This window comes from Bufo gargarizans, chromosome 8, assembly GCF_014858855.1.
Source record: "Bufo gargarizans isolate SCDJY-AF-19 chromosome 8, ASM1485885v1, whole genome shotgun sequence".
NCBI classification, from domain to species: Eukaryota; Metazoa; Chordata; class Amphibia; order Anura; family Bufonidae; genus Bufo; species Bufo gargarizans.
Genome location: NC_058087.1, coordinates 45,789,918 through 45,862,006, shown reverse-complemented (window position 1 = coordinate 45,862,006; position 72,089 = coordinate 45,789,918). Strand labels below are relative to the sequence as shown.

Below are 72,089 nucleotides of genomic sequence, written 5' to 3'. Positions count from 1 at the left end.
TACAGCGTCAGTCGGCGGAGGTGATCCTGGTGCTTCCTCTGTGGAGGTCTCAGTCTTGGTTCCCCCTACTGCTGGACCTGTTGATCGATTTTCCTCTTCTCCTTCCAGATGTTCCGTCTCTCCTTCTGGACCCGGCGGGGGACCCTCATCCGCTCTTGCAGTTGGGTACCCTTCGGCTTATCGCATGCAGGGTCTCAGGGTCTCCGGGGATATGTCAGGGGTTTCAGGAACAACTGCTTTCCTATTGGAGAGCGCGTGGGCCCCGGGAACCCGACGTGCTTATAGAGCCGCTTGGGACTCTTGGGCGAGTTGGAGCAGAACACTCAATGTGGATCCCGTTCGAGCGCCTGTGAGCTCAATTCTATCTTTTTTATCCTCGCTCTACGATGCCGGTAGGGCCTATCGTACTATCAACTTGTACAGGTCGGCTATATCGTCTCAACACGAGGGTTTTGAGGGTTGCCCAGCGGGTCAACACCCCCTCGTGTGTCGGTTGTTACGCGGTTCTCGTCTTTCCCGTCCTCCCAGGCCTAGATTCTCGGCTACCTGGGATGCGTGTGTGGTTTTAAATTTTCTTTCCGGGTGGTCGTCTAATTCCCAGTTGTCCCTCCGACAGCTGTCCGCTAAACTGGCCACATTGTTTTGTTTGATCTCTTGTAAGAGAGTGTCGGACGTGCGAGCGTTAGATGTAGACGCTCGTTCGTTTACTCCAGAGGGCGTACACTTTAATATCTCTAGACGAACGAAGACTAATATCCGCTCGGTGACATATCCTTATTTTCCGCACTCGCCTCAGCTTTGCCCTGTGGCCTGCTTGCGGGAATATGAGTCTCGCACTTCTGCGTTACGTTCTCCTGAGTTTCCCATTTGTTTGTGTCGTTTCGCAGGCCTCATGCCCCAGTCACCAGTGTTACCCTCTCGCGCTGGGTGAAGTGGATTCTCGGTCTGGCTGGGATTGACACGAGTATTTTTACGGCTCATTCGGTTCGCGGCGCATCGGCTACATCTATGACGGTGGCAGGCGCCCGCCTTGAGGATGTCATGAGACTGGCAGACTGGTCTAGAGTCTCCACGTTTCGGGAGTTTTATTTCCGCCCTCAGGCGCACGTTTTTGAGACTGTGATTTCTCAACTTTAAACTTGCAATATGAGCCTCCGTGTCTTGTTATAAAATTACATGATTTTCCTATTCTATGACGTAAAGTCATGATTTTATTAAAGACACAGAGGCGAGTATTGCCCTCCCTTTTTTCCCACCCTGGGGTTGTAATGTATGGATTGCTATTATATTGCATAGTATTGTGGATGACATGTGTAATGTGTTTGGTGACTATGTCTCTTGACTACATTTTTTCTAGCATCTAGTTGCTTTTTATCCCTTTTGTTTCCGTTCTTAGGTTGAGACGGGCGTACGCTGGCAAGTGTTCGTCCTTGTTCCTGTTCGAGTTGGTTGACGTCACTGGTTCGTGGCAGTTTTATCTCGTTGAGGAGGTTTTTTCAAGAGTCGTGTCTTCGGTCCGGATCCAGGTCGGAGTTCCAGTTTCAGTGAGCTTCGTGGTGTTGCAGTCGAGCAAAGAAAGAGGAGGTTTCCAGAGGGTGGTGCCCTTATATACTGGAATGTGGGGGTGGGACCGGTTGCTATGGTTTTTTCTTCATGATTGTACTGTTCATTCTTTGCTGCTATGGTGGACAGTAAAGAGAGTTAATGCAATACTCGCCTCCGTGTCTTTAATAAAATCATGACTTTACGTCATAGAATAGGAAAATCATGTAATTTCCGCTTTTTGAAGCAGCTCTGACTTTCTGAGCACCTGTCATGTTTCCTGAGGTTCTACAATGCCCAAACAGTAGAAACCCCCCACAAATGACCCCATTTCGGAAAGTAGACACCCTAAGGTATTCGCTGATGGGCATAGTGAGTTCATAGAACTTTTTATTTTTTGTCACAAGTTAGCGGAAAATGATGATTTTTATTTTAATTTTTTTTTTTCTTACAAAGTCTCATATTCCACTAACTTGCGACAAAAAATAAAAAATTCTAGGAACTCGCCGTGCCCCTCACGGAATACCTTGGGGTGTCTTCTTTCCAAAATGGGGTCACTTGTGGCGTAGTTATACTGCCCTGGCAATTTAGGGGCCCAAATGTGTGAGAAGTACCTTGCAACCAAAATGTGTAAAAAATGGCCTGCGAAATCCGAAAGGTGCACTTTGGAATGTGGGTCCCTTTGCCCACCTTGGCTGCAAAAAAGTGTCACACATCTGGTATCGCCGTACTCAGGAGAAGTTGGGGAATGTGTTTTGGGGTGTCATTTTACATATACCCATGCTGGGTGAGAGAAATATCTTGGCAAAAGACAACTTTTCCCATTGTTTTATACAAAGTTGGCATTTGACCAAGATATTTTTCTCACCCAGCATGGGTATATGTAAAATGACACCCCAAAACACATTCCCCAACTTCTCCTGAGTACGGCGATACCAGATGTGTGACACTTTTTTGCAGCCTAGATGCGCAAAGGTGCCCAAATTCCTTTTAGGAGGGCATTTTTAGACATTTAGATCCCAGACTTCTTCTCACACTTTCGGGCCCCTAAAAAGCCAGGGCAGTATAAATACCCCACATGTGACCCCACTTTGGAAAGAAGAAACCCCAAGGTATTCAATGAGGGGCCTGGCGAGTTCATAGAATTTAATTTTTTTTGCATAATTTAGCGGAAATTGTTTTTTTTTTGTTTTTTTCTCACAAAGTCTCACTTTCCGCTAACTTAGGACAAAAATTTCAATCTTTCATGGACTCAATATGCCCCTCACGGAATACCTTGGGGTGTCTTCTTTCCGAAATGGGGTCACATGTGGGGTATTTATACTGCCCTGGCTTTTTTAGGGGCCCTAAAGCGTGAGAAGAAGTCTGGAATATAAAGGTCTAAAAATGTTTACGCATTTGGATTCCGTGAGGGGTATGGTGAGTTCATGGGAGATTTTATTTTTTGACACAAGTTAGTGGAATATGAGACTTAGTAAGAAAAAAACAAAAAATATATATTTCCGCTAACTTGGGCCAAAAAAAATGTCTGAATGGAGCCTTACAGGGGGGGTGATCAATGACAGGGGGGTGATCACCCATATAGACTCCCTGATCACCCCCCTGTAAGGCTCCATTCAGACGTCCGTATGATTTTTACGGATCCATGGATCGGATCCGCAAAACACATGCGGACGTCTGAATGGAGCCTTACAGGGGGGTGATCAATGACAGGGGGTGATCAGGGAGTGTATATGGGTGACCACCCCCCTGTCATTGATCACCCCCCTGTAAGCCTCCATTCTGACGTCCAAATGATTTTTACGGATCCATGGATACATGGATCGGATCCGCAAAACACATGCGGACGTCTGAATGGAGCCTTACAGGGGGGTGATCAGGGAGTGTATATGGGTGATCACCCCTCTGTCATTGATCACCCCCCTGTAAGGCTCCATTCAGACGTCCGCATGTGTTTTGCGGATCCGATCCATGTATCCATAAAAATCATACGGACGTCTAAATGGAGCCTTACAGGGGGGTGATCAATGACAGGGGGGTGATCAGGGAATCTATATGGGTGATCACCCGCCTGTCATTGATCACCCCCCTGTAAGGCTACATTCAGACGTCCGTATGTGTTTTGCGGATCCGATCCATGTATCCGTGGATCCGTAAAAATCATACGGATGTCTGAACGGAGCCTGACAGGGGGGTGATCAATGACAGGGGGGTGATCAGGGAGTTTATATGGGGTGATCATGGGTTCATAAGGGGTTAATAAGTGACCGGGGGGGGGGGGGGGGGGGGGGGTGTGTAGTGTAGTGTGGTGTTTGGTGCGACTTTACTGAGCTACCTGTGTCCTCTGGTGGTCGATCCAAACAAAAGGGACCACCAGAGGACCAGGTAGCAGGTATATTAGACAGCGTCTAATATACCTGTTAGGGGTTAAAAAAAAAAAAAAAATCACATCTCCAGCCTGCCAGCGAGCGATCGCCGCTGGCAGGCTGGAGACCCACTCGCTTACCTTCTGTTCCTGTGAGCGCGCGCGCCTGTGTGCGCGCGTTCACAGGAAATCTCGGCCCTCGCGAGATGACGCGTATATGCGTCACTCTGCGCAGGGCTGCCGCCTCCGGACCGCACATCTGCGTTAGGCGGTCCGGAGGCGGTTAAAGGGCATCTGTCAGCAGACTTGTGCCTATGGAACAGGCTGACCTGTTGCATGTGCGCTTGGCGGCTAAAGGAATCTGTGTTGGTCCCATGTTCATATGTGCCCACAGTGCTGAGAAAACTTATGTTTTAATATATGCTAATTAGCTTATAGGAGCAACGGGGATGTTGTTATTACACCTAGAGGCTCTGCTCGCTCTGCAACTGCCGCGACCTCTGCACTTTGATGGACAGGACCAGGCAGGGAAAACTTTATTTATTTTTCAGCCCATCTTACAGATGCTCCGTCCATATGAGATTTGAGAAATTTAGAGGCCAAGTCAACACTTTTTGCAGTGCGACAGAAGGCACATTATCCTGCTGAAAGAGTCGACTGCCATTATGGAATGCCGTTGCCCTGAGGCATGTACTTTGTTTCCAACCGTAGTTAGGTAGGTAGTACTTTCACAAGAACATCCACATCAACCCAAGGTTTCCCAGCATAATACTGGTTAAAGCATCAACAGCTTTAAAAAAGTATAAAACATAACACAAGCATTGGCTGTAATTTTTCTTTTTTATTACAAAACAATTTCAAAAAGGATTTCCATAAAATAGAATAAACTGTAATAAGTTTGAAAGACATTCGAATGCAAGACACAAACATGTGATATGAGCAATGTTGTAATTAACCATGATCTGTGATAAAAAAAAATAAAAAAAATTGTCTATTGTGGTCATCTATATCGACAAGCCCAAATGAAGATATTAACTGAAAGAGACCATAAAAAATTAACAGTCAATGGGCACACTACATTAGGTACACTAGACATCACAAGAATATTGCATCTGTCCATACCTTGGTTGTTTCCATGGTTTGCGGATCAAAGATTAAACAACCATGAAAGTCTGAGATAATCTCTGCTCATGAAAACAAATGTAGTAACAATGAAGATGCATGTGCATTGACCAACCATAGAATTAACCCGAGATCACAGAAAAGCAGCATACAACTACAGTTGCAACAGTCACTACTGCAGGGAGGATTTGTCCAATAACCAGACTGTGGGAATATTGCACCAACTTGAAAGAACCATTTTAAAATGTAGTCTGGTTACACAACATTTAAAGGGGTTGCCCAGTCTTATTTAAAAAACAAAACACAAAGTAAAGTGAAAATTAAAACTTCACACTGCTCTTAGATGCTCATGCACAGTACATTTGAGTAGTCTTTCCCTGTGCTCTCGTGTCTAATTTGCTAACAGGAAATTATCCTCTGCCATGTTACAGATATAGTGGAGATGCAACCAGTCACCGGTCAGGGATACAAGCCTGCTAGCTTACATTCTTATTGTCACTCCTATTTGCTTTTCAATGTTTGTAATAACACCCACACACTGCAGAGGCTACCAACTTGAAACAGTGCAGAGGCTGCTGGAATTAAAGGACTTCATTAACTAGCAAATTCTCTGTGCAGATATAAAAACAGCTGGATAAGGCATAGAAGTTAACAGAGGGGACGTAAATAACTACAATTCAAGTACTATTCAAAAATCCTTCTTCTCTACCCAACATTGATATGCATGGAGTGTGTAGCTTCAAAGGCAATTAGGCTACCAAATAGCAGTCTTTTTTCATTATATCACTAAAACGTCATAATTTAATATACTTTGTTTCAACTCCTCATCATTTTCAACATATCTTCTTGCTGTCTGTCAGTAAATGAGTTGTTACTATGCAGTTAACCGCCAACACACTGGCATTTGTAAAGGGGATCTGTAATAAAGCTTTATTTAGGCCAGAGGACCTGCATAGACTGGTAGACTGTGAAAACCCGAAAAATGTTTTCATTCACTGACAACAAGAATTAATACTGGAAATGAAAAAAGTATGTTATAAAGTTGCACAGCCTTTCATTATCAAGTAATAAAACTTTAAACTGACAAGTCCCTTATAAGCTATGGGCATCTGTTAATGCATTTTTTACTGCACTTATTTTAGTGTATAAAATACTTTTCCAATAGGTCTCCATTCAAAAATTTTCATCATTTTTCTTCTGCAGCCTGCTGAAGGGTGTTGCAGGCTACATAGGTCTGTTCAGCGTGAAATCTCTTCTGACTTCTTAGTCTGTAGTTCCTCTCTCATCAGCGCTTGTAAATCCTCACTGGAGCTGAATCATGCTCAAACTGACATCAGACAATCTGTCTGATGGATTTCACTCTGAATGGAACAGCGAAGCCTGCGATGTATGAGAACACAGGCAGGCTGCAGAAGACAAACAGCGAAGCATTTTTAGTAAAGACCTATTGGAAATTTTTAATACCACAATAAGTATACGACACAGGAACAGTTTCTTTATGACTTGCATTATGCCGCTGATATTTTTTTCAGTGGCTTCTCTCCATCTCCTTAGTAACAGACAAAAAAATGGCAGTTAGTCAGCATACACTGTAATGTAAGAAAGGGAAATTCTGTAGTCTGTTTCTATGGGGACAGCAAGCAGCAATTGATGGAATTTTAAATGATCTGCTGCGAATCTCAGCAAGACTGAAGCTAGACTTTGAGATTACGTGGGCCTACATTTGAGGTAGGCACTAAAAAAATATGTTTGCGCTGTATAGCGTGTATAAGGTATTATATGAACATAATAAGTTACAGTAGTGTTGTAAATGTATTCATATAAATGATGCACGAAATGGACATCCAAAAGTTAGATGGTTACCTTTGTTTCAATAAACATTGCATAAATCAATAGGACGGGTTAATATAGGAAATGTTGTAATATATCTTATCAGAGAAAAATGCTTCCCAAACAACATTCTACTGAAAGATCAGATCACATGCTGCCCATAGAAGTCTATAAAGCGGGGAGAGGAGGAGGGAGTGCAGAGAGACAAAGACACATTCTGCCCATGTCTATGGAGAGGGGAGGGGTAAGACCGAGTGGGCTACAGTAAGGGAGAGGAAAAAAAAGAAAACGAAAAAGACACGTGTCCATAGTAGTCTATAGAGAGGGGAGGAAGAATAATGCTAGAGGGAGAAAGGCCTTTTTTTTCTGTTAAGATATATTACAAAGTTATATAATTCACCTGTATTATCGATTTATGCAAAGGTGGGTGAAACAAGTGACCACTTAAATGGCATCTGTCAGCAGCTTTGTAGCTAGGACACTGGCTGACCTGTTATATGTGCACTTGGCAGCTGAAGACATCTGTGTTAGTCCAATGTTCATATGTGTCCACCTTGTTGAGAAAAATTATGTTTTGATATATGCAACCAATAAATAGGACCCAAGGTGAGGTGACTTGCTCCCCCTTCTTACCACACATGCCCTAATGAGGAATCTCTAGCATTCATGACAGCTAGAGATGAGCGAATTTCATATTTTGAAATTCATTCACGCTTTGCTTATTGCGTTATGGATTCAGTTACCACGGACCATAACGTGATTCTATGACGGAATGCCTTTAGAGGCATTCCATCATAATGGAAGTCGGCGCCAAAACGGATCCGTTCCATTATGCAGGGGAGTCCTCTCCTGCATAATGGAAACGGGACGGGTCCATTTTGCAGCCCATAGACTTCTATTATGACGGAATGCCTCTAAAAGGCATTCCGTTATGCATTCCATCATAGAATTGCGTTATGGTCCGTGGTAACGGAATCCATAACGCAATTCACCTTTTACCAGTAAACGAAGCGTGAACGAATTTCATAACCTGAAATTCACTCATCTCTAACGACAGCATGTTAAAGCAGCCTGAAAAACAACAACTCATACCAGTATGACAATACTCTGACAATTACTACAAATATTTTTGCACAAGAGGGGTCCGTCCTAAAGAATGAGGCCGTCCGATTATCCGGAATATCTATTAGGTATCCACTATACATTTTTCTGTACTTAGGCAACTGTAAAACATTGACGGACGGTAAACCAGAGGAGAAAATATGCTGCATATACAAAATCAGAAACCACAGCACTGGCTGCACCATATCTTCTTGTGGCTATGTAATTAAACCAGAAGCGAAGCACAAACCCCTTGGGAAAATATTAGGCACTTTAAAGTTATCAGATGAGAATCTAGACCGGAAATATAAAAATTTAGCTGTGCATAATGTAGAACAGCATCCATTATGCTTTTCCACAGGAAAGAAAACTAGTGGCATAGTCTGCAGAACAGGTCAGAAAATTACTCATGGAATAGGTTTCTGATGTCATACACATCTTTTAGGTTAGGTTCACCGGCATCTTTAGGGCATTTCCAAAATAAAATAAAATGCAGTGGACAAATTGTAGATGCAAGTGGCCAGGAAAACAATCCATGATTCTACTGTAAGATCTTAAACCACGTGGTAAATAAATGCAGTACTGCCGGTGGTTTTAACAAGAAACCCATCCTTTGAACAGTCACCAGGAGATTCCCTGTTGTACTCTATGCAATGCTTCGTAGGGCTAACTCAGCTGAATGTAATGATCTCTTTCACTTAACGATTTGTTGCTTCATTCTGGAGAAAAAGTACTTTTAATCCACATGCAAATAAGCGGTCAAGTGCACCAAGGGCGGGCCCAAGTCATTCTGTGCACCCTTACTCCTCTTGCTTCCCCTTGCAGCCCCCTACCTCTCCTTGATGTTTGGCAGGGCCAGGTAGCAGAGTCATCTCATCTGGTCACCTGCATAGACATCTTATCTTGCTGACCCTCAATCAAAAAATCCCTGTTTCAACTCATTGAATCTGGGTTCAATTCTGGGGTTATTGACATAAAAGAAGATACATTTCTTATGACACTCCACCCATCCCTGTCAACATTTTATTTTTTACCCAAAATCCATAAATCCCTTAAGAAACCCCAAGGGAGACCTTTTATATCAGGGATTGGATCCCTCACTTAGAATTTGCCAGCTTATGTTACACAACTTCTTTCTTACCTAAGAGATACAACCCATCTCAAAAATGTTCTAGACTCTGTATAATGAAGGTACGGTTTCATATGGGTCACTTTAGATGTGTCCTCTCTTTACAGTAATATTAAACATGACTTAGGGCTCTTAGCAATAAGTAATTTTCTGAAAACAGACTCCACCATGCCGGAATCCCAGAAATAATTTATCCTGAAGGCCATTGAATTTATATATCACAATTATTTTTCTTTCAATGAGGTTTTCTATATCCAAGAAGAGGGGACCGCAATGGGGACTACATTCGCCCCTTCTTATGCAAACCTGTTCATGGGACTTTGAGGACAGATTCGGCCTACACTCCCACCCAAACATCAGATTCTATTGCAGATACATTGATGATATCATTTTTATTTGGGATGGGAGTGTGGAAATACTTTTGTCATAGAAACACTAAATACCAACGATTGGGGGACTAACCTTTACCCTAAGTTCACACCTGAGCGTTTTACAGCGCGTTCAAACGCGCTGTAAAACGCTCAACACATGAAAAGCAATGCTTCCCTATGGGAATGGTTCTCACCTGGGCGTTTTACAGCGCGTACGATCCGACGCTCAAACAAGTACTTGAGCTTCTTTGGGGCGTTTTGACGCGCGTTTGTGGCCATAGGACACTGCAGTCAATGACACAAACGCGCGTCAAACGCGCGTTTACTATTACCAAAAACACGCGTCAAAAACGCGCGTTTGTGAAACGCTCAGGTGTGAAAGCAGGGTTAGTCTTGAGTACAGCTTTGCAGAAGCCATCATTCACCTGACTTCATCACTAGAAAAAATCATTACAAAAACCCACTTCAGAAAAAGTTGATGCCAACAGTTATTTAGACTATACCAGTTGCAATCACCAAAAGTGGAAAAAGAACATTCCCTTTAGTCAGATGAAGAAGGTCAGAAGGAATTGTTCTGAAGATCATGCTATGAAACAGCAACTCGAGACCCTTAAACATAGCTTCAAAGAAAAAGGGTACCCGAAAAAAAAAAATATAGGATTACACTTACCGGTAATCATTTTTCCTTGAGCCTATGACAGCACCCATGGATAGCATCCGCCCCCTTCCTCAGGACAGGAAACAGGAAGCACAGCCTCTTCAAAAGGGAGGTACAACCCCCATCATGCCAGTCCTATTCCAAGAACTAAGGAGACAAAAACACTACGCCACAAATCCACAACAGAACAAATGCTCATCTCTGTGTGCAAACACACGTATACATCTCTCTATATATTCTAAAATTCTTTCTTTTTTTATTATATATTTTTATTTATTTATTATTATTATTTTTTTTATATATATATATTTTTTTTTTTTTTTTTTTTTATTGTAAGGGAGGGAATTAGGCGGGTGCTGTCATAGGCTCAAGGAAAAATGATTACCGGTAAGTGTAATCCTATATTTCCCCCCTCGCCTATGACAGCACCCATGGATATCTAGGCGAGATCAACCTAGGGTGGGACAACTGCTTGGAGGACTTTACGCCCAAATCCCAAACCCTCCTGTGAAGGAAGCTGCAGCCTATAGTGCTTAAAGAAGGTATGAGCAGAACTCCAAGTAGCTGCTCTGCAAATCTGGTCAATAGAAGCGGAAGCTCTTTCTGCCCAGGATGTAGACACTGCTCTTGTTGAGTGTGCTCCAAACCCGGCAGGAGGAGGAACCCCTTTAGAGGAATATGCCAGATAGATGGCTTGTTTTATATACCTGGCTATGGACTGAGAGGAAGCAGGGGAGCCCTTCTTCTGTCCCTGAAAGGAAACTACCAGCTTAGAGGACAACCTCCATTCCTGAGTGGCCAAAAGGTATTGGATTAGACACCTTCTAACATCGAGGCAATGAAATTCCCTTTCCTTCTGATTCTTGGGTGAGGAACAGAAGGAAGGTAAAACTATATCCTGAGACCGATGAAAGGATGATGAAACCTTTGGAAGGAAGGCAGGGTCAGGAGATAGAATAACCCTATCTTCTAAGATATTGAGATACGGTTTTTCGATAGAGAGGGCCGAAATCTCACTCACTCTTCTAGCGGAAGTAATGGCTAGCAAGAAAACTAATTTAAAGGTCAAGATTTTAATAGAGACGTCCTCAATGGGCTCAAAGGGATCTCCGGTTAAGGCAGACAGGACTAGGTTCAAATCCCAGGGGGGAACTCTGGATTTCTGGACGGGAGCGAGTCTAGAAATTGCAACTACAAATCTCTTAATCCAGGGGTGGTCTGCTAACTTATACTCAAAGAGAGCACTTAAGGCAGAGATATGGACCTTTAAAGTACTGGGCCTCAGCTTTTTATTCCAGCCTTCCTGGAGGAAGCTCAGGACTAGAGGTAACTCCGGGGGATCCAAGACATTAACTGGCCTGTTTGCAAATCGAAGGAAGGCCCTCCAAACTCTCAAATAGATTTTTGAGGTAACAGGTTTTCTGCTGGATAAAAGGGTGTCTATCACCTCCCCGGAAAGACCCTTCATCTCTAGGATCTGCCTCTCAACAGCCAGGCTGTCAAGTGCAGGCTCTCCAACTGTGGATGAAGTAATGGTCCCTGAACTAGTAGTCCCGGGAAGACGGGAAGTACCCAGGGGTCTGCTACCGACATCCTCCTTAGCCAGGAAAACCAGACCCTCCTGGGCCAAAAGGGGGCTATAGTAATTACTAGGGCCTTCTCCTCCCGAATCTTCTTCAGGACTCTTGGGAGTAGCTTTATAGGAGGGAAGGCGTACAGGAGGCCTACTCTCCATGACTGCGCCAAAGCGTCCACTGCCGTGGGCCGTTCTAGTGGGGATAGAGAGTAGAACCTTTTCACTTTTCTGTTTCCCCTTGTGGCAAAGAGATCCACCACCGGGAGACCCCAGAGAGCCACGATGTCGTTGAAGACCTGTTGATCTAGGGACCATTCCCCCTGCCGAACACAATGCCTGCTCAGAAAGTCTGCCTTCACATTCTCCTTTCCCTTTAAGTGTACCGCCCTGATCGATGGAAGGAAATCCTCTGCTATCTCGAAAATCTCCCTGGTGAGAGACATTAGATCTGGCGATCTCGTCCCCCCCTGACGATTGATATAGGCTACTGCCGTCATGTTGTCGGAGTAGATTAAGACGTTTCTGCCTTTTAAAAGGTGGAGGCATTTCTTTAAGGCCATGAGGATCGCCAGGAGTTCCTTGAAGTTGTGAGATCTGGGAACTATCTCCTGATCCCACTGTCCCTGCAGAAGTAGAGATTCTGTGTGAGCTCCCCACCCCCAGGGACTTGCGTCTGTAGTCAGAGAGAGGGGATCCTGCCTTGACCAAGGGACTCCTCTCTGAAGGTTGGAAGGTTCTGTCCACCACTCTAAATCTTTTATTGTACGAGTTGAAAGGTAGAAGAGGGAATCCAAGGATAGGGGATCTTTGTCCCAAACTCCCAGGATCTGCAGCTGAAGTGACCTCGAGTGGAAGTGGGCCCATTCCACCCCCGGGATTGCGGCCGTCATTAGGCCCAGAACTGACATAGCCTCTCTTAGAGAGATGGAACGGCGAGCCACAATGTCCTGAACCCTGGAGACTAGTAGAGAAACCTTCTGTGTCGGGAGAAAACACATCTGCTTCTGGGAGTCCAGGAGCAGCCCCAGAAAGGTGCATATCTGGCTTGGTACGAGATTGGATTTCTGGAGATTTAACTCCCAACCCAACTTTACCAGCACCTCCCTGACCCAGGCAATTCCCTCGGATAATTGTCCCGGTGTCTGAGAGAGAAGGAGGAAATCGTCTAGATAGGGAATGACAATCAGATCCCTCTCCCTCAGATGAGCCATCATCTCTGCTACAATCTTCGTGAAAAGCCTGGGTGCCTGAGACAACCCAAACGGCAGGGCCCGAAACTGTACGTGTAGGAGTCTGTCCGGGAACTGAACTGCTACTCTCAGGTACTTCTGGTGACTGGGATGGATTGGGACGTGGTAATAAGCGTCCCTGAGGTCCAGGGTCGCCATGTAGCAGCCCAGGAATAAATTCGGAATTATGGAACTGATAGTCTCCATACGAAACCTCTCGTACACCAGATATTTGTTGAGCAGCTTGAGATTTATTATGGTTCGGAAGGTGCCATTCGGCTTCTTTACAAGAAAAAGAGTCGAATAATAGCCCCTCTCCCTCTCTTGAGCTGGAACCTCCTGCAGGACCCTCTTCTTTAGTAAATCTGCAACTTCCAGACGCAATGCTTCTAGCTTCTCTGGGCTGGAGCGATAGTCCGTCAAAACGAACCTTTCTGGAGGAGTTCTCAGGAAGTTCAGGCAATAGCCCTGTGAAATGATTGAGAGGATCCAGGGGCTGTTTGAGATCTTCCGCCATTGATCTGCGAAGAGGGAGAGACGACCTCCAACCGGGCATCTGGCGTCATTGCGGAGGCTTCTTAGAGGCCTCTCCACCTGAAAAAAGAAACCCTTTGCTCCTTTTGGGCGCATTACCAGACTGCCTGGGAGTTTCTCTTCTCTTAAAGTTAAATCTGGCCGACTGAGAACGAAAGGGCTTCTTAGGAGGCTGCTGATGAATAGAAGGGAAACCCTTTTTTCTGTCAGAGGCCTTTTCCAGCAGATCATCCAACGTGGGCCCGAAGAGAAATTCACCCTGACAGGGAATAGCACATAATTTCGCCTTCGACCCTGCATCCCCCTTCCAGTCTTTTAGCCAAATCGCCCGACGGGCGGAATTTGAAAGAGCTGCGGCTCTTGCTGACAGCTTCAGGGAGTCCACTGAGGCATCCGCTAAGAAGTCAATGGCACTGTACAGAGTTGGGAATGACGAGAGGAGTTGTTCCATGGGCGCTCCTTTCTTCATCTGCTCCTCCATCTCCTTCATCCAGACCTTTAAGGACCTGGCCACAGAAGTGGCGGCTATAGCGGGCCTAAAAGAACCAGCCGTCGCCTCCCAGTTCTTTTTTAAATAGACCTCTGCTCTTCTGTCCATAGCATCTTTTAGAGTTCCCGCGTCTTCAAACGGGAGGGCTGCTCTCTTAGAGATTTTTGCTACCGGAGCATCGAACTTTGGGGCTCTATCCCAATCAGCAGAGGCTTTGTCCTCAAAGGGATACTTCCTTTTTAGGGCAGAAGGCACGAAAAATTTTCTGTCCGGCCTGCTCCATTCATTCTTAATAACCGAAGTTATGTTCTCGTGCACATCAAAACATTTCAATCTTCTGGGACCTAGGCCCTCGAACATGGAATCCCTCATAGACTGGGGTTCTGCTTGATCATCAAGCCCCATAGTTGCCCTGACAATCCCGACTAGAGCATTAATGTTCTCTGGGAGGAACAAGGGTCTCCCCGCCAGCTGCTCGTCCTGTGAATGATCCGAGGATGGAAGTTCTTCCTCCTCCTCTAACCCGGATAACAGCTCCTGATCGCTCGAAGCGGGAATAGAGACCGCGGCGGAAGTACTAGGGCGATCTTCAAGCAGATTACTCAAGGATTCTTTAACTGTTTCTCCGACTTCATCCTTGATAATCTTCTTTAGGCTTGATAAGAGAGAGGGGGCCTCATCCTCCAATAATTTGCCTACGCAGGCCTGACATGCAGGTTTGCCCCAACCGGACGGTAGCTTCCTCTTGCAAATAGCACAGCCCCGCTCCTTGGACCTTGACCCCCTTCTCTCTTTAGAAGTCTAAACACATAAAGCAAAGACAACCATCAGGTACTGAGATAAATGGAAAATGCAGGGCATTCGCCCCTCTTACCCCCACCGGTACCGAGGATTCGTTGGTGGTTTCAGTGGGTTCTGCGCGCTGTGTGGGCTCCATTTTCTGCCAGTGGCTGTCATCCATGGAGTTCACTGCAGGCCAAAACACCAGCCTGCAGTGAGAGCTGGCTGGTTTTTGAACTTGCCGGGCGCGCGCCAGCACCCTCCCCTTCCGGTCCAAGGCCCGCCTCCTCCCACTGCCAAAAGCCGGAGGCCAAGATCCGGCGCCGACTGATGACGTCAGCGCCGGCCTGACCTACCCGGAAGTATGCGCGAACGCCAGCGGCAGCCGAACATACGGCACGGCCGCAGAGGTTCGCCAAGCCGGGGACACCGAAGCAGCCCCGACGGGGGAGTGACCGGACGAGAGGGAGTCCAAAGGGGCCAGACTTCAGCAGCGGCTTCCGAGGAAGACTTACGCCGCTCGGGTAGGCCCTCCTCCCACGGGTATCAACCAAGGGGCTCCCGCAGCTCTGCTCTTCAACCGCTGTGCATCCACCCTGTCCCTTAGGACAGGAAACAGAACTGGCATGATGGGGGTTGTACCTCCCTTTTGAAGAGGCTGTGCTTCCTGTTTCCTGTCCTGAGGAAGGGGGCGGATGCTATCCATGGGTGCTGTCATAGGCGAGGGGGGAAAAAACTTATAAGGAATCCACTAAGAGAATTCTGAATAAAAAAGTCAAAAGGAAGCCTTGAAACCAAAACACATAGGGCCAGATTTATCATTAGCTCAGGTCAGAATAATGGAGTGAAAAAGTCCCAACAAAAAGTCCCAAATGCTAAAACTGCGCACAAATTTGCGACTTTGTTCTGCTCTGCACTATGCTCGCCAGTTTTCTGAAAGTGGGTGTGTTTTCTTATGTAAATGGATCTCTAGACAGATTTACTATTGGGACTATTTAAAAAGTCGCAATTTCACTCTAGTGAGGACAATGCTTATCTTATGCGACTTTTTAATAGAACATGCAAATTTTTCATAAAAACTTGCAACTTTTTCGTAAAGATGTGCGATTTTTGTAAAGCCGCTTACTGACGGATAAACTGCTACCGTCAAACCACATTTATTAAAGTCTTAAAGGGCCGTTCATAAATCTGACTTGGCTAAAACTGACTTTAGCCATAAGTGGAGTGAGCTGTCAGTCATGATAAATCTGGCCCATGGAGTCCAAAAAATCCCAACAAAAAAACTCATATAGACTCCCAGGTGAGCCTCATAACTAGGTACAATTTAAAACACATGGCCATTAGACAAATATTAACCAAATATTGGGGGGTACTTCAAAAAGATCCTGTTCTTAAAAATGAACTACTTTGTTTTCCCGTTATTACCTATCGAAGAGCACAAACTCTAAGGAAGGAAACCCTATACCCTCCATTAGAAAAGGGGCATATAGATGTAATATAAATAGATGTAAATGTTGTACTTTAATTACCCATAATAAAAAAAGAAATCATGAGCGTCTCCTCAAATTAAACAAACAATCACTTTGAAACAAGATATGGGTTGCGGGACCAGCAATATTTACCTCTTACAATGCCCATGTAATTTACAATACGTTGGCAGAACTAGTCAAACCCTTCGGGAAACAATGATTGAACACCGTTGGAATATTAAACAAAGTCCTAACACATAGTGTTTCCCGACATTTCTCCATCTGCCACGACAGCGACCCCTCTGTTCTTAAAGTCACCCCCCCCCCCCCCCCAGAGTGGATTCCGCAATCCTATCAATTATTATGTAGAAAGGAGATGTATTGGATTTATCGTCTCAATACTTTATATCTCTTTGGACTCCATGAATCCTTGGAATATACAAACTATTAAATATTATGTGCTCAATTAGTATTTTACAAATAGATTTTTCAAACTCTGCTTAGCCCAGTCCATCTTTTTACTGACGAGAGAAGTCATCGTGATTTTATTTGGTCTTATTTTACCTAGTTTTACCATACAAATTTATGTATACACTTATTTATACCAAGATAAATTATTCTATACCCATTATCTTATTATATACTATATCTTATACTATCATTTATATACCCATTATCATATTATACTGTATATTAATGGCGCATTATTTATTCATCCTTTGGTTTTATTTTATTTCAACCTGCATTAGGGGATTATACACTTTTTATATATTGCATACTATATATTTATTGTCCTGGATGATCTATTTATCTAATGTCTTATTAATATATATATTTATATTGTCCTCAATGTTATATTTATCTAATGTCTTTATTATATGTAAACTTAAAGAGGACCTTTCACCTGGAAAAACATTGTGAACTAAGTATCCTGACATATACAGCGGCGCCCGGGGATCTCCCTGCACTTACTATTATCCCTGGGCGCCGCTCCGTCCTCCCGTTATGCCCTCCAGTATGTTCGGGGGACTTGGTTATAGTAGGAGGAGTCTGCCCTTGTTCTCCTGGGCGTCTCCTTCTCCTAGGCTGAAGCGCTGGCCAATCGCAGCACACAGCTCACAGCCTGGGAGCGCAGAGCTCACACTGTGGAACGCATAGCTTCCGAAACCGGAGGTGATGTAATCCTCCCCCGTGCACAAATCAGGCGGGAATACTCACTACATATACATATATATATGGGGTATGTGGTAACACCCTCGAAACGCGTTAAGCCTAGCTGTGATACCAATAAAATGAAATTGCCAGAAGTACCATCTGTGGCGACTGCGGTTCTTCCCAAGATTCTAAAAGCGATCCAGGCGGGGGAGTTGAGCCTATGGGTGTCTAGAGTTTATCCCATAGACCAGTGTTTCCCAACCAGTGTGCCTCCAGCTGTTGCAAAACTACAACTCCCAGCATGCCTTGACAGCCTTGGGCATGCTGGGATAGTTTTGCAACAGCTGGAGGCACACTGGTTGGGAAACACTGCCATAGACTACCTCCCCAGTGAAGTGAGGATATGGATATAATTATTTTTTTAATATATTTTAATATCCCGATTTTCCTGTACTCCAGGTGACAATATTTTCCAATACTATATTTATACTTAGGTCACTGCTCCTATTCTACATTTCCTATTCTCGACAACCTTAACTAGGTGATTGGTGCCTTTTTCGTGGCAGTTACTTTTTATTTCCTTGACCTCTCAATCAAGCGAGAAGGAGGAGATAACAGGGGAAGCAGGAGGAGCAAGAGTGCACAGAGTGGCTCAGGACAGCCCTCAGAGTACTTAACTTTTTTACATACAGATTAAAAGTACCTTTTCTCCAGAATGAAGCATACAAGTGAAAGACATCATTACTTTCAGCGGAGCTACTCCTACAAGGCATTGTGCCAGGTTGAACAGATCATTTCCTGGTGACTACACACAAAAACCAAACCACATGACTGAAGGTGTACACGAGTTATGGGATCTGCTGGCTTGCTAGAGTGCTCGCCACTCCACTGTAACAGGCCCTCATTCTTGTGATAGGTGGAGGGCTCAGCGGTTGGCCCGCGGCCAATCAGGCACTTATCCCTTATCCTTTGGATAGGGGACAAGCGTCTGTCAAGTGATAACCCCTTTAACTAAAATGTTTTGCAACTTAAAGTAAAGAATCAAGGTAAAGGTTGTTCCCATCGTGCACATATACGGCATATACACAAGATAGGCTGTAAATGCTTCATATGTGTAGGAGAACCAGGGTCAGAGCCTGTGACCCTCATTCGCCAATTCACAGACGCAGTGCCCCCCATAAACTGCAGTGGAGACGTGGATGCTCTCATCTCTTTCTCCCAAGGGTCACGCACAAGTCACCTCTCCATTGGAATCTATGAAGAGAGCTGCCATGTAATCAGGACACCCATTCTCCCAGAGGTAGGACACGCACTTATCACACATCTATGGTATATCCGGTGAAATACCATAAATGTATTTGATGGGAACACCCTTATGATTTAGTCCTCACCCTTTTCTATCTCATGTATATGGAGGAAAGAATCGCTCATGTTAACACAAACCGTAAAGCTCCCCATTAAGTTGAGAAACTGTCCCAAATTCCATTAAGGCAAAATTATAATTTCTAGTAAAACTTTTATTCTACCGATTTCAAATCACCTACAGTAAAATGGATACAGCAAAGCCAGCCAAAATGACTTCAAATGGTATTCCCATTTTGGACATTTCTGTCATATCCACAGGCTGCAACTCGCACAAATCACATAGAAAAAGAGAAAACCACACACACACGTGGCCACCTCTCCATTCATTCTCCACGTGGATGTAGCAGCTGTCCTACCAGGTGGGTCCACAGAGCTGCATGTCCCAGAGAAGGGATCTCCATCAGACACTTCTCTGGATAGGTCATAAATGACGAAGGAGAGGATACATCTAAGAAATGTCCAATTTCTCAGAGATGATTGGTGCTTGCAAATGTCATCGTTCTGATCACAAGTGTCATAGATTTTCTATTTCTCTTTTTTTAGGGCACTTTCAGAAAACTAAACCAATACAAGCCCTGAAATAAACGCCAGCAATAGGAGGTATCCACCTCCAAATTATTGTTGAATGAAAAGGCAACAGCTTCTTAAGTGCAGGTGGCAGCTTCTTATACTCATCGGGCATGGTCCTTCATAATGTCCACCGTACGAGTTTTAAGTAGCCCAAATCAGTACACACTGAAGATGAAACCAGTGAACTTCAATAATCCCCTTCTCCATCACAATTCATCCTAGAAAGCACAAACATATTACATATTACACATGAGTAGAAAAAAACCTTAATGTGGTTGTCCAGACAAACATGCATATGAAGGCACAGGAGAGAAACCTCTGCCAGTGCCTTATCTCCTGAGAACGGAGGATCCAGCAGCTGAAAGCCAATGTGCCCGATTCCTTAACTTCCCCGACATCTGCTGTCAGGGGAGACTTGGGAGGCCCCACACACTTTAGAAATCCTAACGTACATGGCAAGCTTAATTCTTCCCTGGTTTGACTAAAGGGGTTACCAAAACTTCTATATTGATGACCTATCCTGTGGATAGGTCATCAGTATTTGATCAGTGGGGGTCCGACACCTGGGACCCCTGCTATTCAGGTGTTTGAGAAGGCACTGGAGCTCGTAGTAGCGCCACAGCCTTTTCTCAGCTCACCAAGCACAGCGCCATACATTGTATAGAGGCTGTGCTTGGTGTCGGGCTCGGACCCATTCACTTCATTGGGGCTGAGCTGCGCCTAGGCCATGTGACCAATGAACATGAAATCTCATGGCCTAGGCTAAGCTGCGAGAAGGCCGCTGCGCTACTGTGAGCGCTGGTGTCTTCTCAAACAGCTGATTGGCGGTGATCCCGGGTGTTGGATCCCCACCGATCAGATACTGATGACTAATGTTGAGCAAAGCGAGCTTCGGATGCTACATCCAAAGTCGCTTCGTTCAAAACTTCAGATTAATACTAAATATAAAAGTGTTTTGGCTCCGATGAGCTGAAAACTTTGTTGAATATCTTTGGTAGGCACTTTAAAACGAGGAACTGAACTTGGGTGTAGCATCCAAAAGCTCGCTTCGCTCAACACTACTGAAGACCTATCCAGAGGATAGGTCATCAGTAAAAAAAAGTCTAGTAAATATATGTTCTGAAGCCCGCCATACACATTCCATAACGGTTATCTGTCTCAATCCATCTTCCCACATACATACACGTTCGGCTTGGCTGTACATGTATGTGTATTCTTTGGGGAGAGCAGAGAAGGTTGCTGCCAGACACCTCTGGTGGTGGCTTATGTTAACAGGAGAACAAAAGGATGAATATTATTATTGCCCGCCCATCATCTGTTGGGTACTCGCCATACACACATTAGTGTGTCGACCAAACCCCTCTGTTCTCAATGAGTTTGCTCAACGAAAGACTAAATGTGTAAAGCTAGCTTAGAAATTACTATACTGTACAAGCCCATGGGGTTAGAACTGCTAAATTAATGGTTGAACAATATCTATACATTTACCTTCCGAGATGGCTTATTTTGCTTTTGTAAGAATCCTAGTCTTGCTGTCACCATTTTCACTATTTCTTTGGCATCTCTTGTATCCACGTGTTCACCTAGCACATTTTTCTGCACAATAGATCAATCTCCAGATCAGTACATATCCTGGTAAAATTGCACATTTAGAACAGCTATGAAATGTTTTTAAAAAATAGGAGCGGATTAAATTCTGGAGGAAGACAGGGCCAATAAAACTGGCCACCAGTCAAGCTCCACATGGCATTGCCGCCTCACTGTATACAACATGCAAGTGTATAAAAAGATATCGCTAATACCTTTTTAGATCCCATGTGAGGGTAAAATTTCACAGTAGGGTATGCTCTAATGCCCGCTGACTGGCAAATTTGTCCATAAGCTTGGCAGTCCACTTTTCCAGCTTTCACTTTTCCTTTAAGAATCTGGAAAACAATGCATAAAGGCACAATATTTCATGTGGGGTCAGATAGAAAACCATTGCCTTGCTCTATCACATCACACAACACGTAGAAGGCTGCTACTACATTCAGGCTAAAACCTGAAAAGGGCATTATATCATGCAGCAATACAGGTTTGATATATACTATATATGATACTTATCTATATACAATACACACAGGCAAGTGGTAGTAGATGCACAACAGAGATATTAGCAAGAGGCACAAGCAGCCAGGAGAAGAGATCTTTGGGACCCCCTCACTAACTTGTGCTCTCTCTAAGAGTCTCTCTGTACAAAAGGCTGATATATTCCAATTTTGCAGTCATATGATATGTCTCTTAAACCAGTGAAGGTCCAACCTCCGGGAGCCGCACCATTGGAAAACAGAACTTCTCAGGCCCCTTCAGCTTTCCTTCTGCACAGTGGAGCTCTCGGATACCCTCTGGGCACTTAAATGCACCAGTGCCCCAATCACGTGGGTTGTAGTTACCTAACTTACCTACTAAATCGCTTTATTCCTAGAGATTGGCACACCGTCAAGTTTCTCGTTGCAGTTTTAGAAGCCTCCGCTTTATAATTTCTCTCCTTTTTTTACCCACTTCAGATTTTTGTCTTCCAAAACTGCATCAGGAAACCAGACTGTGTGCCCGTCCCCCTAGGATGTCAGGACCCCTGAGATCAGTAAACTGAAACCATTAGCCACTGGTTATTCCATTCCAATATAAATCACTCAGCAAGAAACAAAGTTGCCAAATACTTACCCTGGCCACAAACTCAAATTCAGGAGCAAAGCTCCTACATGGTCCACACCACGGGGCATAGAAATCCAAAAGCCAGTGATCTTTGCTCTCTAAAACTTTCTCGTTGAAACTTTCAGGCGTGAGCTCAGTGGCAATCTTGGGCAAGTATCTGTTTAGATGGAAAGAAAAGCAAACATGGCATTCAGGAAAATCTTTTCTATAAAACGCGGGCCTCACTGTCCTAAAGAAGCACCGGCCAGGCTGCTCACAGCAGCCAATTAGAACTGAGATTTTCATTTTCCAGACCATTTTTAAGGGGATGTCTGGTTTAATAAACCCCATTTTCAGACATTTTTTAAGGAGATATCCAGGAAATGATAATGATGACCTATCCTCGGGATAAGTCATCATTATCACATTGGTGGGGGTCTGAGCCGATCAGCTGTCCCAGGGAGCTGCCATGCTCACTGGGACTCTGGTGAGCACGGCCGTGTCCCGGTAGCTTTCCAAGTGCAGCATCGTACATTGTATAACAGCTCCGCTTGGTATTGGTATTCACCGCAACTAGGCCATGTGACCGATGTACAGTGAGGTCACATGGAAGAGGCCGCAGCGCTCGCAGAGCACCTAACCTCTCCTTACCCCTGCTGGCGTGATAGCAGGGGTCATCAATATCTTTTCCCGGCTAACCCCTTTAATGGATGGGTGAGGTCCCCAGTCAGGGCTCCGATCTACTAGTCAGGGATGAGCGTGGCTACAGAGAGCACATTTCACTCTTGATGACCCATCACATTCATGCAATCTGGGAAAAGCCCAATGATTTTTATGTGATTTGTGTAATGCTCCAATTCCCCTGTGGTGGTACAGCATGACATTTAGGGCTAATGCTAAGCAACCTGAAGAAATGAAAGTTGTGGACTAACGATGACGAGAAAATTACCAAAGAAAAAAAAAAATAAAGGTTAACGACAGAATCACTTCTTACATTTTGTTCTTATGTTTTTAGGATACTGAAAATGAAATGACCACATGTCAGAATATGTGTCATCATATGAACCAACTTAAAGCGGATCTTTAAAGTTTACCATGCTACCCTACGTAATGGCACCATAGTATAGCCACAGGTCAATACTACTAGTACCTAAAACAGCATAAAAATGTTGCAGTATTTTGCTAGTAAAAGCACTGAAAGAATACACCGGACACATAGAACATGAAACACACGGGGATGGTGACTGACAGGTGGCTATATAGCATTATGGACCTGTAACTAAAATATGCGGTCCTTACATAGGAACAGCATATTATAGTAAAAGACCTGAATTAGGGGACATTTACAAGACCGGAACTATTTTTACGGTGCACAAAACATGGATACTGGCCATGTGCATGCTTTGTCACAGTGCAGACCCATTGACTTCAATGGATCCATATGTTCCTTCTGTGTGCATCCGTATCCATGCGGCTGCTCAGCAAAAAGACATGTCCTATACTTTGTCTCAACACGAGGACAAATCACTGCAAAAAATGCACCAAAATGATACGCAACTGACAATACGAGCCAATTCCTCAAGCTGTGTTAAAAGCTGAGAACTTTGCCAATATCTTCCAGTCAGGAACATATCGGAGCCCCTCATGCATCACGTCATGGTGTCTCAGCACGCATGGGGTCCTACCACTCAACTACCCGTGGTGTGTGAATAGAGTCTGAACAGTGCTAGAAACCAACTCACAGCCAGGCTCTCACATGCCTCCATATTGGCAAAGTTCTCAGCTTTTAACATCGGCCTGAGGAATTAGCTAGTATTGTCAGTTGCGTATCATTTTGGTGCATTTTTTGCAGCGATTTGTGTATGTAATGTATCATTTTGTGTAAGATGTCCTTGTGGTGCATGCGGTCCGCCCCGGCATCCTCCATTGTACGCATTTTTTTTCTGGAGATTGCTGTTGTCTGCGGACCGCATGCGGAGGAATTGCTCCCCCGGTTATAGACACGCCACAGTGTCTAGGTTTGGAGCATTTCCACCCGTTCAGGCTAGAGTTGTTGCGATACCAAATTTTTGATTCGGTTTCGATACCATGAAAAAGTATTGTGATACTCGAAACCACGCGAAAAAAATAAACCAAAAAAGCCATGCGCATTCCACATTTTAAAAAATGGCGAATCACTCAGTTTTTTTTTTTTTTCTGTTCCGGCTTTCACCACCTAGATTTTTTTTTAACATTTTAATAGTTTGGACTTTTCTGACGTGGCGATATGTAATATGCTTATTATTTATATATTTTATACGTGAAATTGGGAAAAGGGGGTGATTTATACTTCATATTTTGGTGGTTTTTATTTTTTATTTTTTACACTTTTTATTTAATAACCATTTCCCCCTTAGGGGCTAGAACCTGGGATCTTTCATCCCTTGTCCTATTCAGCCTGATAGAGCTCTATCAGGGTGAATAGGACTTCACACTGTCCCTGCTGCTCTGTGCTTTGTGCACACAGCATGAGGGATGTTACCATGGCAACCAGGGCTTCTGTAGCGTCCTGGCTGCCATGGTAACCGATCGGAGCACCAGGCTTACACAGCTGGGGCTCCGATCAGAAGCTGCCACTGCACCACCAACGAGGGGGAGGGGAGAGGACCCTGTGCCCACTGCCACCAATGATTTTAATACTGGGGGGTTGAGAGGGGCTGGCGCACTGTGCCACCAATGATTTTAATGGGATGGGGGGGTACACTGCACCACCAATGATAATTACCCCTTTATACAGGAGGCTGGTACTGGCAGATCAGCGGCAGTTAACCCCTTAGGTGCCGCACCTGAGCGGTTAACTGATGCTGATCGCAGCTCCCTGTCAGGGGCAGGGTGCCGGCAATGCGATTCTGCTGCCGGCACCCGCCTCCTGTATTGTGTTAAAGACTGACTACTTTTCCTGGGTCCAGACTAAGTATCAGGCCACATAGAGCGGCGCCCAGCGATGTCCCAGCACTCTCCATTAGTCCTGGGCGCTGCTCCGTTCGCTCCTCTCCTGCTGCTGATTACTATCGGAGCGATGGGAGGAGCCATCAGTTTCACTAGTGGGCGTTCCTTCTCCTTGCGCTGCGATTGGACAGTGCTACAGCCAGGGAGAAGGAACACCCACTAGTGAAGCTGATGTCTCCTCCCATCGCTCCGATAGTAATCAGCAGCACGTGGAGCAGGAGAGGAGACAGTAATGGGGCACTGCGGGCGAACGGAGCGGCGCCCAGGACTAATGGTGAGTGCTGAGACATCGCTGGGCGCCGCTCTGTGTGGGAATAGTCCTATCATTGGTGGCTCAGTGCGGCCGCCCCTCTCTTCTCATTGGTGGCAGCGGCAGCAGCACAGGGGGGAGGGTGGAGGAGGACAGCTTCCGTCTTCCCGTGCTGCTGAGAGAACATGAGTGCGCCGATAGCAGCGCGCTCATGTTCAGCGATACTAGACTGCGCAGAAGAGCAGCCCAGTATCGAAAAAACTGAAATCCTGGCATCGTATCGATACCGGGACAAAAGTATCGATTGGGTATCGAAATTTCGATACACGCAACAACCCTAGTTCAGGCCACTTTTTTCAGTGAGTTGTCAACATGAGGACCACTGACAATGGGTCTGCACTGCGATGCGACATGTACATGGCCAGTATCCGTGTTTTGCAGATCCACATTTTGTGAATGCGCCCTTAATTTGCTTCTTTCTTTTGCTGGAAAATTAGATACAAATAAATAACTACTCACGAAAGCCCCCAGCTTTTGAGTGAATAGGAATCTCTCTGCCAGCCGTTATAAGTTCTGAAAGAAAAGGAAGTAAAGACGCGATTACATGCGGCAGTTCTGCTCTGTAAAATATTGCATGGAAAGAACATGACTGTGCTACTCACTGGTAATAATTTGGATTGTCCCGGTTTGCTGGGTAAAGCCTGATTTCTGGATAAGATTGGACATATTCTTTACTGCAAAGCGAGCTGTATTTCTGACAGTCAACGCTTCCAACATTGATCAATCCGCTTAAATGCTGAAATAAAGAAAATCCCATTGCAGTAAAATGGTAAGATATAGATATATATGACTGTCACTAGGACGCAAGTATAATTATTCTCAGTTCTAATGTTAACAGTATGGGGGTCATTTATTAAGACCAGCGTTTTAGATGCCGGTCCTAACCCAGTGTCCTGGATCGGCTGAAGTTATGCAGAGGCGCCGGCCTTTACACAACATCAGCGCATCCACCGCTGGTCTAAATCTACGCCAGCTTCCTTTAATTTAGACCATTTTCTACGCCTTCCCCGCCACACTTTTTTTTTTTTTAGGCCTGGCGTGAGCGGGGAAAAGTCAAAGTAATATGCGAATTTCTGTTAGTAAATAATCCCCAATGTTTTCATTCAGATATGTTTTGGGTCCAATAGGTCTTTAGACCAGGAACTTCAAAGAATCAGGCAGCAAATATGCGTAAAGCTCTGTTCACATCACGTAAAAGAGCCTTCTGTCAAATGTACAGTCAAGAATACTGCCGTAAGTATACCCCTCTATATAGGGATCCAGTAGCAGTAGCCCATAGTCTACCATGGAAGCACATAGGATCTCAGTATCAGATCAGTGGGGGTCTGCACTTAGTGATCATCTGTTTAAAGAAGCTCTGGCACCTACTAAGTAAGGTACTTCCGGGTCTTCCCATTCAAGTGAATGAGATCCAGTAGAACTATTACGGACTGCTGCCATGAAGTAGACAGCATGCAGGTATAAGGCCCCATGAAAACAATGCCGGCTCCAGCGCTCCCACAAGCATTGCTGCAGCCTCCAAACAGCTGATTGCGAAGGTGAAGGGAGTTAGACCGCCGATCTTATACAGGCCATCAATATCCTAATACTGGAAAACTCCTTTAATAGGATATGAACAAAGCTTAAAAATCCTGCTATTTGCATCTAACATTTTAGGTTGCTTCCAGTTGACGTCTATATGAGGTCTTATTGCTTGGCCACTATCTTCTCCTGGAGTGAACCAACTGGCCCCTAAAATCTGCAATGACATGGACATCACTGATTTACTCTAAAGACAGCACACAATCAACTGCTGTCCCTTATCCTCCCTGTCGTTGCCACCACACATACGTATTCGTCTTTTAAACCACAAAAATGACCATTAACCCATCCTAAACAAACCCAAAAATGTGCGAATCACATTATCAACTTTCTTAGAACATGGATTAGGTACTAGGATCGCAATGCTTAAATAAGACTGTAGGGTATACCCGTGCCATGCGTTTCCACTCAGGCATTAGGGCTTGACATGGTCCACACCAGGGCGCGTAATAATCCACCATCCAGATTTCATCACGACTCCGTCCCTTTACCAGTTCCTTCAAAGTTTCAGGTGTGAGAGTGACAACGGAAGGATTGCGAAGATCCTGCACGTTAAGAGAAGGATGTCAAAATCTGAAGTTTAAAGGGAGTTTCCAGGACTTCAATACTAATATACTATCCTCAGGACAGATCATCGACATCAGATCAGAGGGGGTCCGACACCCAGTTCTCCCGCCGATCAGCTGATTCAGGCAGTCATCCAGATCAGAAACTGTACAGTAAACGGAAAGCTCCTTCTACTGTGTAGTTTCTGGTGCCGCTGAACTGCAGCACCCCGGCCGCTGCCACTACACAGTGCGCGGAGCCATCTGCTTCCATTTCCATCCAGTGTATGGTCTCTGGCACCGGTGGCTGCACAAAACAGCTGATCAGTGGGGATGCTGGTGTTGGACCCCCACCGATCTGATAATGATGACCTATCCGGAGGACAGTTCATCAATATCTAAGTTCTGGAAACCAACTTTGACAAAAGTAGAAGACAGCATCCCAAATTTTTGCAGAGGACAAAGCCAATAGGGTATAATATAATGCAAAGAAGGTTATTGCAGTCTATGTAATTAGTATAAGATCAATGTCCAATAGCAGCTGCAATAGGCTGATCATTATTCATAACTAACGCAATAGTGCAAAGACAAAAACGAGATTTTTGTATAACTTACCAGTAAAATCTCTTTCTCGCTCTTCCTTGGGGGACACAGGAACTCTTGGGTATAGCTTATCTCCATAGGAGGCGTGACACTAAGTAAAAGACTGTTAAGCCCCTCCTCCAGCAGCTATACCCTCAGCCTGAAGAGAGAGACTTCCAGTTATGTGCCCAAGTAGTGCAAGACAAAGGCAAGGAGTAACCAAAACCAATACCAACAAGCCAGAAAAAAACACCCGAAGGCCAACAAAAAAACAATGGGCGGGCGCTGTGTCCCCCAAGGAAGAGCGAGAAAGAGATTTTACTGGTAAGTTATACAAAAATCTCGTTTTCTCGCCCAATTCCTTGGGGGACACAGGAACTCTTGGGACGTTCAAAAGCAGTCCACAAACAGGGAGGGACCACAATCAAACGCGAACCAGGCACCGTAAACATCAAGGCACCGCCGCCTGCAAGACCAAGCGGCCCAAAGCAGCATCCGCCGAGGCATAAGTGTTCACCCTGTAAAACTTGGTGAACGTGTGCAAAGAAGACCAGGTGGCCGCCTTGCACAGCTGTTCAGCCGAGGCACGATTACGCTGAGCCCAGGAAGCCCCGACCGCTCTGGTAGAATGAGCGGTAACACCAAAGGGCGGATCCCTGCCCCGAGCACGGTAAGCCTCAATGATAGCCATCTTGAGAAAGCGGGCAACAACCACCTTAGACGCCGCCAGTCCCCTGCGCGGACCCTCCGGAACCACAAACAGAGAATCCGTACGCCGAAAGGGTCTGGTCACATCCAGGTAGATCCTGAGAGCCCGAACAACATCCAGACGGTGAAGCTCCCGCTCCCGGGGATGCGACGGGGCCGGACACAGAGAAGGAAGGACAATATCCTCATTCAGGTGAAAGGCGGACACCACCTTCGGAAGAAATTCCGGAACAGGACGGAGAACCACCTTGTCCTGGTGAAAAACCAAGAAGGGCTCCACGCAAGAAAGAGCCGCCAACTCAGACACACGCCGAAGGGACGTGATAGCGACGAGAAAGAAAACCTTGCAAGACAACAAGCGAGGGGAAACCTTGCGCAGAGGCTCGAAAGGGGAAGATTGGAGAGCCGCCAACACAATGTTGAGATCCCAAGCAGGAACAGGAGGGCGATAGGGGGGAGCACAGTGAGCAACCCCCTGAAGAAAGGTCTTAACCGGACCGAGCGGAGCCAGCGGACGCTGAAAAAGGACCGAAAGAGCCGAAATCTGACCCTTCAGGGTACTGAGACCCAAGCCCAGAGCCAGACCAGACTGCAAAAAGGATAAAACCGTAGGAAGGGAAAACCTCAGAGGGGGAGTCCCCAAGGCCTCACAGAAAACCAAATAGGCCCGCCAGGTACGATAATAAATCCTGGCCGAGGCCGGTTTTCGTGCACGAATCATGGTACGGACCACGTCAGCCGAAAACCCCCGCCGCGTCAGGACCGCGGTTTCAATAGCCACGCCGTCAAACGTAGCGACCCTAAATGCTGGTGGAAGATCGGCCCCTGAGAGAGGAGGTCCTCTCTGAGAGGCAGAGGCAAGGGAGCGTCTGCCAGAAGCAACATAAGGTCGGCGTACCACGGACGACGCGGCCAGTCCGGGGCGATCAGGATAGCTGGCGTGCCCTCCGCCGCAATCTTCCGAAGGACCCGCGGAAGAAGAGGCAGGGGCGGAAACACGTAGAGGAGCGAAAACTCCGTCCAGGGGAGGACGAGCGCGTCCGCGCCGTAAGCGTCCGGATCTTTGGCCCTGGCCACGTAGATGGGAAGTTTGTAGTTGAATCTGGAGGCCATGAGATCCACGTCCGGACGACCCCAACGGAGACAAAGAGACTCGAAGACGTCGGGGTGCAGAGACCACTCCCCCGGGTCGATCGTCGTCCGACTGAGGAAATCCGCCGCCCAATTGTCCACCCCCGGAATGTATACGGCCGAAAGGGCCGGAACATGAACCTCCGCCCAGCGAAGGATCAGAGACACTTCCCTCATCGCCGCCGCGCTGCGAGTGCCCCCCTGGTGATTTATGTACGCCACAGCCGTGGCATTGTCCGACTGGACTCGAACAGGGCGACCCTGCAGCAACGAAGTCCAGTGTCGGAGCGAGAAAAGAATGGCTCTCAGCTCCAGAACATTGATCGGCAGTCTGGACTCCGACGGAGACCAAGTGCCCTGGACGGACCGGGGAGGAAACACTCCCCCCCACCCCCGCAGACTGGCATCGGTGGTAATCACCAGCCAAGTCATTGGCAGGAAGGACTTCCCCTGAAGAGGGGTCCGCAGCCACCAGAGGAGAGAGGAACGAACCTGGGGGGAAAGGGGAAAATGCCGATCCAGACTCTCCTGGGACTTGTCCCAAGCGGACAGAATGGCCGTCTGAAAGGTGCGGGAGTGGTACTGCGCGTAAGGAATCGCCTCGAAGCAGGACACCATCTGACCCAGGACCCGCATGCTGAACCGGAAAGAAGGACGGCGGTGGGACAGAAGGCTCCGAACCGACCGATGGAGGAGCAGGCGCTTCTCCAACGGAAGACGAACCACCGCTGAATCGGTATCCAGCAGCATCCCCAGAAAGACCAATTGCCGGGAGGGAACCAGAGAGGATTTGGGTAGGTTGATAACCCAACCAAACTGGCGCAAGGTCTGCAGCGAGAGATCCACGCTGGCTGAAGTCAGTGACAGAGAAGGCGCCTTGATCAGGAGATCGTCCAGATATGGAAGCAGAAAAACTCCCCTGGAACGAAGTAAGGCGAGGACCGGGGCCAGGATCTTCGTGAAAACACGAGGGGCCGTCGCCAGCCCGAAGGGAAGGGCAACGAACTGGTAGTGTTCGGACCCCACTGCAAAACGCAGAAAGCACTGATGACACCGTGCGATTGGAATGTGAAGGTAGGCGTCCTGGATGTCGATGGAGGCCAGGAACTCCCCCTGTTCCAGAGAGGCCACCACCGACCTGAGCGACTCCATCCGGAACCGCTGAAGACGAAGGAAGCGGTTCAGTCGTTTCAGATCCAGAATGGGTCGCACCGAACCCTCCTTCTTGGGGACCACAAAAAGGTTCGAATAGAACCCCTTGAACCTGTCTCCCATGGGAACCGGGATGATGACCCCTTTGTCTAGAAGAATCTGAACGGCAGCAAAGAAATCGGCCGCCCCTCGGGAATCCCGGGGAACCCGAGAGCGAAAGAACCGAACTGGGGGAAGGGACGCAAGCTCGAGTTTGTATCCGGAAGACACAACCTCGAGAGCCCAGGCGTCGGAGACGTGCGCCTGCCAGAAGTCCCTGAACAGGAGGAGACGTCCCCCCACCCGGGTGGGTGGGGGCGCACCTTCAGGCGGGGGGCTGCTTGGTCGCGGGAGCGCGAGCAGGTTGAGATTTGCGCCAGGAGGGCTGGGTCCGAAAAAAGGGTTTCTTACGCCTGTCCTGGACAGGATTAGTGGACGGACCAGAAGCGGAGCGAGGAGCGGAAGCCCTACGAGAAGACCTGAAACGGGGGAACGAGGGACGACCACGAGTGGAGCTCCTAGCTTTGGATTGGGGAAGATGAGTACTCTTCCCCCCCGTGGCTTCCGAAATGATTTCATCCAAACGGGTTCCGAACAAACGAGCACCAGAGAAAGGAAGGCTAGTAAGAGACCGCTTAGACGCGGCGTCCGCCGACCAAACCTTTAACCAAAGCTCTCTCCTAGCCGACACGGCCAGAGCAGATGAACGGGCAATAAGAGCTCCTGCATCCAGGGATGCTTCGCATACAAATTTTCCAGCCTGAACTATAAGTTGAGTCAGGGCACGGAGGTCTTGAATAGGGACGTCAGATTCAAGCTCCAGATCCAGCTGAGATGCCCATTCTGAAACCGCTTTACCCGCCCAAGCGGAAGCAAAGACTGGCCGAAGTGCGGATCCGGAGGCCGAAAAGATACCCTTTGTAAGGGTCTCTACACGGCGGTCTTCAGTGGATTGTAATGAAGAACCATCTGCGACGGGAATAGCCGTGCTCTTGGACAAACGGGCCACAGGGGGGTCGACCTTGGGAGGAGACGCCCAGTTTGTGATGCAATCCGCCGGAAACGGATAACAAACATCCAACTTTTTTGGCGGGGTAAACCGTGCATCAGGACGGGCCCAGGCCTTAGAAACCACTGACGAAAAGTCAGCATGGAGGGGAAAAACCGCCGAAGCCTGTTTCTGGCGAAAGAAGGAAACACTGGTTTTCTCAGGATCAGGAGGATCATCGCGAATTTTAAAGGTATCACGGATACTGTTTATAAGGTGGCCCACAGCAGAAGCCAGCTTTGAAGGCAGCGCCGAATCCATATCCCAATCGGAATCAACCAGCTCCCCCTCAGAGGGCAAATCCTGCAAGGAGGAAGGGCCCGACTGAGAACGCACCCTTGGGGGGGATACCGAGGCATCCGAGGATGACCGGTGATCCACCCTAGGCCGCTTCTGGGATTGGCGGGCTCTAGAGGAATCGCCTGCAGAGAGAGACTCAGACGGGTCGGCCAGGACAGCGGACCCGGAGGGCCCAGCAGGGGAATCATCCGGCTGCGACAAGGGCAACGCATCTGCAAGTCGGCCCACAACGCTAGTGAGACTAACCACAGCCTGGGAGAGGGATCTAGCCCAGTCAGGGGGATCCAAGAGGCCAGGGGGTGACACAACAGATGGCGGACCCTGCGATGGGTCTTTGCAAAGCGAGCAATGCGGATCAGACTGCCCTTGAGGAAAGGGCGCCTTACATGCGGTGCAGGTATGGTACCAAGGTCCCACTGGCACTAAGGGGTCAGACATGTTGGTAGAAGCAAAGAAAAAAACCCGAGTCCAGGCCAGGGGGCTACAGTGAGGAAGGGTCAACAGTCCTACCAGGTCACAGAAGGAAGCTGCAGCAGCAGAAGAGCGGCGGTGTGCAATCAGAGCAACGGTCCGTCCTGCAGTGAGCTCCCAGAAGCACGCCGGCACGAGAGTGGGCGGGACTAAAGAGGCGCGGGAAGAAAGTCGTGCGGCCTCTGAATGAAGATCAAGCCAGCGCTGGCCGGTCCGAAACTCCGCCCCCCGCCGAAAAAATTATCGCGCGCGCGCGCGATTCAAAACCCGCGCTCCACCATCACAGGACCCCCGAATGGCCCCCGCCGAGCGGAAGCAAGGTAGGAGCCCAAGGAGGAGGGCCGGGAGTCGGCGTCCTGCCATGCAACGGCACAGCGGTCGCATACCCGGCCGCCCTCAAACAAGTCTCCCCCATGAATCATTGCCGCCGCGCCGCTCCAGACAAAGCAGGGCGCCCGGCCGCCGAATCGCGCCTGCAACAAGGCCATCAGTAAAGGGGAGTCAAAGAGGAGCACCGAACCCTCCGGAGAGGGGAGAGAGGGAGGGGGGGAGGGGGAGGGGAGCGGAACGGCTGCACTAGCCACCTCACCTGCGACGTCTTCACCCTCTAGTCCATCCAGCTGGGACGCCCCTTCAGCCACTGGCACAGAGTGACAGTAGCTGGAGAGGGGCTTGCAGGTGGGCGACCCAGTGCTGGCGGGATACAGGGGAGCATGAGCTGCCCTGGTCCTCCTTTTCTTCTGTGGGGGAGGCAGCAGGGCGGATAACCGGCCCTGGTGCAGCTCAACCCCGGGAAAACAGAGAAGTCTACTGCGACTCTGTTGTCCCTGTGGAAAAATCCAAGTGAAAAAAAGTAAAAATAAAAAAATTAAAAACTCTAAGTCTTCACAAGACAACTCTGCAGTGCAGAGAGTGTCTTGCCTCCTTGACACTAAGCAAAAAACTGGAAGTCTCTCTCTTCAGGCTGAGGGTATAGCTGCTGGAGGAGGGGCTTAACAGTCTTTTACTTAGTGTCACGCCTCCTATGGAGATAAGCTATACCCAAGAGTTCCTGTGTCCCCCAAGGAATTGGGCGAGAAAACAGAGGAGGTTTTCTCTTCTCTGAAAGTGGACAGACCTTTAAAGGGAATCGGTCACTACGATTTTAGAGTATTATCTGCAGTATTACATGAGGAGCACTAAGGGATGCGACTATAAAACATACCGTACCTCAATGAACTCCAGGATTTGCTCTGCACTGTGATGTCCCTCGTACTCATGAATATTAGACTGATTGAATACTACGGTTGTTGGGTAGGCTCTTATGTTATGCTGTAAGGGAAAGGAACAACATTCATCTGATGTGGACACGAATAGTTCAGGACAATATTTATACTGCACGATACAGTGCCGCTGCACTCAATAATTCACTTACCATATTGCAGAGACCTTCGTGAACTGTGCAATCCAGAGTGCCGAACCGCACATGCCCAAATACCCGCTTTGATGCTTTTCTCAATTCTGGCAGCAAGGCTCTACACGGAGGGCACCACTAAACATTAAATAAGTTAACAAAAATGACATATATAGGGTCAGGACACAGTTTTATGGTTTCCGTGAGAGCACATTTGGTTTTTAGGAAATCCTTGCATTCCCCATTAAAATTACAGTGCTGGAGCACCTTTTCTTAGAACTCTGTGTTGTGCAATGCCTACGTTAGTCCTCCTGGAAACAGATCAATAAATTCACAACGGGGTGTTACCGTCCCCCTCGTCAATTGGGCAGCGAGGTGGTCTCACAGCGCTGGGGTCCTGGGTACAAATGCGACAAAGGACAACATCTGCAAGACGTTTGCATGTTTTCCCCAACGTTGTGTGGTTTACTCACACACTCCTCCCCCAAAAACACACGGAACCCCAGTGGGGACAAGGACTTATTCAAGTCTCCGTACAAGGCTGCAAAACATGTAAGCGCTATATAAAAAGAGTACAATAAATCTCTACATGAAAACAATTTACCAGTGCTGAGTGTATTAGATTGTGAGCGACATGCCCCGCTAAAAAAGGGGGATAGTAACACCCAATTGTCAGTGTATTCAAACATTTCCAGGAGGAATAACAGAGGAACAACAAGATGCAGAAACAAATATTTCTTGAAGCAGACAGGTCAGGATCACTCACCGGTTAGGTGGCTTTGGTTTCACTGACAAATTAGTAGCTTTTCCTTGACCAAATCCAAACGCCAGGAGTTTTTTATTTTTTTGTACTGGATAGCTCTGTATAGAACGGTTTAGTCTACCACGCTAGTTCAGACGGCTGTCCAGATGGAGGCCAAAATGACACTGTTACGGCCTCTGTTAGGCTAATATATCCCCATTCAGCTCTTCCTGTGGTCATGCTAAACATGATGAGAACATAGCCTAATCTGCCGTACGGAACAGACACTCCAGCACCACGGGAAACACAGTGCGAAAAATAATGTCTACTCACAGGAGCAAAGAAGTCCACCAGCCACGGCTCTCTCTCGTTTCCAGGGAAATTCTTAGGACCCAGTGATATCACGTGAGAGTTGACGCTGTCTTTTGCAAAAGTCATCATCTCATAAACATCTGTTTTTCCTTTAAATAAAATAAATATATAAAAATGCTTGAAAATAATTGCACAAGTCTCTGCTATTCTAGTGACCCCGACTTAGTAGAGGACTCTATGGCAATCTATGTCCAATTCAGTAGAACTGAGGGAGATCTGGGAACTGCAAATGCTATGCCGATGCTAAAATGAGCCCATATGACAGTCGTATCGAGGGGAACAGGTCACAGGCTTTTTACACGATTAAACAGATGGCATAGTGCTGGCCTTATTAAAAGTGTAAAATAGCATTTTTGCAAAAAAAATAAAAATAAAAAAAAAGAACTTTAATAACAGCTGCAAACAGCATACCTGAGCCACCAGCAAAATGCGCATGTACAGACCCATTAGGGTCAGGATTCAGTGCTGGTGCGATGCGTTCGTGTCACGCATTGCACTTGCGTGGAAAACTTGCTTGTGTGAGAGAAAGAGACCTTAGAGTCAGAGAATCATTGCTCTAATCACACGTATTCCTCCATGATTGATATCCCCTTGCTATTTGATGTCAGCGAGCGCAGTTCTGTTCCCTATGTTTTCACATAGGTATGCATTATGACCTCAAACTGTGCGACGTCAGGTTGCAGTGCAGCATGGCGCCAGCAGAAGACCAAGGAGCCGTCTTGATCTGAGGTCTGATGAGGTTTGGGGGTCTGATCTGATGTCTGATAAAAATTGGGAGGTGTGATCTGAGGGCTGATGGCAAGTATTTTTTTATTTATTTTTTTTCTCCTCTAAAACCTAGGTGAGTCTTATGATCAGGTGTGTCTTATAGCGTGAACAATACGGTCAATTCAAAATCTACCATAAAAAGTGACAATTTCAGGAATGCTTTTCCAATTTTAATCTGACTGTTAGAGAGGGGGGTTAAATGGCTTTGGACCATCCACCATAGCTAAAATTACTTTAACACTTTTGCACTGCCGTTATATTCCCCATGTAGGAATATTCTATTGAATGGAGTATAGCCAGTCTGTGATAAGAGGAAAAGCAACCAATTCGATTCTAACCCTGTACAACAACATCTTTAAAAAGGTGTTGTCCAAAGTAATCAAATAGGGGACAAAAACTGGAGGATGTTACGAGGAATACCAGGAAAACCAGACCGCGAGCAGCATAAAGTGGTGACAGAGACCCTGATTAAAACACGGGGTCACTTACTCAAATTGACCTAGTCATTTTCCCTTCAGCGCGAGTCGAGGACTGGAATCCTCTCAATATACTGCCATATGCGAGCTCCAGCCTCCTCCCTGCAGATATATACAAAGGATTCACAGCATTCAGGAATATGATGCAACTCAGTATAGGATTTTTATTCCATCCAAAATATCTGCATTAATGCGGCCAACGTTTCGGTCCGTCCCAGACCTTGGTCACGGCCATCACACCACATATCTCTACTTACCTGGCCGGGACGGACCGAAACGTTGGCCGCATTAATACAGATATTTTGGATGGAATAAAAATCCTATACTAAGTTGCATCATATTCCCGAGTGCCGTGAATCCTTTGTGTATAATTGCGGGACACTTTACCCCATCATTGAGCACCAGGTCTTTAATAAGTGTGAAGTGTCAGCCAACCATATAATCTCCTCCCCGCAGATGGTTAACTGTGGAAGTTTTCAATTTAAAACAAAAGCTTAGGGGGCTTTCTGAACAAAGCCTAAAAACGGATAACCCTGTAACACCATTATCAAGAATTCGCTGATCTTCAGGGGATCGTACATTTACGCACACACTTACCATTCTAAAGAGAACTCATATTATTAACCCCTAAAAATAACTAAATTGGATCTCTTCTCCACTCACTCACCATGATGGATTTCAAAGTGGTTGATGCCCTTCCCCTTAAATGCCGCCACACAAGGCTTATGAATGTATAGGGAGCTGCAGGTAGAAGGATGGGACTGGCAGTCAAAACGCCCAACCTTACAAGAGACACAAAAGAGCGTTAATACAGATCATAACAGGTGGAAATCCCAATCTATGGGTAATACGTAAAAATGAATCCTCTTCTCCAGTCAGCTGCTTGGCTTAAAGGGGTGGTCCAGGATGTTTTTTTCTTTTTTCAATCTCCCCACCGGCGAGATCTGTAAAGAGATCTATACGGCTTCCCACTATTTCGTTACATCTACTGCGCTGTTGCTGGACTTCTAGTCCTCACCTGTCAAAATCTGCATTGACAGAGTCATGTGTTCAACTGCAGCCAATGACTGGCCTCAGTAGTCATATGTCCCTGGAGAGGCTAGTCATTGGCTACAGAGGCAGGTGACCCTGTCCATGTGGTAGCTGACAGGTGGTGAATGGAAGTCTGGTGAAGACAGACCAGGAGCCACAGAGCGGCAGGTAAGTATAGATCTCTTCACAGGTCCCGTTGGGTGAAAGAAGGGGAAAGGGAATACATTTTAAAAAAAAAAAAAATTAAATCAAAGACAACCACTTTAAGTCGTTTGGTTTAGATATTGCATTGTTGCTTCATTTAAAGATCTATGATCAGTGGCTGCAGCTTTAGTTAATGACCAGATGGTTATCTCATTTTTAAGGGGGTTCCCGACTTTCCCCTTGATGACAGATTTTGAGGGAAAGAAGAAGTGGGCTATTGAATTTCAACATACCGATTCCATTTTACTCTTAGGGGACATAAGCTACGGCCAGAACCCATACATACATGTGTATTGGGCGAGTTGTCAGGAGGAACAGCTGACTATCAAAGGATTATTTGACCGAAACCTATCTCAAATGTAAGGCCAGCTTTACTCTCACGGCTCATGCACACAGCAAATTGCGGATCAGCAAAACACGGACACCGACAGTGTGAGTTCGACATTTTGCAGACACGGAACGTCCAGCCCTCTGTATAACTGTCCTATCCTTGTCCAAAACAGACAAGAACAGGACATGTTCTATTTTCTTGCAGGGCCGCGGAATGGACATACAGATGTGCACAGCACACGGTGTGCTATCCGCATCTTTTTGCAGACCCACTGAAGTGAATCGGTCCACATCCGATCCGCAGGAAAATGCAGATTAGATGCGGACAAAAACCATCTCCATGCTTTACACTGCTTCTGCTCCCCATTAGGAAGTGCATGGGCAGCTATTTGAAACTACAGCAAAAATGATCATCAATTATAATTTACCAAAACAAGAAAAAAAAAAAAAGAAAAAAAACCCCGACAAATTATCAAAGCCACACATATTCCAGACCCTTTGAGCCTTGATACAAGGGGTTCTGAAGTTCTACGTCACTGACCATACTCACATCAGACTGACTAATGAAGGCATTAAGCTATCACAGGATTTGAAGTCATGGTCACTTATGTACGAGATAACTTACCTGAATATGATCACCATGCAGTAAAACATTGAGCTTTTTGAATTCTGGGAGATAAAACTCTCGATCGTATCCATAAGTGAAGAATATAAGCCATCGTTGATGCGTTAATCTGTCCTTAAAAAATAATAAATAAAAATAATAAAATAAAAAATCTATATCAGTCTTTTGTCTCTCAATATTCAATATAAAAAATGATATTCTGAGGAATGATTTTTTTCTGAATTTAAACCTAAAACATGGATAATATTTGTCATGGTCAACCTTGTCTATATCTTTATTAAACTGATGAATGTGTAATACAGAGAAAGTGAATGACATGTGCGGTGTGTCCAGGTATCTGCCATTTCTTAAGCAGGAAGAATCCATTAGATCTCCTGTATACAGGGATGAAAATATTACAATATGCTTGATCCCGATTTTTGATTGGGTTCAGGTCTGAAGACTGGCTAGGCCACTCCAGGACCTTGAAATGCTTCTTACAGAGCCACTCCTTGGTTATCCTGGCTGAGTGCTTCGGGTCATTGTCATGCTGGAAGACCCAGCCATGACCCATCTTCAATGCTCTTACTGAGGGAAGGAGGTTGTTGGCCAAAATCTTGCCATCCATCCTCCCTTTAATACGGTGCAGTCGTCCTGTCCCCTTTTCAGAAAAGCACCCCCCAAAGTATGTTACCACCCCCATGCTTCACGGTTGGGATGGTGTTCTTGGGGTTGTACTCATCCTTCTTCCTCCAAACACGGCGAGTGGAGTTGATAGCAAAAAGTTATACTTTGGTTTCATCTGACCACATGACTTTCTCCTATGCCCCCTATGGATCATCCAGATGGTCATTGGCGAACTTCAAACTGGCCTGGACAAATGCTGGCGTGAGCAGGGGGACCTTGTGTGCCCTGCAGGATATTAATCCATGACGGCTAGGTGTGTTATTAACGGTAATCTTTGAGACTGTGGTCCCAGCTCTATTCAGGTCATTGTCCAGGTCCTCCCATGTAGTTCTGGGCTGATTCCTGACCGGTCATCTTGTGTTTCTTCCATTTTCTAATAATTGCACCAACAGATGTTGCCTTCTCACCAAGCTGCTTGCCTATTGTCCTGTAGCCTTTGGTCTTGGCCACGGTGGAGAGGTTGGAGTGTTGATTGAGTGTGTGGACAGGTGTCTTTTATACAGGTAAGGCTACTTTCACACTAGCGTTCAGAGCGGATCCGCTCATATAATGCAGACGGTGGCTCCGTTCAGAACGGATCAGTCTGCATTATATTGTAAAAAAAATTCTAAGTGGGAAAGTAGCCGCAGACGGATCTGTCCAGACTTTACATTGAAAGTCAATGGGGGACGGATCAGTTTGAAAATTGAGCCATATTGTGTCAAATTCAAACGGATCCGCCCCATTGACTTACATTGTAAGTCTGGATGGATCCGTTTGCCTCCGCACGGCCAGGCGTACACCCGAACGCTGCAAGCAGCGTTCAGGTGTCCGCCTGCTGAGCGGAACGGAGGCCAAACGCTGCCAGACTGATGCATTCTGAGCGGATCCGCATCTACTCAGAATGCATTAGGGCTGGACGGATGCGTTCGGGGCCGCTTGTGAGAGCCTTTAAACGGAACTCACAAGCGGAGCCCCGAACGTGAAAGTAGCCTTACAAGTTCAAGCAGGTGCCATTATTACAGGTAATGAGTGCAGAGTAGGAGGGCTTCTTAAAGAAAAACTAACAGGCCTGTGAGAGACAGAATTCTTGCTGGTTGGTAGGTGATCAAATACCAGTACTTATTTCATGCAATAAAATGCAAATTAAATTATTTAAAAATCATACAATGTGTTTTTCTGGATTTTTTTTTTTAGATTGTCTCTCGCAGTTGAAGTGTATGATAAAACTGACAGACCTTTCCATTCTTTGTAGTTGGGAAAACTTGCAAAATCGCCAGTATATCAAATACCTTTTTTCCCCACTGAGAACATAGAATAGATGCTCCAGAATTTTTGCTATATGGGGGATGCAAGAAGTCTCTAAAACATACATGTCAGGAGGGGCGACAGGGCCTCTTGGACAATGTACTTCTGCTTACCTTTAAGGAATCTGGAGAAAGCATTTCCAAATCTGGAAGATGTTCCATCACTTCTTTGTAGATTTCTTTGGCGTCTAATGAATTAAAAAACTAAACAGGACAAGATAAAAAAGGGCATCGATACATAGACATATCTAGCAGTGCTGACAAAATCAGAGCAATGAAATTATTCTTACCAGAACGCCATCTTTCTCTCTGTCAGATAGACTGGCTCCAGGCGGGAAGTAAGCGGTTGTGCTGGTGGCGATTTCCAGATTGTCACAGAGGTCAGCTTGAGTGGTACAGTCCATCCACCCCACACTCACCAGTCCATCCTAGATCACAAGAAACAGCGAGGAAATAAAAACATCATCAGCAAATCCAAGTAAGGCCATTGGGGGAATTTATCATGACTTTTGAAGTCAGTTCTGCTTGTGTCTTCAGTGGCGTACTTTGCGCCAAATATGGTTAATGAATATGATAAATGTGCCACTTCTTTAAAAGGGTTTATCCAAGGCCTATAACGTCCCCCTCACATAGATGGTACTTACCTCGCTCCCTGGCACCCGCATCACTTCTATTGCCCGCACCACCTCCGCGAATCAGTCGGGGGGCAGCCAATAGCAATGGGAACGAGCCTTCCTAGCATCGCGGGTGATGCTAGGGAGGCTCGTTCCCGTCGGGGCCTGCTGTTGGCTAAACATCCCATTGTCGCAAGCAGCCGTGCAGGCATCAGAAGCGACGCGGATGCTGGGGAGCACGGTAAGTACTATCTGTGTGAGGGGCCAAATGGGGGAACATTATAGGCCTTCGATAACCGCTTTAAATTCTCACCGTACTTTCAAAAAACTATGTCACTTTCTAGACTTCTTGTAGACTTTCTATTGAGTCAATCTCACTTCAATCTCCTGTAATGAGGAGAGAGAGTGCAATGTGCGAGTGCTTCTCTCTCCCTCGTTCCAGTGATTAGAGGAGGTCTCAGCATTCAGCCCTCCACCCATCAAAACCTTTAGGTCACTATGACCTTTTGCAGTAGCTTTCCACACTGATAGAGGGATATCCTAACAGGGCACATGGAAAGTGTTGTCTAAGACAGCCCCTTCACAGTGGCTCAGTGATTAGCAGTGGGGTCTTGCTGCGCTGGGGTCCTGGGTTTGAAAGTCAACCAAGGAAAACATCCGCATAGTATTTTTACCTCTCTGCAGTAACCAACTCTGTCCACTAAACAATGGACATGGCTATGAAGTTCTGATGCTGGAGCTACTGCAGTTGATCACTACAGGTTTGGGGTTTTAGATCCCCACCATTCAGATACTGACTGCCAACCCTGAGGACAGACCATCAATATAAAACTACTGGAAAAGCCCTTTAGGTGGAAATTGTATACACTGCTTAGCACAGCAGAAAAAAAAATTTCTTTCAGATTTTTATATTAAACATTTTAAAAAAAAGTCTAAATCACTTACGAGCATGCCAGCAAGTTTTAACCGCGTCTGTGTGGACAGGCAGTCTGGAATAAAAGTAAAGAGACTTGGTAAAATGCAGGATACTTTATGGACGATCAAGTTATGTGAAAACCTTACTGAAATTATCATGAACTGACACAAATACACTGGCACATGTATTAACTGCACCTGCTACTATATATGCTTATGCTCAAATCAATGATCACATTAGCAACCAACATGGATTCCAGAAGACCGCCTAACCTGAGCTTTTTGTCTCACAAAGTCTTCAAAAACAGTGTCACTGTCCCTCCCATGACAGAGGTGAGAAGATCTGAGAGACAGGCGGCACATGAGGATATCTGACAGTCTCTGTTTTCATCTTGCAGTGTTTGTTTGGTAATGACCACACCTCTTGTCAGGTGCTGCTTGTGATCATTACCGAGGGTCTATTTAGTTCTGACTCCCACTGGTTACCATCCAGTTGATATTTCCTGCTGGAGTTGGTTGAGATGGAGCATTGTTTCTTTGGATCTCCTGCTCCTCCATTCTTCTTTAAGCTAAGTGCATTTTGTTTTGCATTTTGTTGTTCACTTGCGTTTGTTGTTGTCTAGGCCTCAGAGAGACGCTGGTTCCTTCATCTTGGAAGGAACCAATAGTCTCATTCCCTGCCACCACTCCTAGGGATTTCCAGGGTCCCCTGGGCTAAGGTTACGGTGTATGAGTATTTCCACTTTCAGGGTCTATTCATATTGGCAGGAGTCAGGGAGAGGTCTAGGGATTCCTAGGAGGTCACCATCCCTATCCCTTAGCTTTGAGGCCTAGACTCCGGTCTATTTCCTTCTGCGAGTTATCTGGTGTTTTACCCCCCCCATTACCCATGACACACTGACTTCCTACAAGTCCATTACTGAAAGCTCCAATTTGTGGAAATGCTGCAAGAAATCCATTTCCAAATGCAATTCCCACTTTTATGTATTCCCATGTAAGATACTTCTCAATCCCAAGCTCAACCAGTAGCCCATCTTCCGCCTCTATACATTTCCCGAGTCCATGGAAACGATAACCATCATCATACTCGGCTTCGGGTAACTTGCGTTATTCCCCTGTGTGTACTGGCCAACACCACACTAGAGAAGAAGCTGGCTAGACATAGTCTTGCTTCTGATAGGTCATCAATATCAGTTCGGTTGGGGGTCCGAATCCTTGCACCCATGTCAATCAGCTGTTTGGGGGGCTGGGGGGCTCTTTATTTTTTACCTGCAGTTTGTAATGGGAACGCAGTGTAATTAAAGCTTCCTCTGCCATTCACTTGATGGAACGGTAGGCACTAAACGGGTATTTTGGTTAGAAAAAGTTATCCCCGATCCACAGGATAGGAAATAACTATTAGATCGGTGGGGTCCTGCTACTGGGACCCCCACTGACAAAAGGTTCCTTAATATGGGCGAGAATCCATTCATTCTGAAGAGTGCCTGCTCGTCAGACAAAGCTGCAATTACAAGCAGCAATCGCCTCCGCTGCATGGGGATAAGGAATCGTTGCTGTGATCACTCATCCCCATACAGAATAATTGTGTCGGGCCAGCAGATCTCTCTTTAGGCAGCACTACCTGCCGTCCAGAAACAATGAGCAGGCAAAGATCTGCGCTAAAATTTACTAGAGTTTCAGGCCATGTAGCCTATGCCCTCTTGCTAAGCTGAACACACTGTTTTCAAAAAGTGGTGAACATAGTGTAAAATGAAAAACAAAAAAAGTCTAAACATTTTTGTGACTTTTTCCTGCCACCATTCTGACTCTCAAACCATCATAAACTCCCCCCATCACGCTGAGACACACTAATCATCCCGAGTACTGCTATTACATCAAATGCTATAACCAGGGAAACAGAGCGCTATTACTGCTGCATACTGTGTGATATGATAACCTTACCTCCAGTGTCAGCACAGAATGTAATTAGCCAGCCAACTCCCGATGCAAAGGAATTCTCTACCGAGTTTTTGAAATTACCTAATCATAAATATAAACAAAAAGAAATTCTTAAAAACCTTTGCAGAATGAATAGTTACACAGTAGCAGGAAAAACTGTGCTTTAAGCAAGGGGTATTCTCAGGTTAGGCTAGCTTAATGCTTAGTATCCGGCAGGCTGTTCCGGCAACCCAGCAAATATGGCGAGAATTGGCCAGAAGAAAACCGTTCGGCATCTTTGCCAGGTTGTGGCCGGATCTCTGCCAGTTCCCATTATAGTTTTTGAGGCCGGACGGTGGTGTTTAAGATTCAGGCAGTGCTGGAATGCAGAGAGATCCAGCCAGCCGGATACTAAGCACTGGTGTGAAACTAGCCTTAGTCATGCATGGCCCTCCACAGGATATGTCATAAATGCCCAATACATACGAGTACCACCTCTGGAAACTGCACCAATCTCAAGAATGGGAGGTCCCCGTCGAGGCAGTCGCATCTCAGCTGCATAGATGCAATTAGGAACAGTGTAATATCCCCATTAACATGAAACATTACACACTTACCTGCCCATAACTCTGTTACAGTACTTGAAACATACTTCATTGCAAAATGTACCAAATTCTCATTTGATCGGTCCCCAAAGTACTTGACTGGATTCTGCAAAAGACATGAAAATAGCAAACATTGAAAATAAATAAAGAGATGTGTGTGTGTATATACACACACACACACACACACACACACACACATACATACACATATACACACACACGTTACATTAAATCTTAATAAAAAAAAAAGTCTATTATACTAATACACTGATTTCTGCAACTAAGTGAGAACTTTGAACAAATTTTACACACATTTTTGAAATTCCAGCATGGAAATAAAGTTTAACGGCTATGTACACGTTTGGGGGCAATTTTCTTTTTTTTATAATTGCATTTTACTCCTTTTGGGCTAAAAATCATTTTTTCAATTGGTCTTTATTAAAAATATTGAGCCATTCTGTCACAAAGGGTTAAGGGTTTTTCTAGCTGTGTGAATCCTTTGGGCCAGTCATCTAATAAACCTTATCTCTAAATTACTAAAAGGTCACAAACACTTATTTAAGTCACATTCTTATAAGTAAGATAAGGGTTTATAACGTCAGAGAGCAAAGGTAAGAAACAGGCGAGTTGCCCGACTGAACAGAGAGAAAAAAAGTCAGATCCTGCTACTAGAGAAACTCAAGGCTGCACAAAGACAGTGGTTCAAAGTTTTTATTAAAGACCAATTGAAAAAAAAGATTTTTAGCTCAAGATGAGTACAATGAAATAATAATAAAAAAGCCCCAAAAGGTGTACATAGCCTTTAAATGTAATTGTAGTTGCCAAGCTTTAGGATGGTTCTCCATTAATCCCATTTTTCTGACTCACCATTCCAGCTCTGAAAATATAGAGACTTGGATAACTGTTGATTCCTTGGCTCCTGCAAAGCATTCTTTCATCCCTGCAATTGACTGCTCCAATACGTATAAGTCCATCCATTTCTTTAGCAAACTCTCTCCACTACAAAATAAAACCATAAAAAAAGTAACTAAGTGGTTTTGAGAAGTTAGCAAACACAAAAGTGATAAAAAGCACAAGGGTAAAAAAATAAAATAAATTATAAGAGTATAAGGATATTATTAAATTTGACTTACTGTCGGTGCTAGATCATGACAGTGAGAACAGCCAGGAGAATAGAAGTTAACGAACCATACTTCTCCGGAGCTTACAGCACCATCTTTAGAATAAAAAGAGAAAACAAAACAATGGCATGCATGGATAACACCAGAGTATTTCTCAATGCACGAATAATACATTCTTAAAAGGGGTTGTGTGGGTTCCGAGCTGAACCCGGATATATCCCCATTTTCACCCAGTCAGCCCCCTTGATATGAGAATCGGAGCATTTAATGCTCCGATGCCCTCCTTTGCCCTGCACTAAATCACGCAGGGCAAAGTCTTTATGGAGATCCGTTGACGTACCGGGCTCTCCATAGGGTAATCTAGGTGGAGGCTTGAGCCTCGCAGTGAGCTCGGTGACGTCACTGGCACTGATGGGCGGGCCTTGGCACTGCCTAGCTAAAGCCCGCCCATTAGTGCCTGTGACGTCACCGGAAACACTGCTAGGTGGAAGCCTCCGCCTATCAGTGTGCTATTGTAAATAGCCCTTGCCCTGCGCAATCCAGCGCAGGTCAAGGGAGAGCATCGGAGCATGAAATGCTCAGATGCTCATGTCAGAGGGGTGAAAATGGGGATACTCAGATATTCAGAGATGAACCCGGAAAACCACTTTAATAGACAATTGTTGTTTCATTCTAATCTTAACTAGAGTTCAGATAACATTTTGGGGAAGAGCAATGTTAAATAATCAAAACTGGAAAACAGACTTCTTTTTTATATACCTTGTGATTTGTAGCAAATAAAAAGAGAAGACGCAATATCCCCCCGCATGTCTTTTTTCAGCAAATAGTGGCATTTCCCATACAATAAATCTGGAGCCTCCTGTCACTGACATTTGTAACATTTAAGCTAGGTTCATATCTGAAGCAGAGGTTCCGGGAGGAGCCTCTGTCACAGATTCCAGCAAAAGAAAAAAAACCGATGAATGAATCGGTCGGGCTCTGGCAGTGTCCATTATATGCCAGATCCAGGGATTCTGGTACTCACTTTCGATGCTGGAACATAATACTGGAGAAAAAGCTCCGATATGCATGTATATTTTTCCTTTCTTATCAATTTTTTTTCCTTACTCACAAGAGATTAGGACAATTCAAAATTTTTAAGAAAGCAAAAAAAAAAAAAAAAAAAAAAAAAAAGGTGTACGTTTGCATATTTTACACAAAGTCCGCTATACTACTGCTAAAATAAACAGATTATTTTTTTTTTTGAACAAAAAAAAGGGGGGAAAATGTGTGCGTGTGTAAGCAGTCTGCTATACTACTGCTAAAACGAGTAACTATAGCCATAACGTTAGATTTTTTTTATTTCATTATTTATTTTTAATACTTATTTATTCTTTTAAATGAAAAAGTGAATTAACCCCTTCGTGCCACACAGTGAGACCACTTCTGCTGGTCTTAGGCATACTTACTGTGACCACAGCTGTCCATTGACAGTGTGGCCATAGTGATTAGCACAGACACAGGGCGCCGGTGCTCTTATACATCGAGTTACAATTAAAAACTTACCGCCACGACCTATAAAGTCACGTGATGGTAAGCAAAAGGTTAAAGGCGAATTTTTCATGAAATGCGCACTTTTAGGGTACTTTCACACTTGCGGCAGGATGGATCCGACAGGCTGTTCACCATGTCGGATTCGTCCTGCGGCTATTTCGCCTTGCCGCCGCTCCGTCCCTATTGACTATAATGGGGACCGGGGCAGAGCTCCGGCGCAGCACGACGAAAGCCGCCGGACTAAAAAGTCGGACATGCAGTACTTTTTAGTCCGGCGGCTTTCGCCGTGCTGCGCCGGAGCTCTGCCCCGGTCCCCATGATAGTCAATGGGGACGGAGCGGCGGTCCGGCAAAATAGCCGCAGGATGGATCCGACATGGTGAACAGCCTGTCGGATCCGTCCTGCCGCAAGTGTGAAAGTACCTTAAGCTGTCTTAAGTCTCATGAGCACAACTGTATTTTTCATCCTGAACTTATCAGAATTTTTTGTGGATCCTATGGGGTCATGAGAAATCAGTATTTTTTGGGTGGCTCCGCATGACAATTAAGCAAATTTTTAAATGTGTCCTATTCTTGTTCAAATAGTCCTTGATGGGAGTGAGAAAAATGTGGAACGCACAAGGAAGGTAGTTTTGTGGATCCATTGTTTGCACTCCAAATGGCCGTGATCATTAAAGGGGTACTTCCACAGGTTAGGGGGGATAACAGATGAGTGGGGGTGCTACCTCTGGATCACAAGAACAGTGGTTTTGAACCATGCAGAGCCCCCAGGAATGGACTGTGTAGCTAGTCAAAAATGCGCGCTGCCACTCCATTCATTTCTATAGGAGTGCCAGAGATAGCCAAATACAGTGCTCGGATATATCTGGCACTCCCATAGAAATGAATGGAGTGGCAGAGCGTTTTTCTTACCAGTCGCTATGTCCATTTCAGGGGGACTCCATGGATAGGGGATAACTTGTTATACAGTATCTCACAAAAGTGAATACACCCTTCACATTTGTCAATATTTTATTCTATCTTTTCATGGGACAACACTGAAGATCTGACACTTTGATACAATGTAAAGAAGTCCGTGCACAACTTGTATAACAGTGTAAATTTGGTGTGCCCTCAAAATAACAAACACAGTCATTAATGTCTAAACCGCTGGCAACAAAAGTGAGTGAAAATGGCCAAAATCTGCCCACAGTGTCAATATTTTGTGTGGCCACCATTATTTTCCGGCACTGCCTTAACTCTCTTGGGCATGGAGTTCACTAGAGCTTCACAGGTTACCACTAGAACCCTCTTCCACTCCTTCATGATGACATCACAGAGCTGGTGGATGTTAGAGCCCTTGAGCTCCTCCATCTTCCAATCGAGGATGCCCCACAGCTATGTAGGGTTTAGGTCTGGAGACATGCTTGGCCAGTCCAGCACCTTTACCCTTAGTTTCTTTAGCAAGGCAGTGGTGGTCTTGGAGGTGTGTTTGGGGTCGTTATCATATTGGAATACTGCCCTACAGCCCAGTTTCTGAATGGAGGGGATCATGCTCTGCTTCAGTATGTCACAGTACATGATGGCATCCATGGTTCCCTCAACTAATTGTATTTCCCCACAGCCGGCAGCACTCATGCAATTGTGTTCTTGACTGTAGGCAAGACACAATTGTCTTTGTTCCCCTAACCTGGTTGCCGCCACACACGCTTGACACCATCTGAACCAAATAAGGTTATCTTGGTCTCATTAGACTACAGAACATGGTTCCAGTAATCTATGTTCTTAGTCTGCTTGTCTTCAGTAAACTGTTTGCAGGCTTTCTCGTGCATCATCTTCCTTCTGGGACAACAGCCATGCAGACCAATTTAATGCAGTGTGCGGCCTATGGTCTGAGCACTGACAGGCTGACCCCCCACCCCTTTAACCTCTGCAGCAATGCTGGCAGCACTCATACCTCTATTTTGAAAAGACAACCTCTGGCTATGATGCTGAGCACGTGCACACAACTTCTTTGGTCGACCATGGCGAGGCCTGTTCTAAGTGAAACCTGTCTTGTTAAACCTCTGTATAGTCTTGGGCACTGTGCTGCAGCTCAGTTTCTGGGTGTTGGCAATGTTCTTATAGCCTAAGCCATCTTTATGTAGAGCAACAATTTTTTTTATTTTTTTTAACACACCTGCCCCCCATTCACGCCTGAGACCTTGTAACACTAACAAGACACGAGGGACGTAAAATGGCTAATTGGGCACAATTTGGCCATTTTCACTTAGGGGTGTACTCACTTTTGTTGCCAGTGGTTTAGACAGTAATGGCTGTGTGTGAGTTATTTTGAGGGCACGCCCAATTTACACTGTTATACAAGCTGTGCACTGACTACTTTACATTGTATCAAAGTGTCAGATCTTTAGTGCTGTCCCATGAAAAGATATAATAAAATATTTTAAAAAATGTGAGGGGTGTACTCACTTTTGTGAGATACTGTAACACACCTTTAAGTCTAAATGTTGTAACATATTTAACCACTAGAGGGGGCTGCTGATGGGGTATTCAAATGAATGGGAGATGAGCTACCGCAACCCAGCATGGCCACTACAAAGTGGACAGAAGGGCTGCTTTCGGGTCGGTCCTCTGTTATTTTCGGCACCTGTTGAGAACAGCTGATTGGTGGGGATGCCAGGTTTTGGACCTACACCAATACAATATTGAGGACATATCCTAAAACTAGGCCATCAATATCTAAAATCTATACAAGTCCTTTAAGAGCCACCTCTCGGATCCCTAGATATCGGGAGAACAGTGGTATGGTGAACCTGTTTCACCGATTCCTGCGTACGTTACTACTCATACAGCATAGTGGAGATGTAGCCAAGTGTGTGCACAGTCCTCTGGATCAGGGTCTATCAAAGTTATAGAAATAGCCAATCAAGAAGCTCTCATGAACAATTCAGATTAGGAAATTCTTGATCACAGCTCATAAGGTCAAGTCGTTTTTTAAATGTTGAAACTTTATTGTCCTAGGCACTGGTGGGTTACCTATTCCAGGGCCACAGTGATAGGACCTCGACATACCAAAACATTTTAAAATTGGGATTTATTTTTTGTTTCCTATAAGTCTGAGTGACCACAGAAGCAAAAGCATAAAAATAGGTAGAAATACACTAAAATACTTACCAAATTCAGTTTTATCCAAAGTGTAAATTTGAGGGTCATCATCATAAATACCTTAAATCAAGAATAAGAAAATATATATATATTAGTTATAAGAAGCGTTCTTTATGTTTCCATCCATGGGTGGCTTGTGAAAGCTCGGACAGGTCTCATATGCTATCTATACCATCCGAACAACATAAAAGGGGAGATCCTGAAGTTCGGAAAAAAAAAGTTCAAACGATTTGGGTCCTACTGCAAAATGTATGAACTCGCCAGACTGCGACGGTCACAAGGATGCGTCACGGTCTTGCTGTGATTTATGACAAAAACAAGGTGGGACTAGGGTTCTGCGAAACTGGTTTGGATTGCTGTAGCCGAACCTGATGAGTTTAAAAACTTTGTTAAAAATATGGGCTCCGTCCTACTTTAAAATATATGTCCTCCACAGAGGCCTTTCCAAAGTTTCTGCAAATACCACAAGACTTACTTCGTCTCATCTCTGTCATGTGTCAGTTCGTTTATTCGCATAAACTCAGCTTTGTGCCTCATTAAAAGGTGTATTCCCATCTCAGACAAGGGGGCATATCGCTAGGATATGCTCCCATTGTCTAATAGGTGTGGGTCCCACCTCTGGTTTTTCCAGGGTCTGGCCACTGCCAAGCGCTCTCCCCATAGGATGAAATAAGAGCGCACCATGCTTGCGTGGCCACCGCTCCTATTCATTTCTATGGGGTCAACGGAAATAGCTGGCTCGGCTATTTTTGGCGACCCCACAGAAATGAATGGAGGGTGGCTACGCAAGGGCAGTGTGCCCTCCACAATCTTCAGGGGTCTGTTCTAAATGTAGGTGCAAGTCCCAGAGGTGGGACCCGCACCTATCAGACAATGGGGGCATATCCTAGTGATATGCCCCCATTGTCTGAGATGGGAATAACCCTTTAACGAAGCAGTTCAGCTTCGTATTTCGATACACTAATTTTCTCGAATAAATGGAGTGACACGTGATAGAGGTTAGACGAAGTAAGCCTTGCGATACTTGCAGAACTTTCGGAAAGACCTCAGCAGAGGACATACATTTTACAGTAGGACGGAGCCCATATTACTACCAAGTTTTTAAATGAATCAGGTTCGGATACAGCAATCTAAACCAGATTCGCTCAACCCTAGACGGGACAATCTGAAGTTAAAAACAGAAATAGGAAATGTGGCTTGGGTGAGAAGATAAACTGGCAACAAGTAGTAGCTGATTTACAACATACAGCATGGGTACATACTATACGACAGTACATACTATAAATCAGCTACTCCCTGTCTCCCCTTCTCAATCTGCCCTGCATTTCACAGCAGCTGGTAAGTTACTCACCTTGCCGGGGATACAGAAGAATGATTCACTGTCAGCGCTGGCCATGCTGATCAGCATCAATATAGGAGGGCAGAGCAAATACATATGCATAGTACAGATGTTAATTTCTACAAACATATAGGAGCAAGTAGGGAGGGAAAAAGAATTAACCCCAGCCGTCTTTACAGAGAGTGCTGTGCAGTGTAGACAGACATACCTTAGCAAAGCTCATTTAGAGAGTGCTGCTAAGGGTACTTTCACACTTGCGACAGAGTGATCCGTCAAAACGTATGCAAACTGATGGCATTTGTAAGACTGATCAGGATCCTGATCCGTCTTACAAATGCATTGAAATGCCGGATCAGTCTTTCCGGTGGTGAGATCCGGAAAAACGGATCAGGCATTTCGTTATTTTGAATACCGGATCCAGCACTAATACATTTCTATGAGAAAAAATCCTGTATCCGGCATTCAGGCAAGTGTTCAGTTTTTTTGGGCCGGAGATAAAAACTGTAGCATGCTGCGGTTTTAGCTCTGTCCTGATCAGTCAAAACGACTGAACTGAAGACATCCTGATGCAACCTGAACTGATTACTCTCCATTCAAAATTCATGGGGATAAAACTGATCAGTTATTTTCCGGTATTGAGCCCCTAGGATATAACACTAGTGTGAAGGGACATTAAATGTGCACGTTTTCTCATATAAATGTGCAAGTTTTCTAAATAAAATGTATTAGAAAAATGTTCCCCACACATTTAAAGAGGAAAAAAAAAAAAAAAAAAAAAAAAAAAAAAAAAAAGGCTCTTTAAAAGGGTGGTCAACATCATAGACAACTCCCTAACTATGAGAGGTGAGATGGTGATTAGCTGATCACTGTGGGTCTGGGTCTTGAGACCACGACCAGCAGCTGATCTTCTCAGAAGTTGGCTGTGCTCTGACTCAGGCGTCCAGAAGTGGTCATGATGGGACCCGCCCTGCAAGCTCTCTGGCTATGCAATACGTTTTGTAAAAAAACTGAACACATAACTTGTTTCCCCCAGGGACTGTTCACAGATTTCACCGAGATTCACTGTTAATGTCACACTAGATCCGACAGCATACTCACTTTGTAATAAACAATACGAGAAAGTAAGGCAGCGTGACAATGGGCGGCTTATTGAACCGTTGCAACAGGAGGTGAAATGAGCCACGGTGGCCTCCATCACTACATCCTGCTGTGCACAGGAGCATGACCACTCTTTAAACACTGCTAAAGTACGTGGACATTTGTTCTACTCTGTTACAAGTTAAAGCAACCCTCCAGTTCAAGAAAAAGTATGCCCATTAACTGGGGAATGAACAGAACACTTACCTGAAGACCTCCTCTTCAGCTGCAGTTTCCGGGCTCATCTTCTCACATCCAAGATGGCTGCACTGCTTCTCAGGACGCACACTGTGCATTTGGTGCTCCAAGATGTCGCCTGCTTGTCCAAGCTCTGACCTTAGTTTGGTCAGGGGCAGCAGAGAGCGTCTTAGACAGTATGCATCAGGTAGTCCGAGAACAGTGCCGACACCTTGGATGGCAGAAGAGGGCGGAAGTGAAAGATCAGCAGTTGAAAAGATGAAAACGAGGTCACCAGGTAAGTGTTCTGTCCGCTAACGAGTTAATGTTTTCTTCAAAGGGTCACTAACTTTAAAAAAAAAAAAAAAAACCTTTGGATATATCATAGAGACATATCAAAAGTTTAGAAGGGTGGGGGTCTTAGCGCTGACCTCTAGAGCGAGGAGAGAGACGCACTCGCATATCGCGCTCTCTTCTCGTTGCTGGTGACAGAATCGCATACAACCAGTCTCATGCAGCTGGAGAGAGCACAAGATGTGTGCGTTCTCTCTCCTCGTTCTAGAGATCTGTGGGGGTCTCAGCGCTCAGAACCTCACCCATCTAAACATTTGATACGCATCTCTGAGCAAAGTTAGTGACCCTTTAAATCAGAACTAATTAAGTAAACCAAGAAGAAGAAGAAAAAAAAAAGAGAGAGTGAGAAATAAATAGGAAATATATACCGAAGTCATATTGATAGAAGCTCCAGCTCTCGTAATGGCGTCCTTGGCTCTCATCCAGGCCCTTCTCCCCATATTTATCATACTTCTTTCGAAGTTCTTCATCTTTTAGAACCTCATATGCGCGGTTTATTTTTAAAAATTTGTCATGTGCACTCGGATCATTCTGGAAAGATTAGGATCAAGTCGTTAAACAATGAGCGATGACCATAATCAGCAACGGCTGAAAAACACTGGTAAGGGTCCTACCAGATGGGTAGACGTTGTTCCATTAACGAGCAGCAAGCGTCAATTTACCAATGTGGCGATGATTTCTCAAACTTAACGGCACCCAAATATATTAATGATTGAAGCCATAGAATCGGATCTCTCCTTTCTGGCATTCAGGAAAGATAATGATGGCCACATCGGTAGTCAACCAGCTCCACAGGTCCTCAATATCAGATCAGTGGGGGGCGGGGTGACTCCCAGCAATCTTGCAGATCAGCTGTTTGAAGGAGTTGAGGAGCTCAAGTGATCTCTTCGGTGATTACACGCAAGCCGTCTAACTTGTAGCAGGGGTGCAGTGTAACTACGGGCGCTTGACATGTTCACTTGAATGGGAGAGGAAGCTGTAATTACACTGTACCGCCATTACAAGGTAAACGTTGAAGAGGGCGCAGCTCTTGCACGAGCTCTGCAACCCCTTCAGACTTTGGTGCAATTAGTAACTGTGTAAGACATGTAGCTAGTGTTGAGCGAACTTGTGTTTAAAGTTCGGGTTATCGAAGAATCCCGTTATGGATTCCGCTACCACGGACTATAATGGAATTTAGAATCCATAACGGGATTCTTCGATAACCCAAAGCCAAACTTTAGACGCCGAACTTAAAACACAAGTTCACTTAACACTACATGTAGCCCTAAACTTACATTCATGCCGTACAGGTACATATTTTATCATTTGGGATGCCCTTAAAGGGAACCTGTCAGATTGAAATGGTGTCTGAGCTGCAGGCAGCACGTTCTAGAGCAGGAGGAGCTGCGCAGACTGGTATATAGTTTTATGGGGAAAATTTTGGGGATAACATGTCATTTATACTTTTAAATTCCTGCTCATTCTTGGCTTTTTAGTCCAGGAGGCGGAGCTATCCGTGATTGACATCTATCTCTGTATACACAGTCAGAGGAAACGCTGTCAATCATGGATAGCCCCGCCTCCTGGACTAAAAAGCCCAGAATGAGCAGGAATGTAAATGTATAAAGTTACAAGTTTTACTGAATCTTTTCCCACAAAACTATACGCCAATCTTCTTAGCGCCTCCTGCTCTAGCTCAGACACTAGGCTTAGCGTGACAGGTTCCCTTTAATAAGAACAATGTGTCACCACGAGTCAAATACAAGCACCAACATTTGCAGAAGGGTGTAACGTGTATTAGAGAGCCAGCTGATGACATCACCAGAAGCTTGGACGTAAAGAGGAGAAAGTGAACAATCTGGAATGAGATAACTGGAAAAGGAGTATGGACAGTGATATTTCCACGGCAAGAAGTGGTTTGTCCAAAGGCCAGCACTGCCTACTCATATACAAGAGCGTGTTCTCAATACATCCACATGCAGCGCAGCAGTAACAAGGCAGTGTTTAGTTCGGTGATAGCCTGCGTCTCACTGGTGAGCAGCACAGCCCTCTATTCAGATGGTAATTTGCACTGGATTCCAATGTCCTTTCCCAAACTGACGACTGCATAAAAGACTGGTTTGGTATCAGCTGCATCAAGCAAATATTTGGGGTCTAACACTACAAAGAAGCCATTTTTCAACTCAAACAGGACCCGTCACCACTCCTGACATGTCTGGTTTAAGGCTCCTTCACGCTTGCGGCAGGACGGATCCGGCAGGCTGGTCTCCCTGTCGGATCCGTCCTTCGGCTGTTTCGCCGAGCCGCCGGACCGCCGCTCCGTCCCCATTGACTATAATGGGGACGGGGGCTGAGCCCCGGCGCAGCACAGCGGTGCACGGCGAAAGCCGCCGGACTAAAAAGTCCTGCATGTCCGACTTTTTAGTTCGGTGGCTTTCGCCGTGCAGCGCCGGAGCTCAGCCCCCGTCCCCATTATAGTCAATGGGGACGGCGCGGCAGTCCGGCGAAAGAATGGATTTGACAAGGAGACCAGCCTGCCGGATCCGTCCTGCCGCAAGTGTGAAGGAGCCCTTAGTAACTACTTGTATCAAAAACAATTCTGGGGGATTTTTATATAGCTGTTCTCCATTGTTACTGCTAGAAGTTTATGAATGGATTGCCAGCATTCTGCAATAAAGGTCCAGCTGGGCGTTACCAAATGGGGGTGTGTCACTGCAAAGGCTAACCCCAGGCTGGGATCGCAGCACATCATGGATAACCCCTTTAACTGGAGATCAGATGAGAAAATACATATGCAGATAAATGGCGTTTACAAGGGTAGATATTACTTTCATCCCCTTCTTGACAACAGATGGGAATGCCATCATCAGGAAAGCCATATGCACTTAAAGGGGTTATCCAGGAAAGGATAATGATGACCTGTCCTCAGGTTAGGTCATCATCCTCATCACATCAGCGCTGGTCCCGGTCCGCGCACCCCCACCGATCAGCTGTTTCAGGGAGCCGCAACGCTCACCAGAGCTTCGGTGAGAACTGTGAACTCACAGCACATTACCAAGCACAGCGCCATACACTGTATAGTGGCACTGCTTGGTATTGCAGCTCAGCCCTATTCACTTCTATGGGACTGAACTGCAACTAGGCCATGTGACCGATGTACGGGGAGTCGGACCCCCGCCAATCCGATATTGATGACCTATCCTGAAGATAGGTCCTCAATAGTATTTCCAGGATAACTCCTTTAACTCTAAAACTAACTTTGGATTTGGTGTCTCTTTTTGTCCCGTTACTATTCTATACCCATGGGGAAAATTACTCACGACATTAGGCCATTTGAAACTTTGGCCAACTTGCACTTGGAAAATTACGGTCTCTTTAGGGTCTAAGAGCAAAAATGTGAGACAGTCCTTATTAAGGTGCTCTCCTGCTGAGAGTACGAGCAGAATATTGAAACCAGAGTGTGACCTCTGTATCTATGAAGCAGGATCTTTAAAAATAAACTTCTTATGGGGTTATCAGTCACTAAATCAGACCTCCAGACATGGTCAACCCGCGATATCAGTGGTAAGGGGAACAGAAGTTCTGGTCCAGGAGCCACACAGACCAAATATATCGGCCACATCTGGAGGTCTAATTTAGTCTCCGATAACCCCTTAAAACGTATCCCCTGATCAAGAGAATGGAGGTCCTGTGTCTCCCCATATGAACACAATAGCATGAGCGTTGCCGGTCCGTTCATCTTTAAGAGACTGCTGGAGATAGCTGAGCGTTGTGCATCTCGTCAGCAGTCCCATGGAGATGAACAGAAGGGCATCGCACATACTCGTCCATTGCTCCATTCATACAGGAGAGCACAGGACCCCCGTTCCGTGACTGATTGCAGTCTCAGCAGTCTAACCTCAGTGACCTTTTTAAAAACAAAACAAAAAAACATATTACGATGTGATAACGCTGCACTTACCTGGTTTTTGTCAGGATGTAATTTTAGTGCCAACTTCTTAAAAGCTTGCCTAATTTCTCTACTGCTGGACGCCCGGGATATGCCAAGTAAACCGTAGTAGTCCTCATCTGACCAGCACAGCACGATCAGAGAGAAGACAATAAACCATAGAGCCACGCTCCTCAGGTTACCAGTTCTTGCCGTCAGAGGATCCATCGTTCATGCAAATGGTGATAAATTAAAATACTAATTTGCCTGTGGTAGATTTCTCTTCTGCCTCTTAGTGATTTTCCATGGTGTCTTCTTCTTAGCACATTACGGCTGCCACCACCACCACAGTCCTCTGGGCTGCAAATCAAGAAGAATGCTCAGTTGCATGAACATTAGAAATATGCAGTCACACAACACTTACAACTTAGTAAAGATTGAAATGCGCCGCCCCCTCCTCCATTAGGAGACCTGGTTTTGTCACTTATGACAGAAAGGCCCGTTTGTGTTCCCATCCATATCTTAAGCAAGACCCTTGAGATATCCCCATTTGCCTGGTGGTTAACAATGGAATTCCTGTGCACTGGTTTTTGCTACCCAGTAAGCAAAAGTAATGGTCCCATAACAGCCGCATGACCTACCACCTGGTGAGAAGCATTGCACCACCGGCTGCACTCATTCAGCTGCAATGCTTCAGCGCTTGGCCAAATGTTGGTCTTGGGCTTTTCTAGGCCACTGTAACTTGAAACCAAACCCAAGATCCCACCTGCATGGGCATTTTACTGATAAAACACCCATACTACTGAATTGCACGTGGTTCCTCAAGACACCAGCTGAAGGTAGCCCCATTTCATTATTGTGGTATACCAGGTGCTATACAGTAGTGTTCCTCAACTCCAGTACTCAGGGCCCACCTGCCGATCATGATTTGACAGTATTCAACAGAATGAATACCTGTGGTAAATCCTGATGCACTGACACCAATTATATCCCCTGCTCAATACTAAGGGAATCCTGAAAACATGTCCGACAGGTGGGCCCCGAAGGCTGGAGTAGAGGAGCACTGTTATACAGGACCCTGAAGAAGCTCCTGTCCTCATCACAAAAAGCAATTACGGCTTCCAGCAGTTATTTATGACATTTGTTTAGGACTTCCTTCATCCATATCTGTTGTTATCTTCCTACTTGTCGTTAAGCTTCCGTTTTTCTAACTTTGGGTTAACACTATGGGGGCTTCAGAACTAATTATCAGTTTTTCATAAAGTTAAGGCCTCAAATTCCAATAATTTCAGCTTACAATGGTCGTCCCAAATGGGATTAATATTGTAACTTGAGGGAGCGCTCAGATAAAGATTCTTGTATCAGATTCCTGTTTCTTTGTGTACAGAGGACTATGACTTGGTGTAAAAAAAAGGAGACTAGAACCGCGTTATCTATAAAGTAAATATATCGCATCATCCCAGTGCTATTAATCCGTGAACCTGCATTATATTTGCTTACTACTGAATACACATCAGCTCAATGGACCGGAAACGTAGAGGGAACTTTTCAGGAGAGGAACAACGTGATACCATCAGCAGTATTACCTCACAGACAGACCAACACTTCTATGGAAAATGGCAGAAATGGTCTGAAAAGATCCTCTTCCAAACTTTGGCTTCCATAAAAGGAGATAAGGATTAAATATCGGCTTAAAGGGGTTGGCCCATCTCACACATTGGAGGCGTATTGCTAGGATATGCCACCAATGTCAGATAGTAGCAGGTCTCCCAGAGGTGGGACTAGCACCTCTCTCTTGAACAGGGCCCCCAAAGTGAAGTAGAGCGCACCTAACACGCGCAACGCATTCTACATTCACTGCTATGGGAGTTCCGAAAAGAGGCGAGCGAGCTCAGCTTTTTCCGGAACTCCCATAGAAATTACTAAACAAAGTGCCACCGCCTCACCATTCACCTCTGTGGGAGTCCAGAAAGTTCTGAGGTGATACATAAATGTAGAAGATACCTTTTGAAGGCCTTTTACACAGGCCAATGATTGGGCCTTCTATTGGGAACAAACTGTCATATAAACGCTTAGTCCCGATAATAGCCCTGTGTAAAAGTGCTGCCGATCACCTAACAAACAAGCAAATGCTGAAGTGTTGGCTGATCTGATTGTTTAGGCAGCACAAAGCATCATCATTTGTGGGCATCTCATTGCTCTCCATAAAGAATGATGTGCTGCCGACAAATAAAACTGTATGAGACAAACAATCACAACAACGATCATTCATTCCCATACATCACGCCGAACAGCTGTTTGAGAAGGCAGCGGTGCTGCAGTAGCGCCGCGGCCTTCTCACTGTTTACCACAGGCCCAGTGATGTCACGACTAGTATCACTGGCCTGGGCGGGGCTAAGCTCCGTTCCCTTGAATGGACCTTAGCCCCACCCACGCTAGTTGATACTAGTCGCGACGTCACTCGGCCAGCAGTAAACAGCGCGAAGACCGCGGCGCTACTGCAGCACCGCTGCCTTCTCAAACAGCTGATCAGTGGAGGTCCCAGGTGTCGGACTCCCGCCGATCAGATGATCTATCCAGAGGATAGATCATCAGTTTAACCACCTCCGGACCGCCTAACGCACATGTGCGTTCCGGAGGTGGCAGCGCTGCGCACAGTCACACATATACGCGTCATCACGCGAGACGCGAGATGACGCGAGTATGCGCCCGCGCAGTTCGCGCCGGCATTTCGTTCAGGACCATTTCGTCAGCAACCTGCCAGCCAATGATCGTGGCTGGCAGGTTGCTGATTTTTAAAAAAAGCCAATCACAGAGCCATATAGCAGATCATATTTGTAAATATGATCTGTTATATGGCTGCCTGCTCCTCTGCTGGTTCTTTTCGTCGGTTGGATCCAGCAGAGGAGCAGGCTACACAGTGAGTACACCAAACAGCACACTTTAGCCCCTGATCACCCCCCTGAACCCCAATTAACCCTTTGATCACCCCTTTCAATCACAAGTGAAAAGAAAAAAGTGATCAGTGCAAACTGTCACTTTTTTTTTCTCACTGTTATTGACCGTTAGGTTTTAGGTATAGTTTAGGTCCCTTGGTTAGGTAGTTAGCGATCAGTTAGCGCCCAGCCCACCGCACCGCAGTCCGTTATTCGCTGATTAGCGTATCGCTAATCAGCATTTGTACTTTTATAGTATCTGGAAGTGATCAAAACTGATCACGGTCAGATCTATAATAGTACTAGTGTCACTTTAGTTCGCCCTCCACCCAAAACGCAGTGTTTGCCCAATCAGGCCTGATCGGTCGCCCACACGTGCGTTCACCCACACCACCGCAGTGACAAAAAAAAAATTTTTTTTTGATCACTGCACATTCACTTTACACGCACTGCGGCGATAAAAAAAAATTTTTTGATATTTTTTATCAACCGCAGCGGCCTCCGGTACTTCGCTAGCCTCCCCTTTGTAAGACAGGCTTGCTTTTTTTTTTTCTTGGGTAGTCTCAGGGAATACCCCTAAATTTAGTTGCCCACATGTCTAACAGGGGGTATTCCTCTGAAGAGGCCTACAGGCTTCTGACCCAGTCGGATGAGGAGTGGGAACCCTCATCTGATGAATCCAGCGGGTCAGAATACGAACCTGCAGAAAGCAGTGGCTCTCTGACCCAAAGTTCGGACGAGGAGGCTGAGGTCCCTGATAGCACCAGGCGTACCCGGCCCCGTGTCGCTAGACCGCAGGTTGCGCAGGATCCGCTTCAAGAGCAGCAGAGTGGGGCTGGTGCTGTCGGATTACGTGGTGAGGCATACACCAGCAGCCCAGCCCTCCCTGGACCTAGTACCAGCACTGCCGTACAACCTGGTGAAGTAGCGAGCACCAGAAGGGCAGTTGAAGCTGGTACGGTGGCACGTGCAGTAGTGACCCCGTCGCAGCCACCGCAAAGACGTGCCCGTAGAGCCCCTAGAATCCCAGAGGTGCTGGCAAACCTTGATTGGCAGTCCCCAACTTCAGCCGCACCTTTAGTTTTCCCTTTCACTGCCCAGTCTGGAGTTCGGGTTGAGACAGCTCAGATCGGTTCGGCCCTGGGATTTTTTGAGCTGTTCTTGACTGCGGAGCTTTTAGACATAGTTGTGGCCGAAACAAACAGGTATGCCACACAATTTATCACCGCTAACCCGGGAAGCTTTTATGCCCAGCCTTTCCGGTGGAAACCAGTCCAAGTTTCCGAACTTAAAACTTTTCTGGGCCTCCTCCTCAACATGGGCCTGACAAAAAAGCATGAATTGCGGTCATATTGGTCCACGAACCAGATTCATCACATGCCCATGTTCTCTGCTGCCATGTCCAGGGCACGTTTTGAGGCCATCCTGCGGTTCCTGCACTTTAGTGACAACACCGCCTCCCGTCCCTGATACATTTTACCGGGCGCCTTGGCTTCAAACAATACATCCCAAGCAAGCGCGCCCGGTATGGGGTCAAATTGTATAAGCTCTGTGAAAGGGCCACAGGCTATACCCACAAATTTCGGGTCTATGAGGGAAAAGATCAGACCCTGGAGCCGGTCGGTTGCCCTGACTACCTGGGGAGCAGTGGGAAGACAGTTTGGGACTTGGTGTCACCCTTATTCGGCAAGGGGTACCATCTTTATGTGGACAATTTTTACACAAGTGTGGCCCTCTTTAGGCATTTGTTTCTAGAACGGATTGGCGCCTGTGGTACCGCGCAAACTAGTCGCGCGGGCTTCCCCCAACGGCTCGTTAGCACCCGTCTTGCAAGGGGGCAGAGGGCCGCACTGTGTAACGAAGAACTGCTCGCGGTGAAATGGAGAGACAAGCGTGACGTTTACATGCTCTCCTCCATTCACGCAGACACGACAATACAAATTGAGCGAGCAACCCGTGTCATTGAAAAGCCCCTCTCAGTCCACGACTATAACCTCCACATGGGAGGGGTCGACTTCAATGACCAGATGTTGTCTCCGTATTTAGTTTCCCGACGCACCAGACGCTGGTATAAGAAGGTGTCTGTATATTTAATTCAATTGGCTCTGTACAATAGTTTTGTTCTCTACAGTAAGGCTGGGAGAACTGGATCCTTCCTCAAATTTCAGGAAGAGATCATCGAGAACCTCCTGTATCCAGGAGGTTCCGTGGCCCCAACCACCAGTGTAGTTAGCCGTCTACACGAGCGACATTTCCCCAATGTCGTTCCTGGTACCTCAACCCAACCGTCACCCCGAAAAAGATGTCGTGTCTGTAGCAGGAGTGGAATAAGGCGTGACACCCGCTATTTCTGTCCTGACCACCCTGCCCTATGCTTTGGAGAGTGTTTCCGGAAGTACCACTCACAGGTACACTATTAGCATAGGGATCATCTCACCAGGATAGGCACACAGGGCTATTAGGGCCCATTCACTCACTGCTGCTGCAAACGTCTCCTTTCACATGGGACAAAGTGCATAACGCACTTCGCCACATCTTTGGGCGATTTGCGCTTTGCACATTGTCCCATGGGGAAGGAGAGGTTTGTTCTATAAAGGTAAAAAAACAAAAAAAAAAAAAAAACAGGTAAGCAAACAGGTTAATGTTTAGTTCCAAAAGTTAAAGTTACATGTTCTGTTACAAAGTTAATAAAATTATTGCGTTGTGGCCTGGTTTTTTCTTTTTTTTTGTTTTTTTACCTTCCAGGTGGACCAACCGATCGACCAGCTGCAGCACCGATGTGCATTCTGACAGAAGTCGGTGTATGCGGCGCTGCAAGACGGGATTTTCTCCTCTGCAGTGACAGATACGTTTGCCGAGGCATACGAGCTGAGGAGGAGGCGGCGTTCCTATGCTTTGGCAAGCACTTTGTATATATGTATGTATATATATATATATATATATATATATATATATATATATATATATATATATATATATATATATATATATATATAAAAAAATCCCGGCAATGATTTATTCATCCACATCGATTGATGTGAATGGAGAAATCTGGTTTGCCAGGGCATACGAGCTAAGTGGGTATGGATGTAGGGCGGAGCTCCTATGTCCTGGCAGACGCCTTTCCCCTCCATTTTTTTTTTGTTGGCAGAGATTTTTTCATCCACATTGATCGATGCGAATGAAGAAATCTGTGCCGTTCATTTTTTTCTTTCAGCCCAGAGGCTGAACGGAAAAAAAAATCTCATTACCTGTATGCTCAATATAAGGAGAATAGCAGAAACTCCTAATGCTGGCCATACATGTAATGATTGCGGAGACCCTCAAATGCCAGGGCAGTACAAACACCCCACAACTGACCCCATTTTGGAAAGAAGACACCCCAAGGTATTTGCTGAGGGGCATATTGAGTCCATGAAAGATTTAAATTTTTGTCCTAAGTTAGCGGAAAGTGAGACTTTGTGAGAAAAAAAAAAAAATAATCAATTTCCGCTAACTTATGCAAAAAAAATAAAAAATTCTATGAACTTGCCAGGCCCCTCATTGGATACCTTGGGGTGTCTTCTTTCCAAAGTGGGGTCACATGTGGGGTATTTATACTGCCCTGGCTTTTTAGGGGCCCTAAAGCGTGAGAAGAAGTCTGGGATCCAAATGTCTAAAAATGCCCTCCTAAAAGGAATTTGGGCCCCTTTGCGCATCTAGGCTGCAAAAAAGTGTCACACATCTGGTATCGCCGTACTCAGGAGAAGTTGGGGAATGTGTTTCGGGGTGTCATTTTACATATACCCATGCTGGGTGAGAAAAATATCTTGGTCAAATGCCAACTTTGTATAAAAAAATGGGAAAAGTTGTCTTTTGCCAAGATATTTCTCTCACCCAGAATGGGTATATGTAAAATGACCCCCCAAAACACATTCCCCAACTTCTCCTGAGTACGGCGATACCAGATGTGTGACACTTTTTTTATGCCAAGGTGGGCAAAGGGGCACATATTCCAAAGTGCACCTTTCGGATTTCACCGGTCATTTTTTACAGATTTTGATTGCAAAGTACTTCTCACACATATGGGCCCCTAAATTGCCAGGGCAGTATAACTACGCCACAAGTGACCCCATTTTGGAAAGAAGACACCCCAAGGTATTCCGTGAGGGGCATGGCGAGTTCCTAGAATTTTTTATTTTTTGTCGCAAGTTAGTGGAATATGAGACTTTGTAAGAAAAAAAGAGAAAAAAAAAAAAATCATCATTTTCCGCTAACTTGTGACAAAAAATAAAAAATACGAGGAACTCGCTATGCCCCTCACGGAATACCTTGGGGTGTCTTCTTTACAAAATGGGGTCACTTGTGGCGTAGTTATACTGCCCTGGCAATTTAGGGGCCCAAATGTGTGAGAAGAACCTTGCAATCAAAATGTGTAAAAAATGGCCTGCAAAATCTGAAAGGTGCACTTTGGAATATGTGCCCCTTTGCCCACCTTGGCAGCAAAAAAGTGTGACACATCTGGTATCGCCGTACTCAGGAGAAGTTGGGGAATGTGTTTTGGGGTGTCATTTTACATATACCCATGCTGGATGAGAGAAATATCTTGGCAAAAGACAACTTTTCCCATTTTTTTATACAAAGTTGGCATTTGACCAAGATATTTTTCTCACCCAGCATGGGTATATGTAAAATGACACCCCAAAACACATTCCCCAACTTCTCCTGAGTACGGCGATACCAGATGTGTGACACTTTTTTGCTGCCAAGGTGGGCAAAGGGGCACATATTCCAAAGTGCACCTTTTGGATTTCACCGGTCATTTTTTACACATTTTGATTGCAAAGTTCTTCTCACACATTTGGGCCCCTAAATTGCCAGGGCAGTATAACTACCCGACAAGTGACCCCATTTTGGAAAGAAGACACCCCAAGGTATTCCGTGAGGGGCATGGCGAGTTCCTAGAATTTTTTATTTTTTGTCGCAAGTTAGTGGAATATGAGACTTTGTAAGAAAAAATTAAAAAAATAAAATCATCATCATTTTCCGCTAACTTGTGACAAAAAATAAAAAGTTCTATGAACTCACTATGCCCATCAGCGAATACCTTAGGGTGTCTACTTTCCGAAATGGGGTCATTTGTGGGGGTTTTCTACTGTTTGGGCATTGTAGAACCTCAGGAATCATGACAGGTGCTCAGAAAGTCAGAGCTGCTTCAAAATGCGGAAATTCACATTTTTGTACCATAGTTTGTAAATGCTATAACTTTTACCCAAACCATTTTTTTTTTGCCCAAACATTTTTTTTTTATCAAAGACATGTAGAACAATAAATTTGGCGAAAAATTTATATATGGATGTCGTTTTTTTTGCAAAATTTTACAGCTGAAAGTGAAAAATGTCATTTTTTTGCAAAAAAATCGTTACATTTTGATTAATAACAAAAAAAGTAAAAATGCCAGCAGCAATGAAATACCACCAAATGAAAGCTCTATTAGTGAGAAGAAAAGGAGGTAAAATTCATTTGTATGGTAAGTTGCATGACCGAGCGATAAACGGTGAAAGGAGTGTAGTGCCGAAGTGTAAAAAGTGGCCTGGTCATGAAGGGGGTTTCACCTAGCGGGGCTGAAGTGGTTAAACAAACTGCAGAACCCTTTTAACGTTCATTCCCAATCGTTGACCGCACTACCGGCTGAGTAAAAGGGCCCTTAGTTTAGGGCTCTGCAGGGACCACACAATGGCCAGAATAAAATTTGTGGCTACTGTGACTGTAAGGACTTTCCTCAGGATGGGCCATCAGATTGGTGGGGGTCCGACTGTCGGCACCACCACCCTTCAGCAGTTTAAAAGGGTCTTCACCAGAATAGAGCAAAGATTAAATGTCCTTCACTGCTAGCACTAACGTGACGGCATGCAGGCAGGTGGACCAATGAAATCCATGAAGAGGGCGCAGTGCTCGGGGGAGGGGCCCGAGAGTCAGACCCCCACTAATCTAATATCGGTGGCCTATGCTGAGGCTGTCCTACAAGTGGAGCCCCCAATGTAACTGTGCCACTGAGTAGCTAAAAGCTAACTTATTTCCACTTATTGATAAAGCCAGGTTCACACATTGGGGGGAGATTTATCAAAACTGGTCTAAGGGAGAAACGGCTTAGTTGTCCATAGCAACCAATCAGATTCCTCCTTATATTTTCCAAAGGTGCTCTGAGAAATGAAAGGCAATATATGATTGGTCTCCCCCATTGTATACTTGTGGAATCAGCACCGAAGTACAGAGAGGAAAAAAAAAAAAAAAGGAGCACTTTGGACAGACTTAATACTGACTGTTAAAATTGATACGATACACCCTTGTGCCGGACACAATCCTTCTTACTGAGACTGTCCATCAACCAGATTATTTTTAAAATTATTATTTATTTATTAATTTAATAATATGTTTATGAAGTATTCACAGGACCGGTGGGACCACTACAACAAGACCCCCAAGTTCCCTGTAAGGGTACGATCAAATGTAACGACTCCGCTGCTGTATTTACACCCAGCGGTATCTCTGAAATCCGCCGCCGCCGCCTGAAATAGGCAATTTTTTTATATTTATTTTATTATTCTTTTTGCAGGAATCCCAGCAGATCTTCCGCTGCTTTTAACCACTGCAAAGGACGAAAGCCATGGATAAGGGCTCCTGCACACAACCGTAGTCTCAGGCTACTTTCACACTAGCGTTCGGGTGTCCGCTTGTGACCTCCGTTTGAAGGGGCTCACAAGCGGCCCCGAACGCATCCGTCCAGCCCTAATGCATTCTGAGTGGACGCGGATCCGCTCAGAATGCATCAGTCTGGCTCAGCAGGCGGACACCTGAACGCTGCTTGCAGCGTTCGGGTGTCCGCCTGGCCGTGCGGAGGCGTGCGGATCCGTCCAGACTTACAATGTAAGTCAATGGGGACGGATCCGTTTGAAGCTACTTTCACACTTAGAAATTTTTTAACAATATAATGCAGACGGATCCGTTCTGAACGCAAGTGTGAAAGTAGTCTCAGTCCGCACTTCATGCGGATCGGGCGCGGAGCCATTCATCTCAACGGGGCCGCAAAAGATGCATCTGCTTGTCTGTTCAGCAAAAATATAAGAACATGTCCTATTCTCGTCCATTTTGCAGACAAGGATGGGACATTTCTATGGAAGCTACTACAAGTGGCGGCACGCAGACCGCAAAACACTTACGGTCATGTGCATGAGAGCTAATACTGAGGCTGCGATCTGACGCGCTACTAAAGATTGCAGGGCGGCCATTTAACTGACCGGGCTTGCAGCGACTGCAGATTTATTTTGACGACTCCGGTGTCGCAGAAAATTGTGACCTGAACTGCAACTGCGTTTTTTTTTTTTCCCCTCGTTTCTGAAATCTCATCCACTTTGCTTCGGATTTCCAAAACGCTATTTAGTCGTTTATAATACTGAGCAATCAAAATTTTAATACACATCACAGCAAATTCCACAATGACAATAGAGAGCTTCACACTGACTCAATATCTGACGATTATATCGCAGCTACAAAATTATCGCTAAGTCCCAGCACAGCGCTCCTGTGGTAACCACTCCATCATCCTGATCTCTGCCAACTTTCAAGGTATACAATGAGCAGATCGCAATACACAGCTCACAAATAGTTAACAGTTTAAAGACCTAAAAATTAAAGGGAGTGTCCATGTAAAGGACAGTAAGTACAGTTGCGTGTCCTGACAAGGCTGCTGCTCCCCGGTACTCCCCCAGCATGAATACACATACCGCACAGACTGCTCTCCTACCTCCAGTCCTGAGCCGGCACCGCAGCGTGAGACGAGCCGGAAGCCGCCTGTACACATCAGGGTGACGCGCAGGGCTGTGACGCTGCACACGCTAGGCCCCGCCCACCTCCGTAATGCCGACGCCTCCGCCGCACAGGATTGTGGGACTCGGGCCGGCTCCTAGTCTTGGCGCGCACGGATTGGTCCGGGGACATTGTACAGTAGCGCGTCACTGGGGCCCCTCGTACTATCACTGGGGTGGGGTACGGCTCCTGCGGGGCCCTTACAGGAGCGGGACCCTCGTTTAGGTCCCAGCTCAGTATTCTGTATTACAGGATACCGCCCATTAAAGGGGTTCTCCAGGAATTAAGAAAATGAAAATACTTAAATATTACCTGTTAAGGAAATTATCCAGCTTTTCTGAAAGTGGATATAAAACTCATAAGATGTTTTTCATTTCTCAGTGTACGTGATAACGCAGTGTCAAACGGAAAACAGCGAGAAGATGACATAAACTAAAACCCTATAGGAGTTAGCCGTGTGTTAAAATATCGCTAGGATATGCCCCCATTGTCTGATAGGTGTGGGTCCCACCTCTGGTACCCGCACCTACAACGAGAATGGAGCGGAGAGAGCTGTGGCTGGAGGACCCTGGATTTCCCGAAATCACGCGTGGCCCCCGCTACCATTCATTTCTATGGGGCAGATGGAAATAGCTGTACAAGCGATGGAGGGTGGCTGCGCATGCGCAGTGTGCTCGTCGTTCATTTCCCTGCTCCGTTCTCATTGTAGGTGCGGGTCCCACAGGTGGGACTCGTCCCTATCAGACAATGGGGGCATAGCCTAGTGATAAAACTGAGCCGTAGGGCTCATGCACACGGCCGTATGTATTTTGCGTTACACAAAACACTGATCCGCAAAAAATTAGGATGACGTCCGTGTGCATACCGTATTTTGTGGAATGGAACAGCTGTCCCCTAATAGAACAGCACTATCCTTGTCCGTAATGAGGACAATAATAGGACATGTTCTATTTTTATATGGAAAGGGAATGGACGATTAGCAGCCCTGTTCAGTGGAGAGTCCCCTCACATTTGTAGCCACATAGTCCTTGTCCCGGAGCTCAGCCGGGGTTCTTACTCATTTCTATGGGCTGCAGAGTCCGCAGATTATTCCCTACTGCACAGATTGGAAGCGTTACAGCTCTGATCCATGATAAGGCAATGTTCACACCGGCTTTCTGCCCCAGATACCGTGCAGCATCCGTGCTGAAACCGCACCCCCCATTGTTTACAGTGGGAATCTATACCGCCGCTCATGCAGCTGTGGATTATTTACGTTATTTCCAGACAGCACCAAGAATGGACAGATTTCGTGCTGACACCACGGGAAACTGTGGCAGGAGCCTGCTTTTAGTTTAGCTCCATTCAATGGGGCTTAAAGGGCTATTCCGGTTGTTTAAAGTTATCCCCTATCCACATCGGTGGGTGTCCTCCGGAATTCCCATAGAAATGAATTGAGCGGCCGCAAGCATGCCTTACCGGCCGCTCCGTTCATTTCAGGGGGCGCGGGGCCCCCGTTCTCGTGATTCGTGGGGGTCCCAGCGGTAGGACACCCACCAGTCTAAGGCCTCTTTCACACAACCGTTTTTTTAAGGCCGCAATGCACAAACACAGTCCGTGGGGCAGCCGCAGTGGATCGCGGACCCATTCACTTTAATCCGCCCGTTCCACAAAAAGATAGGACATGTTCTATCTTTTTGCGGAACGGAAGTTCGGGACGAAACCCCACAGAAGGACTCTGTAGTGCTTCCGTAGGGTTCTCTTCCGTACCGCACCATTCGGCTTCTCCGGATTTGGAGTATCACTGGCGTCTAAAGTTGCACCAAGTTCTAGAACGGTTTGTAAAGCAAATGCACTAGAATAATCCACTTATGGAGCACGTAGACAAGCAGATCATTTCCGTTACAGTTTGAACGCTAATGACTTAGGTTGACAATAATCTTGTAGTGTGAAAGTCTGCAGCAGCTGAAAGATTGTTCAGCGCTTAGTTTTAGTTTTATTTGATAAATCTTGCATGCAAACATTTGCCACAAAGTTATCCAACCAATAGTACATAAGGCCGAAAAAAGACATTTGTCCATCCAGTTCGGCCTGTCATCCTGCAAGTTGATCCAGAGGACGGCAAAAAAAACCTGTGAGGTAGAAGCCAATTTCCCCCACTTTACGCTGGGTTCAGACCTGAGCGTTCGGAAACGAGCGCTCTGTATGCGCGATTGTACGGGCGTTTACAATCGCGCATACAGAGACAGGCGTGCACACATTGTCGCGCGTTCCCGAATATCTATGTGCCGGAACGCGCGACAAACGCCCAAAAAAAAGCTCAAGCACTTGTTTGAGCGTCGGGCGTTTTACAGCGCGATCGTACGCGCTGTAAAACGCCCAAGTGAGAACCATTCCCATAGGGAATCATTGGTTCTTGCCTGTTGTGTGTTTTACAGCGCGTAGGAACGCGCTGTAAAACGCTCAGGTGTGAACCCAGCCTTAGGGGAATAAAAAATTCCTTCCCGACTCCAATCAGGCAATCAGAATAACTCCCTGGATCAACGCCCCCTCTCTAGTAGCTATAGCCTGTAATATTATTACGTTCCAGTCCAGAAATACATCCAGGTGTAGTTGGTGTAAAGTTAGTCAAAAATGTTCAGCCTCGCACCAAATTGATCATCCAGCTTGAGTCGCTTTGAAAATTTTGTTGCAGACTTAGGCCTCCTGCACATGTTGCGGAATACGTGCGTTTTTTTCCCTGAGTGTTTTCAAACACTCATTAGCGATAATCTGCCAGAACATTGGGCAGTGTTCAGGGGCCTTTACAGTCTGTCTATAGTTACACTGTCTACACTTTAAACAGGATTAGTAAATCTGCCCAGTGTGCACTGTAGCTTAGATCCCTCGCAGGCCCAGCTTCCTTTATTTTTTGGCAGTAGAGATTCATTTCCTGCAGCTTACATAGAGAGCTGGCATAAGGAATTACTGAGCCACGCCTTTCTCCCAATGTGATCTATAATTAAGGGCTCATGCACACAAACGTTTTTTGCGTTCCGTGTACGGACCGTATTTTGATTCCGTATATGGTCCGTATACGGAACCATTCATTTCAATGGGTCCGCAAAAGATGCGGACAGCACTCTGTGTGCTGTCCGCATACGTTGCTCAGTTCCGTGACCCCGCAAAATCTTGTCCGTTTTGCGGACAAGAATACACATCTCTATAATCGACCTCCTGTTCCGTCCCGCAAATTGAAGAAGGCACACAGGCGGCATCCGTTTTTCTGCGGATCTGCAATTTGCGGACTGCAAAAAAAGGCACAGTCATGTGTATGAGTCCTAAGCCTCATGCAGATGTCCGTGGAACACAGTCCAGGAGATACCGGACTGGCATTGCAGGAGCGCACTGCGTCATTGGTTGCTATGACGCAGTGCGCTCCTGCAATGCCAGTCCAGTATCTCACGGACGTCTGCATGAGGCTTAAGGCCGAATGCACACGGCCGCGAGCGGTCCGTGGAACCGCGGCCTGGATTCCTGCTGAGAGCAGGAGCGCCAGGCGTCATTGGTTGCTATGACGCCGTACGCTCCCTGCTGCCGCCGCAATACAGTAATACACTGGTATGATCTATACCAGTGTACTACTGTACTGCGGCGGCAGCAGGGAACGCACGGTGTCATAGCAACCAATGACGCCGTGCGCTCCTGCTCTCAGCAGGAATCCAGGCCGCGGTTCCACGGACCGCCTGCGACTGTGAAAAACGGCCGTGTGCATTCGGCCTAAATCTGATTTTATCATCTGCAGCATGTTCTCAAGTCTGCACCTCTTGTCCTCACATAATTAGGGGTTTCTAAACCCAGTTATGTGTTTTAGGCC

At 45.9% G+C, this 72,089-nt stretch overlaps 1 protein-coding gene across 2 annotated transcripts; it reads right to left on the bottom strand.

Annotated features, from left to right (window-relative positions):
• Nucleotides 1–17,917: 17,917 nt before the first annotated feature.
• Nucleotides 17,918–68,293, bottom strand: DNAJC10 (DnaJ heat shock protein family (Hsp40) member C10). 2 transcript variants are annotated; one of them, XM_044303088.1, is made up of 23 exons: nucleotides 68,193–68,293; nucleotides 57,507–57,833; nucleotides 53,932–54,094; nucleotides 50,566–50,616; nucleotides 45,893–45,975; nucleotides 45,627–45,758; nucleotides 44,772–44,865; nucleotides 44,179–44,256; nucleotides 42,268–42,311; nucleotides 40,999–41,136; nucleotides 40,823–40,912; nucleotides 38,757–38,870; nucleotides 37,233–37,347; nucleotides 35,283–35,410; nucleotides 34,229–34,345; nucleotides 34,024–34,125; nucleotides 27,228–27,383; nucleotides 25,860–25,993; nucleotides 25,717–25,770; nucleotides 21,990–22,137; nucleotides 21,089–21,211; nucleotides 20,775–20,882; nucleotides 17,918–19,504 (listed from the first exon to the last, which is right to left on the bottom strand). In XM_044303088.1, exons 2-23 carry the CDS (start codon nucleotides 57,699–57,701, stop codon nucleotides 19,493–19,495), a joined length of 2,379 nt encoding a protein of 792 aa, XP_044159023.1. In that variant the 5' UTR covers nucleotides 57,702–57,833; nucleotides 68,193–68,293; the 3' UTR covers nucleotides 17,918–19,492. The 2 variants fall into 2 exon arrangements, with proteins under 2 accessions (XP_044159023.1, XP_044159024.1); XM_044303089.1 differs by having other exon boundaries at nucleotides 68,173–68,287.
• Between the last annotated feature and the right edge of the window lie 3,796 nt (nucleotides 68,294–72,089).

Bases quoted from the DNA above. Each gene is read 5' to 3' on its own strand.
- DNAJC10 (XM_044303088.1), bottom strand. From the start codon at position 57,701: ATGGATCCTCTGACGGCAAGAACTGGTAACCTGAGGAGCGTGGCTCTA. The intron at 54,095-57,506 runs GTAAGTGCAGCG...TAATCTTTCCAG, and splicing joins TACATCCTGACAAAAACCAG to AATGATCCGAGTGCACATGA. The intron at 45,976-50,565 runs GTAAGTATTTTA...TTTATTCTAAAG, and splicing joins TTTGGATAAAACTGAATTTG to ATGGTGCTGTAAGCTCCGGA.